Below are 72,089 nucleotides of genomic sequence, written 5' to 3'. Positions count from 1 at the left end.
GAATATTGACCCCCTTAGGAGGGGTAATAGTTGTTACACACACAGGAGCACTTGACAGAAACAAATTTTGAAAGAATTGATTAGTAAAAGATTATTTTATTTTCATATTTTTCTGGTTTTTAGTTTTCTTTATTTGTTGATTAGCTTTTTTTTCCTACATGAGCAAAGCCCTTTAAGTGTACCGTTTCTTTCATAAGGTCAATGAAGTCAAGCGACTTCTCCAAAATGAGATAAGGTTTAGAATCAAGAGAGGGGGCAGCGTCGTCTCCCTTAAGTGGTTTAGCCATTTCTAATGTAATAGGTTCACAGGATGGCCTCTGGGAAGTGGAGCCAAGAGAATTGACAGGCAACCCCTCTTGGACTTTTCCCACTAGGGGGTTAATAATCACTTTTATGGAAGTAATTGGCAGTTTTACATCTGGGACATAATCCACATGGACGCCCTCATCGTTCATGGGGGGGATCACAGAAGGTTGATCACAAATACCACTGTCCGGACAGAGTGGGACAATTATAACTGGGACCGTATTAAGAACATCCCCCGGGATACTGTCCCTTTCCACATTAGGGGCTTTTTTATCTAGTGGCCCTTCCATAATAGGTTGGCTTGGGAGAATAGAGTCTGGACACTGTTTTGTTGTTAAGGAATTATCTTCCTTAATAATTTTTACCAACTCTTCAAATCTGTCTAGTTCTTCTAGCCTAGTATAGATTTCAGAAAGTAAAGGAGAGTGTGTTCTAACCTCTGACCAAATATTGTCATACAGACTCACAAAGGAGCTTACGACCATATTCATTGCAGAGACTGTGGGTTGAGTCAGTTTTATTCTATCATCCGCTTCTTTAAGGGTATGATGCAGTATAGACTCATTGGCATGTTGCTTTTTTATATCTGGGAGTAAACCCCTTTCTCTAAGCCAATTTTGCTTCTCTGTATACTCATCAATAAAAATTAGTGAGTTCCGAAGGAGAACCCACGTAAGAGGCATCACAAGTTTGCTGGGTTACATTGTTTGTAATAGCAGAATAAGGTTCCAACTCACTCTCAGCTATTGCCTTATCTGCACATTCGATAATACTAATATCGTCAATATCATTATCTGCAGGATCTTCAGTCTCTAATTTCTTTACTACATCCGCCAGATGCATATGGTCCAAAGTAGCCACTGTTAAAGCTGAATGCAGAGGTTTAATAAGGGTACTGGTGGCTGTCCTTTTTCCAAAATAGTTGGAGATTTTTTTCCCTTGGATAGGTTCACCCAGGGTGCCCATATTAGATTTGATTTTAGGGCGATAGATCGGGGGTTTTGTGAGTGGAGTTTTAAAAACTATGGATTTCACTGTATGAGTGACGGCGGTACCAACAGGAGTAACAGTAAGATTAACATGAATAGAGGAAGTATGGTTAACCCCCCTACCCGAGGAGGGTACCTCCTGTGATAGATTGATGGGGGAAATACTATAGTTCCTGTTGCCCTCTAATAGGGGAAATTGTGGAGCAATAACCCCCTTAGACACAACAGGAGGTTCTACAGAATTCACAACAGAGTCATCCAGCATAGAGGCAGGTATAGGCAGACTAGATTGTGGCAGGACGGGGTTGGGTGAGTAATGTTAACCTTGTTATTGTTCAGGGGACCAATGTCCGTCCTTGCCCTTAATGAGCTACCACCTTCCTCCAAATTCAAAGCTATAGTAGCTGCTAGGCGTTCTTCCTGTGCATCTATGGAAATATCTTGTATTCCAATGAAGATGCAGCTATTATTAGCTGGAGTGCGTGGAATAATGCCCATCATATTAAATACCTCAGTCCTATCTTGTGAGTGGATTTTGGCATGGGCCATACTTTTTTGCAGAGAGGAATCCAAGGTGCTATCTACTAGTGTGTGTGGGGGCTTACCCAAAGAAATAGGGATGGGGTTCAGTGATGGGGTACAGTCTTTCAAAGCAGGAGAAAGGGCCACCACAGCAGGAAAAGTAGAATCGAAAGAAGCCTCCATAGCTACCTGGCTCCTGAGTCCCTTACGTGTCATCCAAAGGGGGACAGAGTCCGCAGAAGCGAGTGCCAGGGAACAGGAGGGGTAACAACAAAAATAGCTTAACGAATGATAAAGTACGGGAGCTCCAAGCCCTATTATTAAAATATATATCAGAAGCAGGAAAAAACACAGATACTAAGGGGCCGATTCATGGAACAAACATGTGCCGAAAATCCCAGCGCAAGCAGGCGCAAGGAGGCGCAAGTGTGAGAAAGCAAGCGCATGCGCACGCGTGTAATTCAAGGAAGGCGCTGCGCTACTTTCCCACTGGTTGTGCGCCAAATCCGTGCATGGCGCACGCTGGCGCACGCGTCTCCAAACAGCGTGCGCTAAGCGCACAGCGAAAGCGCACATAGTACAGCGCCACAACAAAAGTAGGCGGAACAGGGGGGCGTAACACGCGGAATGGGGAATAACGCGTGAAAAAGAAGGCGTAACGGGGGAAGTACTGCTGGGAAGTACACGGAACGCCCACACGCACGCGGACCACACGTATTCATGGAATCGAATAGGGCAAAGCCGCGCACGGGCAAAGACACACACAGGCCTAATCACGTCCGTCACACGAAGGCAGGCGGTAGCGCCCCTGCGCATTACAAAAGTCTGCACAAATAAAAAGCACGCATATACTGAGTGGGGTACGTGTATTTCAGGGGTGCGCGGGAAGTTTTACATGCGATTGGCCTGGGTACGTGTATTTCAGGGGTGCGCGTGAAGTTTCACACGCGATTGGCCTGGGTACGTGTATTTCAGGGGTGTGCGTGAAGTTTCACATGCGATTGGCCTGGGTACGTGTATTTCAGGGATGCACGTGAAGTTTCACAGGCGATTTCAGCAGGGTACGTGTATTTCAGGGGTGCGCGGGAAGTTTCACACGCGATTGGCCTGGGTATGTGTATTTCAGGGGTGCGCGTGAAGTTTCACACGCGATTTCAGCAGGGTATGTGTATTTCAGGGGTGCGCGTGAAGTTTCACACGCGATTGGCCTGGGTACGTGTATTTCAGGGGTGCGCGTGAAGTTTCACACGCAATTTCAGCAGGGTACGTGTATTTCAGGGGTGCGCGGGAAGTTTCACACGCAATTGGCCTGGGTACGTGTATTTCAGGGGTGCGTGTGAAGTTTCACACGCGATTTCAGCAGGGTACGTGTATTTCAGGGGTGCGCGGTAAGTTTCACACGCGATTGGCCTGGGTACGTGTATTTCAGGGGTGCGCGTGAAGTTTCACACGCGATTTCAGCAGGGTACGTGTATTTCAGGGGCGCGCAGGAACTTTCACACGCGATTGGCCTGGGTACGTGTATTCCTGGGGTTCGCGGGAAGTTTTACACGCAAAAGGGCAACGCCCGTGCGCGATACGTCACAGACACGCTTACGTGCTAAGGGCCTTTGGTCCAATGAAATCGCGTACGTGTGCTGACGCGCTTACGCGCTAAGGGCCTTTCCTCGAATTACACGCTGACGTGCAATTATTTCACGTGCCAAATCACTCCGTATCAAGCTGGCCACGCGAAAACACACGGAAGACCACGCTCCTGCCCTGAAGGCCGAATTACTGCCCCCCCAGAGCCCTGAGCACGCTCCCACCTGCCATCTGCTGCTGCCTGATTGCCTGCTGCCCACGTGCCCTGCCATTTGCTGCCTGCACGCTAGTGGTGCAGTGCAGGGGCAGGGACAGGAGGCAGCACAGGCCGCCGCGGAGGTGCCTGTGTGTAATCCTGTCCCCGATCCTGTGACTGCATCATCTTGCACCAGCAGGGATACCTACGTCCAGACCCGTTTTCAGGCAGGGGATGAGTTTACGACAACTGGCCTTCCTCTGCCCTCGGACGTGGCTATCCGGGACCGGGTTGAGCTTGTCCTGGGTGGTGTGGCGTTGTGTCAACGGGCCATGCGAGGCGAAATGCAGTCTTTTCATGTGGAGACTGCATGTCGTCTCGAATGGCTCGTTGACCACGTCGACCTACTGGGACAGGTCACCAGGGCCGGATTCCTCCATTTGCTGGGCCTTGTTCTGACCCCCTCCTCAACTGAACCCCCTATGCACCAGTCAGACTCTGTGCCATCTTCCCACCCATGTGTCACCTTGGTGCCCTGTGGAGCTGCCTCTGACCCTGCGGCCATGCTGGTGGAGGACACATCCCTGCCACAGGCGGGAGTTGGACGTCCAGCAGGGGTGGCCACCTCAACAACTGCACCCCAGCCGGAGGAGGATGTGCAGGCAGCAAGAGCCAGGGCACGGGCAGAGGCACAGCAGCAGCAGCAACAAGGTGGGAGCCATGATGGCTCGGGGCCTTCGTCATCAGAGGGGCAGGCATCGGCCAGAGGGCAGGAGGACCCAGGACAGGAAGTGTCTTCCGTGTGGCAGCGGTTAGGCCATGCCATAGATGCGGAGAGGCAGCGGGCAGAAGAGGCACGGCTCATGATGGTCAGGGCGGAGAACTCCATGCGGAGGGCCCTGAGGCGGGCCGAGTGCCTCGAGGCAATTCGCAGGGAGTTGGAGGAGAACATGTCATCGTCCCTGCGAACCCTCGGGGCCATGGAAGAGGACCGCCTCCGGGACATTGAGCAGGAGTTCGATGATGCCCTGGCCCGGGACATCCAAAAGTGAGCCATCGGACTAGCCCGCTGCCCTTGTAAATAGTTAGATAGTGTTAGGTTTCCTTTGGGTTTTTCTTTATTTTGGTTGCGCTTGGACAATGCACCACGTTTCTGTATATAGTTTTTCATTAGGTAGTATTTTTGATAGGTTTAATTTCTTCAGTTGGGATCATGGACCCTGGATTGTTCATCTGTATATAGTTCACTATTGGATTCATCTCTTTTTTTTGGATTTCCCCATGGAGCAATGGTTTTCACTTTTGTTTTTCCCTTGGATTTGCTTTGTTGGACTGTGACTTTGGACACCTTTCCTTTGGATTATGATTTCTTGTTTTTCATTATTTTACGGACATGCAGATTTTCTTTTTTTATTCCCATTGTTGTTTGTTTGATTTTAATTCCATTCATGTTGCTTTTAATAAATTTTTTTCTTCATACTTCGATGTGTGGTATTATCTCATTGGTTTCATGCATGTCATGATATGGGTTTTCACATTCACTTGCAACCATTGTGTGTGTGTGACGGACATGTGTTCATTTACATACTTGCCATTGGGGTTGTATCATGTAATTGCCTTTTCTGTGTGGGTGGATGCAATACTTGGTTGGGTCTGTGGGCTGGGGAGGCTGGCCATAAAGGCCATGATTGAGGATCGTCATGACCTGGGGGCAGGGGCACATGAGTGGGGGCCTGCTGGCAGGAGCCCTGCACTGCTGGGGCGTGGGGGTGCAAGGGGACATGAGTGGGGGCCTGCTGGCAGGTGCCCCGCACTGCTGGGGGGTGGGGGTGCAAGGGGACATGAGTGGGGGCCTGCTGTCAGGTGCCCCACACTGCTGGAGGGTGGGGGTGCAAGGGGACATGAGTGGGGGCCTGCTGGCAGGTGCCCCGCACTGCTGGGGGGTGGGGGTGCAAGGGGACATGAGTGGGGTCCTGCTGGCAGGTGCCCTGCACTGCTGGGGTGTGGGAGTGCAAGGGGACATGAGTTGGTGATCAGTAGTTCAAGGAGACATGTGGCTTTGCTGGGGGGCATGCCCATGTTGGGTGGGCTGCCTGCGGGACATGACCAGAGGTGCAGGGTAGTCCCCTGTGGTGTGGGCTGCCTGCAGGGGCCGTGGAGGGTGTACAGGGAACACCTGGGAGGACCCACACTGCCAAATCAGGTGTAGGACTCCCCGGCACCCCCAAAATACACATACCCTGCTGAAATCGCGTGTGAAACTTCCCGCGAACACCGTAATACATGTACCATGTTCCAATCGCGTGTGAAACTTCACGCGAACCCCAGTTATACACGTACCCTGCTGAAATTGCGTGTGAAACTTCCCGCGCACCCCTGTAATACACGTATCCTGCTGAAATCGCGTGTGAAACTTCCCGCGCACCCCTGAAATACACGTACCCCGCTTGCCGTGCTGGTACAGGGTTAGCGCAGCCCTTTGCGCTGGATTGGGGATATTGATGGCTTTTCCCTGCGCGAGGGGCGTTCTTGGGGCGTAACTGGCGCTGTTGCAGGGTCGCTGCGCCACTGTGCGCCACGGCTGGTTTTGGTAGCTGAAATCCATGAATACGCTGCACGCGGAAATGGATTTTAGCGCACGCAGCTGGCTCAGAGATTCGCACGCGCACACTGTGCGCCAGCCGCGTGCGCCACTTGTGCGCTAAATTCTATGAATTACCTCCCAAATTTGGTAGTTGAAACATGTGGTTCGTTGTCAAGGTTTCTAAAGGAGCACACAGGTACATTGTTTTGTAGCGCAGGTGTTGCTTTAGCACAGCCACATCCCTGCCAGAATTCTCACATCTAGGTGCAGTTTGCACAGGCTCCCTGGAGATCTGCATATATGTGTACCAGCCATTGCAATGAAATGCTTCCTTAGGGGAGGTACATGTTTCCCCTTCAGCTGCACAGCAGTAATCTGCATGTGGGGGTGGCTGGTGAATCTTTTCATTGTCTCCCATGAATAAGTATGAGTATGGGGGGTTCTTAGCCAACACAAAATTGGGAGAAAATGGGTTAAAGTAGTTCATTTTATAGCAAACCTGTGAAAATTTGGGTAAAAGCCCACACAATTAGCAATTGGTTTTGCAGGGTAACGCAGAAAAAAATCTTTCATGTTGTCCATACCACTGCATGTCTGTGCTGGATGTACATATATATGCCTTTATCCCCACGTAAGAACATAGGGTCTCATTGCGGGTTTGCCGGTATATGGTAATACAGTTTACCGGCACTTTTACCAATACGGCCAAGTACGAGTTTGCCGGTACATAGTTGCCGGAATTTCCGGTGACGGTATCACCTCATTCCGGAATTACCAGCAATGAAAATACCGGATGGGCCAGAAACCTGAGCCCGTAATACCAGCACAGTGGTATCACTGGCATATTACGACTGATATTTGCTGGTAGTACAACTAAAACCAAGGTGGAGATAACAACACATCAGAGCAGCCAGTAAATGGACACAGGTGAAGGAAGGACATTAGGCCACAGGTGTATACAATCCACCCAGGTGCACCCTATGCACACAAGAAGAGTACAAAAGAGCCGCACCTGCCCCAAAAACACATCCCAACACAACCATGCTGCCAGTCATTTCTGCAAACATGGAGCTGGAGACGCTGCATGTCAATGTACATCTGTGGGGGCTGGAGTACCAGCAAAGGCAACAGGAGGCCAGGGAGAGAAGGAGGATGAGGATGATGGTGATGCAGGTGGCGAGGCAGAGGCGTGCAGTGATCCTTCATACAAGGGCAACACCCGGGGCCCTCATTGACAGGCAGATACTACCCCTGTACCGCCTAAACATGGAGACCATGTTTGACCTCCTAACCCACATCGCCCTCCCCACGACCCTGGCACAGTTCAACGCCACAAAGGCCTAATTCTGTGCAATTGCGGGCATGCCCATTGTGGTGGCATCATTGGACTGCACGCATGTTGAGTCCACGCCTTAGAGGAGGTCTCTACGAACCCGGAAGCAGTTCCATTCCCTGAATTTCCAGGTCACCCATGACGCCGACCTTACCATCACGCACTGCTGTGCCCGGTTCAGAGTTCGGGAATAGCTGGGGAGCGCAGGCTATCCCAGCCAAGGGGAGTATCTTTTGAGGGACACTCCGGCGTAAAAAGGGATGATATGATATGATATGATATGGCATTTGTAACGTGCCTATACACAAGTGTTTCAAGGCATGAAGAGGCAAAGAAGGGGGAACAGAGGGAGGACAGAGACAACGATCTTACTAGGCCAAGTGACATTGAGATCGCGCAAGTGCAGGAGAGGGTAAAAGTGCCAGGGGAAAGGGGAGAGGGCAGTGCTGTACATGGGATCAAACAATAACGAGAAGTGCGGCCGGCAGGTGAAAGGGTAAGCGCAGACAGCAGGTGGGTATCCAAAAGTGCAGGTAGGGTGACTGTAAGGTTAGAGATACAGACCCAAGTGCAAGAGTTGCTGGGAGACAGTGCGGGTGTGCAACTGGGGCAGCAGGGACCTAGGCCCGAAATCAGAGGGTAGCCAGGTGATCAGTGCGGTATCAGACAGGAAATCAGCAGGGAGAAGGAAGAGAGAAAGAAGATGCAAAGAGGAAGGTCTCGAGTTGCTTCCGGAACTGGAGCTGGTTCTCCTCAAGTTTCAGAGAGGCTGGGAGGCTGTTCCAGAGGGAGGACCCAGCCGAAGAAAGAGAACTACAACCAACTCGTTGTTAGAAAAGTACTCATCGACCCTCGACACAGTCCGGACCAAACTTTGGCAGTCTAGCCCACTTCGCCTGTAGGTGTTAACCCTGCAGTTTCAGGATGCTCCGGCTCTCAGCGGCTGTGGGACGGATCGATCGTCCATGGTGGGACAGTAGCCTTTACTCAGCTCTTGAAGGAGGAAGAAGGATAGTTCCGGTGCAGCACGTCTCAGGACACAATAGGCACGAACTGCAGGCACATTCTGCAATGGTCACCACAGCCGGGCAATGCAAGAACCGCAAATTGTCGCGGCGTGGACCACAAGATAGCGTTCCCAGAGTCTCGAGTCTCAACTTGGGACAGCGGCGTTCCTGTGCGATACCCTGTGTTCGAGCTGGTCAGTTCACTGAATGGCCCAAGAATACGTCCGAAGAAACTCTTTTCGAGGGTACATAGGAGAAGCCGAGAGTAGTTGTTCCCACTACTCCAAAGGGACAAAGCGCCCTTGCAAGCCTTTTGGTTCAATGAAGAAACAGGGGTCCGACGGAACAACATCAGGGTCAGGGTACCAAACCTTCCAAGCACGTCACCGGCGGTTCCTCAAGTCTGCTTTCCTGATAAGGATTCTTGGCTCCTTATGAGGTTCGGTGTGTACCTCAATAGATCGACCTGGTATGGATGCAGAGCCCCTTCTCTTATCCAAGATTCAGTTTACACTTAAATCTCAGATAGCCAATGGAAGAGCTGCTCTCTTGCATGCATGCCAGACGTGGGCCAATCGTGGCTCACAGTGGTTCCAGTCATTCAGGTCTACCAGACATACTGGCACCAAGACTCGGAGGCTCGGATTATGGTCAACTAAATTCTTTACTTCTCGAGCATCCAACCAATTGTATTTACATAAACCAAACTGTCAAATGAACTACAATATCCATGATCATAAGGGAAATATGAAGTTTGTGTTCTATTGGTTAAACAGTACCACGTGATCTCAACTGTCCAATAATATCTAACAGTCCAATATAAACATCCCCTTCATCTTTATATCGTCCTCTTTCTGAAGCTGATCAACAACTGAACTGGCGTCCCAACCAGTAAACGCCTGAACTCTCTTGATCCCGTCGTTCATTCCTCATGAACCCACTGACTTAGATTCTACACCTGTCTAGGCAATATATAACAATGATGACGTAACCATTTCTTGATGGGTGGGCAATCGCTAAAACACAGCAGTCATATGCTTTGATGAAAAAACATTACATAATTAACAACATATTTTTAGCCATGTCTCAAAATAGCGATTGAAAGGGTGCAATAATCCTTTGCCTCCAAGTCTTTAATAGAATCATGACTTTCTATAACAAATGTGTTGGAAATTTGTATTCTATGTCAAGACTGCGCGCCAAACTGTTTCACGTCAATGCCTGCTTGATCCATGCACCATTTTACCCATCTAGCGAAAGTAGCTGATGCCACAGCTCTAAAAGGCTTCCTCACCGCTATCAAAAGCTGAGATTCACCCGGGGGTCTAAACTGCTCTACCATGCCCTTAAACTTTCAAGCACCGGACTGGACATAACCTGGGTCCCTCTGGAAAGGCCACATAATCTAGCGTCCTGATCCCTGTTTTTGTCCTTTTTTCTATGTAGAATGTAACACCTGTAGGTGAAAATGGTTTTCTGTCTACCTCCAAATCTTTCACTTCTGAAACCCTCTTGCATGAAATCAGGCAAAGTAGAGTGTTGTGTTTCGCCCAATGTGCTTTCCTGGATAAGTCTATGTTATCCAGCCATGTTTCAAACATTTTTAGCACAATACTCACGTCCCACAGCCGCAAATATTTCAGCATCAGGGGTCTCATGCACCTAACTCATTTTAATAATCTACAAATCAAGGGGTGTTCACCCACGGGTTTACCCTCAACGTATTCATGGCCAGCTGATATCGCCAACCAATATGTGTTAATTGTTCTATATAGTTTGGACTGCGCTGCTTGGTTTGCTAAGAAGTTCACCACATGAATTATATCTGTCCCTTTCCATGCACCAACTACTCCACTTACACCATGCAACTCTGTAAGCCTTCCCAGTCCCCGGTGCCCAGGACTCTCTGAACTTCCCCTGAAAGACCTGGCTTGGGCCCGAATCTCCTGAAATCACCCAGGCAATCAGTCTCAATTTCCCTGTTTGCACGAGTGGGTGACGTTCTCCTGCCGGGCCTTTACTATGTCCTGTCTGAGCGGCAGAAGAATTGGATTGTCATTTGACATTTCCAGTAGGTCCGGGAACCTAGCCTGCCCTCTCAAATCAGGTGTCACCAGCACTACTCTTGCTCTCTGTCTCCTGATCTGAGCCAGCGTTCGCGCTTTCATAACGAACAGCGGGAATGCGTATTCTGTAGCTCATCCCCAAACCTGGAGAAAGGCATCCGTCTCCAACGCTTCTGGGTCTGGCCTCCAACTGTAAAACTTGTCCAGCTTCCTGTTCAATCTCGAAGTGAACAGGTCCTTCTGACATGGCCCTCTCCATCTCATGATCTCTTGGTAAAGTGATCCCTCCAGCTGATAATCGCTGCAGTCCTTTAGGTATCTCGAATTACAGTCCGCTATCTGGTTCTGAGCCCCCAGTAAGGGCTCCGCTGTTACACTGACTCTCCTCTGAAGGCAAAGATGCCAGAAGTCCTTGGTTAGTTTTGCAAGCATCTTGGATCTTGTTCCCCCCAGTCAGTTGATGTACCTGACCGCGGAGACATTGTCCATTTTGAAGAGGATAGCACATCTTGCGCCTTCTCGCATCCAGCAACGGACTGCCAACGAACCCGCTAGCAGTTCGAGACAATTGATGTGGAGGTCTAGTTCCTTTTCTGACCACCTTCCCCGGTACACATCTCACTGCAGTGGGCTCCCCTTCCCCATCGACTGGCGTCCAACTCTATCACGAGGTCCGGGGAGGAGCCAAATATCACCCTGCCATTCCAGGCCTCCATGTTGTAGTATCAGCACTCTAATTCCGTTCTTGCTTCCTGTGAGATCGGGACTTCCTGATTGTATGACAGGCCCTGTCTGACATGTTCTATCTTCAGTCGTTGTAATGCTCGGTAGTGGAGCGGTCCTGTGACAATGGCCTGAATCGAAGATGACAGTTGCCCTACCAGCCTGTCTATCCCCCTCAAGGATATCATCTCTCTCAACATCATGCTCTTTATGTCTCTTTTTATAGAGTTCCCCTTCTCTACCGGTAAGCTGAGTGTTCCCTGTACCGTTTCGAGAATGAACCCCAGGAATTACATCGATTGGGATGGGACTAGTTCCGATTTCTCCCAGTTTATCAAGAAACCTAGTTGCTGTAACAAGTCTGTCGTAATCTTGACTTGTTCTGATATCAGTTCCCTGTCCTGGCACATGATGCATATATCGTCCAGGTAAATAATCAGTCTGACCTCCTGCTCTCTACGGTGTGCCACTTCTGGCTTAATCAATTTGGTAAAGCACCAGGGGGCTGAGGCCAGTCCGAATGGGAGACATACAAACTCCCATCTCTGATCCCTCCAGAGGAACTGCAGTAGTCAACGCTGACTTTGGTGTACAAGCACCGTCAGGTACGCATCTCTGAGATCTATCCGAGCCAGCCAGTCTCCCTTCTACAGAATGTCCCTCAGTAGGTGAATGTCTTCCATGCTGAAGTGTCTGTACACCATGAATGAGATCAGTGCTCTGTGGTTGATCACCGGCCTGACCTAGCATTTGCCCTTCACCAGAAACATGTTGCTTACGAAACCTCGCTGGTTTCCGACAGCCGGACTAATGGCCTTTTTTATTCTCAGCTGCTCTATCTCGCTATCCAGCAATGCCTCATATTCTCTGCTGAACCTGATTGTCCTTGAACCCCTGTACTGGTTCCTGCGAGAATTCTAACAGAAAACCCAGGAATCTGAGGATAATGTTGACCACCTTTGCATATGCAGGGTCACTCTCACCCCCACCGGAGGAATCACTGCGTCTATCGCCTCTGCTCGCGCTCTTTCTCTCACCTGTGTTATTTTGCTGTTGTTGCCTGCCGCTGCCTCTCCAGCCTATGCCCCTGCCCCATCCCCTCGAGGGGAAGAAGTGGTTTGCTTGCCGGTCTTCTTGTTCCCTCCAGTGAGCTCTGTGTCCTGAGTTCCTTTAGTAGGGGCACCGGCTGGCTGAGCGGCGCTTGCCTCTGCCAGCCCTGTTGAAAATCTTCCTCCCAAAGATCATCTTCTTGGAGGCCTGTGCATTGTCCAGTGTGGCGTACGTGCTGGCAAACCTTGCCATGTCCTTGATAAATGTCTCACCAAATAGTTTGCCCTTGGCCGCTTCCACTGTTTCTGACCGCGCCAGTTCTCCTAATTTAGAGTCTATTTTCATGAGGATAGATCGCCTCCTCTCCGTTGCGTTGGAGCTATTTGCATTGCCCAGTAGGCAGATCACCCTTTGAGCCCAACCTGAGAGTACCTCTGGCTCGATAGCCTCTTTTCTCTGTTTAGCTTCCTCTGCCAGTTGCCATATTTTTGTGATGGGTCCCACCACATCTAGGAGTTTGTCTTCACACGACCTCCAGGAGCGATCAATAGCTGTTTTGATGTCCTTGCTGTGTCTTACCCTGAAAGTCAGCATGCAGTCATCAATTTCGGGTGTTTCCACTACCCCGACCGGAACTTTGGGCCTAGGGCATTCCGCCCTCATCTTACTCCTGTCTTCTTTGCTCAGGGAGCCCTGGGCCTTCTTTTTAGATAGGCCGTAATGTTCCCAGGAGGGTCCCACTCTGATGACCTTGGATGCACCTGGGCATCTGGGTCGAATTCCTTCCCTTGGCGTTCTTCAGGCTTGCCCCTCTTGTTTCTGTGCCTACTGGCATCACTCGATGATGAGTCCTCGGACTCTTGTGAGCTCCTATCTCCTGTTTCTTCGCTGCTAATGCAGTCTGCTTCAGATGTATCCTGTGAGCTATCTTGGCCGTATCTGGCCCTCGACCTTGCCTTCCTCTGGCCACCTTTGCTTTTACGTGACGATCCCGGGGGGGTCTGGGCACTACATACCCTGCAGGTCTTTTTCCTTTCCCTTTTACCTCTTTGAACTCCTCTTCTCAAATCTGCCATTTCATGAGAGAAATCTACGAGGTCTTCCATGATACCCATGCCTTCACGCGAGGGGCCCCAGCCAGCACTCATCACTTTCTGAACCACTTGGCTCATTCTGATGCCACTCACATGTGGACCCTCTGAGTCCTCTGAGTACTCCCCACTCATGCTCATGGCTGTGCTGGTTTTTTAAAACGTTTAATATGCATTTTGCATGGGTTGCCCCCGTCAAATTGCTCTCAAATGTAGCTAGGCAGGTCGGTTACCATTCACAATCTTACTTGGGACTGTGCCCATCCATACAAGGAGTTATTCGAGTGACTGGGGCCTTTGCGCTGATTCCCGGCAGCTTTTGTCAGTTTCTCCTGGGACTGAGCCTGTCTGCTCTGCACCTCAACTAAGCAGCCTTTTTATAATGATTCTATGACAAGACAGGAGGCTCATATTATGCATTCTAATCTTTACTCTGAAACCACAGCAGCAAAGAAAAAACTTTACAAACAAAAAAGTTTAAAACAGAACTAAACAGAGTTCAATGTCAATGCAAGGGGGGACTCCCCAATCCATCATGGAGGACAGGTCATGCCCTGCAGGAGGCCAATGAGCAGGGACCCTTCCTTATATAAGTCCATTACTCGAAACCCAACCCCTCTTTCTTTGCTGCTGAAATCCACAGCTAAGTCTACTCCTCCTAGTTGTTGCCTTAGTGTGAAATTATGGAGTTTGGAGTGTTTTCTTTGAATAATATTGAAAGAGATTTGGTGATTTATAACACTGTGCTGGAGAAATGGGCATTTCATGTGTGTTTGCATTACTTTACTGAAAGTCGCGTTCGCGCTCGAACGCTTTCCTCCGGTCCAGAGTGTTACATTGTAGCGGTGCTCCGTATGGAGCATTCCGCTCGTTAATGCCTTTCTATAACGGCGTTCGCGCCTTGTTTACTTTAATTAAGTCACAACTGGGCGGCGACGCGCGAAATGTTTTTCCCTCATGAGAGGGTTTGTTTATTTGTTAAGCGGCGGTCTCCCCGGAGCCAGCACGCTCGTTCCCTCAGTTTGTTTTGTGACGCGCGCGGTCTTTTCAAGAAGCTCAGCTTCTTCCGGCGCGCGTCACGGCGGTTCAGACTGGCCTTGCAGGTCAATCAGTTCACACGCGTCGCGTGTGTGTTGTTTCCATTTTATACGCTGCTCGCGTATGAAGTCAGGAGATTACAGGCTTTTCCTGCTTTGGGACCCGGCTGGGAGGCGGCTCGCTAGGGCCTTATTGTAGTTGGTGAAGCTCTTTAGTGAGCACTTCTACAGCGTGCAGCTGTCCTCTTTATTTTTCAGTTGAACGCCATGTTTTCTTTGTTTGGGGTTTATTTCTGTTTAATATGTTTATTAGGTTTACTTTTTATATAATGTGCATATGAGTTCAGGAAGGCTTCTGTTGCAGCACAAGCGACATAGCTCAATAAGAGGGTTGTAGGTTTCCCATGCAGAAGGCCCGGGGTTGCCCTGGGTTGATACCCCCATTGGCGGTATACACATATGTATGTGTTTATATTTATGCATATGTCTTTACTTGTGGATATATATATTTATATTTAAGAATTGATTTTTATTTTGTGTTTGAATTGATATTTCAGCTTATACTAACACTAGTTAGCCTACTGAAGAGCCTCATGTGATGCCAATCTGCTGCTATTTATTTATTTATTTACTTATTTATTTATTAAACACTGCACAGGGCATAGGGGATTTGCCTTCACTGTAGCTGCCAAAGCCTGTTCAGTTTCAGGTTCTGCTTGAGTTCTAATTCGAGGTTAGCCCTCGTGTACTGATGGTTGCCTCATTCTGCTGGGATGCGCAGTTTGAGGTTCACATGCTCAGGGCACCCCTCCCTTAAACCTGGCAGAGTTTTTGTTTAAGGGCTGCTGTTGGCAGATGTCAGTATCTTCCGTGGATAGGTGCAGCCACCTGCTCGGCGGCGAGGTGGCCTATGTGGTTTCTGCGAGGTGACCCTTCGTATACGGCTGGGTCCACACCCTGCTTGGGTGTACGGTTTCAGATACACTTACTCAGTGTTTTCCTCCCTTAAAGTCGGCAACTTGGTAATTACCCTAACCGGTGAGTGCCATATCCTGCTCGGTTTCAGGTTCTGCCTGAGTTCTAATGCGAGGTTACCCCTCGTGTACTGCTGGTTCCACACCCTGTTTGGGTGAGCAGTTTGAGCTGCACTTACTCAGTGTTTTCCTCCCTTAATGTCGGTATCTTTGGTAATTACCTTTACCGGTGTGTGCAATAACCTGCTCGGTTCAGGTTCTGCCTGAGTTTTTTTATGCGAGGTACCCCCTCGTGTACTGCTGAGTGTCACGCCCTACTCGGGCGATGCAATTGGAGGTGCACTTGCTCAGTGTATCCCTCCCTTAAGGTCGCCAGTTTTGTTTTGGTGCTGCATATGCCAGTTGTCATTGTATTTTTTCTGTAAACATGCCGTATCCTGCTCGGTTTCAGGCTTTGCCTGGTTTCTATTGCGAGGTACTCCCTCGTGTACTGCTGGTTGCCACGCCCTGCTGGGGTAAGCAGTTGAGGTGCACTTACTCAGTGTACTCTTTGCTAAACAATATGTTTAAGGGTTGACTGGAGCACTTTTGCGTTTCCAGAATTGTCAGTAACCCGGATAGTTCAGTAAGTATCACCTTCTATAAGGGCCGGGGGTTTGGACCCTTGGGAGGGCGTAACCCCTCTTCTTTGGAAATTTTAAATATTTTCAATATTTTAAATATTTTTTATATTTTATATTTATTTGTTAAGTTCTTTAAAGAAAAGACTGCGAGGAGGTGGTTATAACAGACTCATGTGGGGGTTGTACCTTCCCTCTAGCCATCACTATGGTGTTAACCTTCGTCTTAGTAAAAATTCTGATGCCCTTTACCTTAGTTAGATTTGGGACAACTCAGTCCTTTCCTTAGGTTTTTGCTTTCCCCAATAACAATTGCTCCACCCAATGCTCGTGCTGATTAAGCTGCAGAGAGTTTTCTCTCGACATGAGGGGAGAAAATGATACTTTATGCCCCTTTTGAGGTCTGCAGGGCTTGACGCTCTCTTTAGTGGGGAAGTGTTCCCTTACTATTTGTCCCATTTGGACATTCTTTTACTATTTGAACTATTGGTGGAGACAAGCCAGCTCGAGGGTAACTGTTCAGTTTGTTGCAAGACACGTTGGACAACCATGTTCTGCTTGGATGAAATGTTTGGAAACACTTGCTGATTTCAGGTGGGTGAGTTGCCAAATAATAACTTTCTGGCGCCTGCCCCATGGGCTTCCTCCCAAAGCTTGGCCTATTGTTCAGCTGTCTGTCTGGCAGCGTGTTCCAATTTCTCCTCTGCTCGAGGAGTATAGCAAGGCTTTGATATACTCAGGAGAGTTGTTTAGCCTCTTTTGTTATGTATATATATTTTCTACGGTGCAGCGAATGGAGTGCCGGCTACACACCCGTGATCAGCCTACTGATGCAGGTTCCTATCTTGGAAGGGTATAAATCAGTCATTTATCCCGCTGCAATCGATGAATAAACACCTCACACCATACTGGTGGTAGTAGTGATGAGTAATTCTAGTATACCTGAGGGTTCGTAGCACTATACAAGGGCTATTTTGCTATGGGTAATGTGCTTAATATTCCTTCCCTGATTACCTTAGTGGCCAGCTCTGCCTCACAAAACACGCAGAGTCTCTGACCTCAGGGTCTGAGGGGCAGTGGTCCCAATATGCTTTCACAACCTTTTCATTTACGGGGCATGATATTTCCCCAGAGTGCTTTCCCCCTCATTCCCCTTCCCGCCATCCTTGGGGAGGGTTGCATCAGGATATTACACCTCTTGGAGTATACCCGATGGTTCTGTTTTTCCTTTACAGGAATTCTGACTCGTGACCAGTGCAGACTCGCACTGAGCATTTCCCTCCCGTCAGTTTACTTCCTTTGCGCTAATGCCTGTTATTTCCATAAGTTCATTTGAGCCCATTTCATGGTCAGGGAGTTGGTTGGAAGTGCAAGAGTGTATTTATTTTAAGGGTGTAAAGCGAGGCTTTAGCGTGGTCCTCGGGGTAGCCTTCTTTTGGGGTTGCAAGGGTTTCCTTAGATAAGTGGGGAAGGGTTCTCCTCCTTTGGGGAGGTTCAATTTCCCTTGGTGGGATAGAGGGGTTTTGAAGCGCTACTACTCTCCCATCCATGTCTGTCAGTGCGTTTCCCAGAGGGCTGGGATATATATATATATATATATATATATATATATATATATATATATATATATTTAGTTAATGACTTGTGTCGCCTAGTCTACTGCATGGCAGGTAGACCTATTAGGTTTTCACAGGAGATTGTTGGTTGCAATAAGGTGCCAGCTCTGGGTGCTGGGAGCTTCAAGGTTCTTCAAATTGCATAAGGTAGAGGATAGTTCTCTTCTGGGGAGCGACTTCATTTTAACTGCTTAAGGATCAGTTCTTTACAGTTTAGAGTACTTGTTGAGACTTTGGAATTTAGAGGGTCCTCCTTCGGTTAGTTTATGATCCTCTAGGGGAGTCATACCATGGAGGAGGGTACAAGATCAAGCATCGGGCACATCTGTACAGGGGTTCAGATTTCACTATAATGGTAGTGGTTGGATATAAGATACATTTTTCTCTTTGCCAAGTTTGGACTCTTATAGGTCAGGTTTGTAAATATCTGCCTTTGTCATGGTAGCAAAGTCCTTCTTCAATAGCTTGGGTGGTCTGTTGTTCTCCGTTTTGGGTAATTTGGCATGTTAGCGGTCAGATGGGGCCTGATCTTCCATTCTGCTTCCGCCTCCAGAAGACATACTTTCTTTATTATATTCATATGTCTGTAGACAATTGTGGGTTAAGTCTATTGCTTTTCATCTCCGTTCAGGATGGGTCGTCCTATTACAGATTAATAAATTACCTTTTTACTCCCATTTTACCTTTTTATGAAGGTTTGTCTTCCCACTTGTTCCCCAGTGTAGTTATGTAACATGCCCTGTCTTTTATGCAATATCTTCCTTTAACGCATGAGATGGCCCATCCTACTAGTGTAGAAAACTTGGTTCAGTGTTTCCCCTCTTTTAACCAGTTGGGTTTGGTGACCTGTAAGGAAAGCTGGAATTGGCACATCTTCCAGTTGGTCTGCAGGGGATTTGGCTATGCCTTATATGACAGTTATTAAAGCAGCCTAGTCTTGGGCAATTCTCGGGTGGCCAGTTGGTTGATCTAATGAAAGTATTTAATGAATTTTCTTCTATTATTTTATTATATTGTCTATGGTATTGATGATGTTGTGCTAGTAAGATGCAAGGGCTTTGAACTTGCATAATATGAGCCTCCTGTCTTGTCATAGAATGGCTAATCCCCCACACTAACGTGAGAGGGGGTTTAGATTCTATTAAAGACAAGGAGGCGATTATTATCCCACCCACCCACCCTGGGTATGATATGATATGACATTTAGGACACGCATGTACACAGATGTTTTAAGAAAGAACAGTCTTTGGTTTGTTGGTCTTCCCATCCACCCACCCTTCTTGCTTGTTTTACAGCTACGAGTTGAGATTTTGAGCAGGAGGGTGGCTCACAGATTCAAGTTATGGAGGACGTGGTACGAGAGATGCGCCTGATTTGCCTTCATCGTTTCTCATCTGACCTGTGCAGTGGACGTCTGGTTCAAGACAGCTACAGAAAGAGGGGTTGGGTTTCGAGTAATGGACTTATATAAGGAAGGGTCCCTGCTCATTGGCCTCCTGCAGGGCATGACCTGTCCTCCATGATCGATTGGGGAGTCCCCCCTTGCATTGACATTGAACTCTGTTTAGTTCTGTTTTAAACTTTTTTGTTTGTAAAGTTTTTTCTTTGCTGCTGTGGTTTCAGAGTAAAGATTAGAATGCATAATAATCGCCTCCTTGTCTTTAATAGAATCTAAACCCCCTCTCACGTTAGTGTGGGGGATTAGCCATTGCAGTGCACCTTCGCCACCAGCAGATGGCATGTTGTTGTGACTGGCTCTGAGTTCTGCGCTCGTTCGCCTCGTTGCAATTGCTTGCCGTTATATATTTCCCCTATTGTGTCCTTGCCCCCACAGGAGTTTCCTTCTGTTAATCTCTCCTTCTCCTCTTCACACATTGAAGTTTCGTAGAGGTGCCAGAACCTCTACCAGTCCTGTCGCGCCTTGCATACCCTTCCGTGTGGTACTGTCCTCTAACTCTAACTCTGGAACCTTCACCCCGTTGCGTTATCTACCAGCGGATTTGTTCGGCCAAGCTGTGACAGTGCAGTGTGTTTGTTGGTTCGCTCCCCAGTTCACACGCGCGTTCTATTTATTATAAGGCTATCTCTTATAACATTCACCTCAAATATTACATAATACGCAAATAAAGGAATTCAAATTGCAATTATCTCAGCAAAGAAAGAGAAAGATATAAAGAAGAATGGGGTGTTTATATTGGACTGTTAGACGTGATTGGACAGTTGAGATCACGTGGTATTGTTTAACCACTAGAACACACATTTCAAATTTCCCTTATGATCATGGATATTGTAGTTCATTTGACAGGTTGATTTATGTAAATACAATGGGATGGCTGCTCTTGAAGTAAAGAGTTGAGTTGAACATAATCCGAGCCTCTGAGTCTTGACATAGAATCAGTAACAGTCTCATGTTGTAATGAAAAGTTTCAGTTTATAAAATGCCTCCTATATCTCACAACGGCTTCCGATAGTAATAAAAGCTTGTAAACATGCTGCAGTGGCAGCCGGGTATTTTAATGAAAACCTTTTTAACGATTCACAGGGCTCACATTCTCGTATTTTAATCAATATTTCTGCTTCTGTAATTACCGGCATTACAACTTTGCCCCAGACCTGAGTGGGGTATTTTTAAGTCTCTTTTTTGTTTTGTGATCTCCTAGTGGGTCGGATTGGATGGAATGATTTACACTAATTTGCATATTCCCGTCATGCCCTACTCCGTAAACTGTCAGGCTGTGGTAGACTTCACATTATGATTAACATTTTGAACTGATCAGAACTCACTGTCGTGTGTGCAACAGTGTACTGTTTACGTCCTGTAGCCAAATGACTCACCCTCAGTTTGAAAGGATTATCACAGAATCTTTATTTTGCCCTGAAGGAAACTCTCCGATCCTTCTGGTTCTTGAATGTGATGAGCGGGTTTTCATGCGCATGCGTGAAATGTGCCTTCCCAAGCATTTGTTACGACTTGGCACAATACCCTTCTGATCAAGAACTGAGGGACTCTTTAGTATTTGTTGCAATGGTAGCTTGTACTTCTATGGAAAGGGGCTCAGTTAGGGTTATATTTTGCAAGATCTGCTTATAGATGGTTCTACTACAATAATGTATATTTTTCTGTTGACTTTATTTCATTGTGATCGCCACGACAATGCGGCTTACAATTCGTGAGGTACATTGGAATTGGTTCAAAATGTAGTGCCAAAAAAAACGGTTAAATGATATACTTGTGCAGAGTGATCGTATATTTTATGTTCCCTGGCACCCAGGCATTTATGTACTTCCGAAAACATGTCTACGTCAATCCACGCCATCCAGCATGCCTGCAACTATGGGTGCCGACTCTTCTCTTAGAGGGAGGGCGATTTATTTAATTTTTAGCGTCCACACAATGAATCGTTAATCCTAACGGTATCATGGTTTGCAAAACATTAAATTAGGTAGTTGAAACATGTGGTTCGTTTTCAAGGTTTTAAAGGAGCACACAGGTACATTGTTTTGTAGCACAGGTGTTGCTATCACAATAGCACAGCCACATCCCTGCCAGAATTCTCACATCTAGGTGCAGTTTGCACAGGCTCCCTTGAGATCTGCATATATGTTCACCAGCCATTGCAATGAAATGCTTCCTTAGGGGAGGTACATGTTTCCCCTTCAGCTGCACAGCAGTAATCTGCATGTGGGGGTGGCTGGTGAATCTTTTCATTGTCTCCCATGAATAAGTATGAGAATGGGGGGTTCTTACCCAACACAAAATTGGGAAAAAATGGGTTAAAGTAGTTCATTTTATAGCAAACCTGTGAAAAATTAGGTAAAAGGCCACACAATTAGCAATTGGTTTTGTAGGGTAATATTAAAATCTTAAATGTTGCCGTACCACTGCATGTCCATGCTGGATGCACAAATGCATGCCTTTATCCCCACGTAAGAACATAGGGTCTCATTGCGAGTTTGCCGGTATATGGTAATACAGTTTACCGGCACATTTACCGGTACGGCCAAGTACGAGTTTTACCGGTACATAGTTGCCAGAATTTCCGGTGACGGTATCACCTCTTTCCGGAATTACCAGCAATGAAAATACCAGATGGACCAGAAACCTGAGCCGGTAATACCAGCACAGTTGAATCACTGGCTTATTACGAGATTGGATTTGCCGGTAATACCAACTGATATTTGCTGGTAGTACCGGTAAAACCAAGGTGGAGATAACAACACATCAGAGCAGCCAGTAAATGGACACAGGTGACGGAAGGACATTAGACCACAGGTGCACACAATCCACCCTATGCACACAGGAAGAGTACAAAAGCTCTGCACCTGCCCCAAAAACACATCCCAACACAACCATGCTGCCAGTCATTTCTGCATAGATGGAGCTGGAGACGCTGCATGTCAATCTGCAGCTCTGGGGGCTGGAGTACCAGCTAAGGCAACAGGAGGCCAGGGAGAGAAGGAGGATGAGGATGATGGGGATGCAGGTGGCGAGGCAGAGGCGTGCAGTGATCCTTTGTACAAGGGCCACACCCGGGGCCCTCACTGACAGGCAGATACTACCCCTGTACCGCCTAAACATGAAGACCATGCTTGACCTCCTAACCCACATCGCCCTCCCCACCACCCTGGCACAGTTCAACGCCACAAAGGCCTACTTCTGTGCAATTGCGGGCATGCCCATTGTGGTGGCATCATTGGACTGCACGCATGTTGAGTTGCCCCCCCATGCCTTAGAGGAGGTCTCTAGGAACCCGGAAGCAGTTCCATTCCCTGAATATCCAGGTCACCCATGACGCAGACCTTACCATCACGCACTGCTGTGCCCGATTCAGAGTTCGGGAATAGCTGGGGAGCGCAGGCTATCCCAGCCAAGGTGAGTATCTTTTGAGGGACACTCTGGCGTAAAAAAGGATGATATGATATGATATGATATGGCATTTGTAACGTGCCTATAGACAAGTGTTTCAAGGCGTGACGAGGTAAGGAAGGGGGAACAGAGGGAGGACAGAGACAACGATCTTACTAGGCCAAGTGACATTGAGATCGCGCAAGTGCAGGGGAGGGGAAAAGTGCCAGGGGAAAGGGGAGAGGGCAGTGCTGTACATGGGATCAAACAATAACGAGAAGTGCGGCCGGCAGGTGCAAGGGTAAGTGCAGACAGCAGGTGTCCAAAAGTGCAGTTAGGGGGACTGTAAGGTTACAGATACAGACCCAAGTGCAAAGGATGCTGGGAGACAGTGCGGATGTGCAACTGGGGCAGCAGGGACCTGGGCCCGAAATCAGAGGGTAGCCAGGTGATCAGTGCAGTATCAGTCAGGAATTCAGCAGGGAGAAGGAAGAGAGAAAGAAGAATCAAAGAGGAAGGTCTTGAGGTGCTTCGGGAACAGGAGATGGTTGCCTCAAGTTTCAGAGAGGCTGGGAGGCTGTTCCAGAGGGAGACCCCAGCCGAAGAAAGAGATCTACCAACAACTCGCTGTTAGAAAAGTACTCATCTACCCTCGACACAGTCCGGACCAAACTTTGGTAGTCTAGCCCACTTCGCCTGTAGGTGTTCACCCTGCAGTTTCAGGATGCTCCGGCTCTCAGCGGCTGTGGGGCGGATCAATCGTCCATGGTGGGACAGTAGCCTTTACTCAGATCTTGAAGGAGGAAGAAGGATAGTTCCGGTGCAGCACGTCTCAGGACACAGTAGGCACGAATTGCAGGCAGATTCTGCCATGGTTACCACAGCCGGGCAACGCAAGAACCGCAAATTGTCGCGGCGTGGACCACAAGCTAGCGTTCCCAGAGTCTCGAGTCTCAACTTGGGACAGCGGCGTTCCTCTGCGATACCCTGTGTTCGAGCTGGTCAGTTCACTGAATGGCCCAAGAATACTTCAGAAGAAACTCTTTTCGAGGGTACATAGGAGAAGCCGAGAGTAGTTGTTCCCACTACTCCAAAGTGACAAAGCGCCCTTGCAAGCCTTCTTGGTTGATGAAGAAACAGGGGTACGACGGGACAACATCGGGGTCAGGGTGCCAAACCTTCCAAGCACGTCACCGACGGTTCCTCAAGTCTGCTTTCCTGTTAAGGATACTTGGCTCCTTATGAGGTTCGGTGTGAACCTCAATAGATCGACCTGGTATGGATGCAGAGCCCCTTCTCTTATCCAAGATTCAGTTTGCACTTAAATCTAAGATAGCCAATGGAATATCTGCTCTCTTGCATGCAGGCCAGATGTGGGCCAATCGTGGCTCACAGTGGTTCCAGTCATTCATGCCTACTAGACATTCTGGCACCAAGACTCGGAGGCACGGATTATGGCCAACTCAATTCTTTACTTCTCGAGCATCCAACCAATTGTATTTACATAAACCAAACTGTCAAATGAACTACAATATCCATGATCATAAGGGAAATTTGAAGTTTGTGTTCTATTGGTTAAACAGTACCACGTGATCTCAACTGTCTAATAATATCTAACAGTCCAATATAAAACATCCCCTTCATTTTCATATCGTCCTCTTTCTGAAGGTGATCAACAACTGAACTGGCGTCCCAACCGGTAAACGCCTGAACTCTCTTGATCCCGTCGTTCATTCCTCATGTACCCACTGACTTAGATTCCACACCTGTCTAGGCAATATATAACAATGATGACATAACCATTTCTGGACGGGTGGGCAGTCGCTAAAACACAGTAGTCATATGCTTTGATGAAAAAACATTACATAATTAACAACATATTTTTAGCTATGTCTCAAAATAGCGATTGAAAGCGTGCAATAATCCTTTGCCTCTAAGTCTTTAATAGAATCATGACTTTCTATAACAAATGTGTTGAAAATTTGTATTCTATGTCAAGACTGGGAGGCTCGGATTATGCTTGTTTAAAGCTTGCTTATTACCAACATACTCACCTGATCTATTGGGTTAAAATTAACGTTTTTAGAAGTCTCCTCATTTGACCCCTCTGCTGCCTTCAAGATATCTTCCAGGCGTGCTCCCATCTTAAAAGCCGTGGATGCCATCACACCCCTGGTCGAGTGCACGCCAAACTGTTTCACGTCAATGCCTGCTTGATCCATGCACCATTTTACCCATCTGGCGACAGTAGCTGATGCCACAGCTCTAAAAGGATTCCTAACCTCTATCAGAAGCTGAGATTCACCCGGGGGTCTAAACTGCTCTACCATGCCCTCGTAAACTTTCAAGCACCAGACTGGACCTAACCTCGGTCTCTCTGGAAAGGCCATATAATCTAGCGTCCTGATCCCTGTTTTTGTGCTTTTTTTATGTAGAATGTAACACCTGTAGGTGAAAATGGTTTTCTGTCTACCTCCAAAGCTTTGACTTCTGAAACCCTCTTGCATAAATTCAGGCAAAGTAGAGTAGTCAGTTTCGCCCAATGTACTTTCCTGGATAAGTCTACGTTATCCGGCCATGTTTCAAAGTTTTTTAGCACAATACTCACGTCCCACAGCCGCGAATATTTCAGCGTCAGGGGTCTCATGCAACTAACTCATTTTAATAATCTAGAAATCAAGGGGTGTTCACCCACGGGTTTACCCTCAATGTATTCATGGCCAGCTGATATCGCCAACCAATATGTGTTAATTGTTCTATATGGTTTGGACTGCGCTGCTTGGTTTGCTAAGAAGTTCACCACATGGATTATATCTGTCCCTTTCCATGCACCAACTACTCCACTTACACCATGCGACTCTGTAAACCTTCCCGGTCCCCGGTGCCCAGGACTCTCTGAACTTCCCCTGAAAAACCTGGCTTGGGCCCGAATCTCCTGAAATCACCCAGGCAATTAGTCTCAATTTCCCTGTTTGCATGAGTGGGTGACGTTCTCCTGCTGGGCCTTTACTATGTCCTGTCTGAGCGGCAGAAGAATTGGAGTGTCGTTTGACATTTCCAGTAGGTCCGGGAACCTAACCTGCCCTGTCAAATTAGGTGTCACCAGCACTACTCCTGCTCTCTGTCTCCTGATCTGAGCCAGCGTTCGCGCTATCATAGTGAACGGCGGGAACGCTTATTCTGTTACTCGTCCCCAAACCTGGAGAAAGGCATCCGACGCCCACGCTTCTTGGTCTGGCCTCCAACTGTAAAACTTGTCCAGCTTCCTGTTTAATCTCGAAGCCAACAGGTCCGTCTGACATGGCCCCCTCCGTCTCATGATCTATTGGTAAAGTGATCCCTCCAGCTGATAATCGCTGGAGTCCTTAAGGTATTTCTAATTCCAGTCCGCTATCTGGTTCTGAGGCCCCAGTAAGGGCTCTGCTGTTACGCTGACTCTCCTCTGAAGGCAAAGATGCCTGAAGTCCTTGGCTAGTTCTCTAAGCATCTTGGATCTTGTTCCCCCCAGTCAGTTGATGTACCTTACCGCTGAGACATTGTCCATTTTGAGGAGGATAGCACATCTTGCGCCTTCTCGCATCCAGCAACGGACTGTGAACGAACCCGCTAGCAGTTTGTGACAATTGATGTGGAGGTCTAGTTCCTCTTCTGACCACCTTCCCCGGGTACACATCTCACTGCAGTGGGCTCCCCCGCCCCATCGACTAGCGTCCAACTCTATCACGAGGACCGGGGAAGAGCCAAATACCCTGCCATTCCAGGCCTCCATGTTGTGGTACCACCACTCTAATTCCGTTCTCGCTTCCTGTGAGATCGGGACTTCCTGATTGTATGACAGGCCCTGTCTGACATGTTCTATCTTCAGTCGTTGTAATGCTCGGTAGTGGAGCGGTCTTGTGAAAATGGCCTGAATCGAAGATGACAGTTGCCCTACCAGCCTGTCTATCCCCCTCAAGGATATCATCTCTCTCAACATCATGCTCTTTATGTCTCTTTTTATAGAGTTCCCCTTCTCTAGCGGTAAGCTGAGTGTTCCCTGTACAGTTTCGAGAATGAACCCCAGGAATTACATTGATTGGGATGGGACTAGTTCCGATTTCTCCCAGTTTATTAAGAAACCTAGTTGCTGTAACAAGTCTGTCGTAATCTTGACTTGTTCTGATATCAGTTCCCTGTCCTGGCACATGATGCATATATCGTCCAGGTAAATAATCAGTCTGACCTCCTGCTCTCTACGGTGTGCCACTTCTGGCTTCATCAATTTGGCAAAGCACCAGGGGGCTGAGGCCAGTCCGAATGGGAGACATACAAACTCCCATCTCTGATCCCTCCAGAGGAACTGCAGTAGTCAACGCTGACTTTGGTGTACAAGCACCGTCAGGTACGCATCTCTGAGATCTATCCGAGCCAGCCAGTCTCCCTTCTACAGTATGTCCCTCAGTAGGTGAATGTCTTCCATGCTGAAGTGTCTGTACACCATGAATGAGATCAGTGCTCTGTGGTTGATCACTGGCCTGACCTAGCATTTGCCCTTCACCAGAAACATGTTGCTTACGAAACCTCGCTGGTTTCCGACAGCCGGACTAATGGCCTTTTTTATTCTCAGCTGCTCTATCTCGCTATCCAGCAATGCCTCATATTCTCTGCTGAACCTGATTGTCCTTGAACCCCTGTACTGGTTCCTGCGAGAATTCTAACAGACAACCCAGGAATCTGAGGATAATGTTGACCACCTTTGCATATGCAGGGTCACTCTCGCCCCCACCGGAGGAATCACTGCGTTTATCGCCTCTGCTCGCGCTCTTTCTCTCACCTGTGTTATTTTGCTGTTGTTGCCTGCCGCTGCCTCTCCAGCCTATGCCCCTGCCCCATCCCCTCGAGGGGAAGAAGTGGTTTGCTCGCCGGTCTTCTTGTTCCCTCCAGTGAGCTCTGTGTCCTGAGGTCCTTTAGTAGGGGCACCGGCTGGCTGAGCGGCGCTTGCCTCTGCCAGCCCTGTTGAAAATCTTCCTCCCAAAGATCATCTTCTTGGAGGCCTGTGCATTGTCCAGTGTGGCGTACGTGCTGGCAAACCTTGCCATGTCCTTGATAAATGTCTCACCAAATAGTTTGCCCTTGGCCGCTTCCACTGTTTCTGACCGCGCCAGTTCTCCTAATTTAGAGTCTATTTTCATGAGGATAGATCGCCTCCTCTCCGTTGCGTTGGAGCTATTTGCATTGCCCAGTAGGCAGATCACCCTTTGAACCCAACCTGAGAGTACCTCTTGCTCGATAGCCTCTTTTCTCTGTTTAGCTTCCTCTGCCAGTTGCCATATTTTTGTGATGGGTCCCACCACATCTAGGAGTTTGTCTTGACACGACCTCCAGGAGCGATCAATACCTTTTTTGATGTCCTTGCTGTGTTTTACCATGAAAGTCAGCATGCAGTCATCAATTTCGGGTGTTTCCACTACCCCGACCGGAACTTTGGGCCTAGGGCATTCCGCCCTCATCTTACTCCTGTCTTCTTTGCTCAGGGGGCCCTGGGCCTTCTTTTTAGATAGGCCGTAATGTTCCCAGGAGGGTCCTACTCTGATGACCTTGGATGCACCTGGGCATCTAGGTTGAATTCCTTCCCTTGGCGTTCTTCAGGCTTGCCCCTCTTGTTTCTGTGCCTACTGGCATCACTCGATGATGAGTCCTCGGACTCTTGTGAGCTCCTATCTCCTGTTTCTTCGCTGCTAATGCAGTCTGCTTCAGATGTATCCTGTGAGCTATCTTGGCCGTATCTGGCCCTCGACCTTGCCTTCCTCTGGCCACCTTTGCTTTTACGTGACGATCCCGGCGGGGTCTGGGCGCTACATACCCTGCAGGTCTTTTTCGTTTCCCTTTTACCTCTTTGAACTCCTCTTCTCAATTCTGCCATTTCCTGAGAGAAAGCTATGAGGTCTTCCATGAAACCCATGCCTTCACGCGAGGGGCCCCAGCCAGCACTCATCACTTTCTGAACCACTTGGCTCATTCTGATGCCACTCACATGTGGACCCTCTGAGTCCTCTGAGTACTCCCTGTGGCGTTGCCCCTTTAAGGGTCCGCACGCGACGGAGTGACGTCAACTCCGTCGCGTGCCTGTTTAAATAAACGGGGCGGCTCCTGGTGACGTCAGTTCACCGGGGAGCCGACACCGACAACATCCACGTCTCCGTGTCTCTGTTCTACAGGGGGTGGGGGGCTCACGGAGGCGGCCTGCACGAGACCGCCAACAGTGGCGACGAGACCGGGATCGCTTCCATGAAATGCGGGGGAGTTCCGACGCGACGCAGATGATCGATTGTGAGCGCGCGACGAACTCCGAACACCGCAGAGAAGGAAGCGACGCACGCGGCCGGCGGCCATTTTGGTGAATAGGCCCTGGGGACTCACGGCTTCGTAACGAAGCGTCGGTGAGCCATCCGGGTTTAATTTTTGGACATTTCAGCGGCGGATGATCGCTGGACACAGCACATGTCAATTTCAAGGAAGAATTTTGACAATTTATGCTAATTTCGTCGAGCAGAGGCTGAGAGACTCCGTGGGAGGCCTGCTGGTTAGATAGGGGTCTCTTCCTCTACTCAATTTTTGGACACATCATTGTCGGCAGGCTGACTGAGGTGATAACTCCGCAAGAGTCACGGCTGGTGGTGAGTTGCGGCCCCTTTTCTTGTCATTCTTTTGGGGTGCCTGTGCGCTCTCCACTATGGATCCTGCTGCTGCTGCTGCTGCTGCTGCTGCTGCTGCTGCTCCTCCTGCTGTTGTGGGTCAGGCACCGCCTGTACTTCCACCTGTCCCTCCGCCGAAACCACCGGGGTCCCTGCAACCAATGCCTGAGTTTGATATCTCAGGTGCTCCATCTGGCCTTGGACAGAGGTGGAAGATGTGGATGGATAGACTGGAAATGTATTTCAGGGCCACAATGGAAACAACGGATGACGGCAAGCTGGCCACCCTACTGTACTCTGCTGGCCCGGCGGTGCATGAGGTATTTATGTCCCTACAGCCGGTGGATGGATCGTTTGCGGCGGCCAAAGAGGCGCTCCATAATCATTTTCTGCCAATGGCCAATGCGGACTATGAACGCTTCCTTATGGGTACGGCCCGCCAAAAAGATGACGAGACTCTGGATGTATTCTTTGGGCGGCTGCGGCGCCTGGCAGCACCGTGTGCCTGGAATGACCCCGATGTCATGATCAGGAACCAACTCATTCAGGGATGCAGCTCGGGGAAGCTGAGACGCCAGATCCTGCGCGAGCCAGGCATCACCCTCCCTCGCATCCTAGAACTGGGGAGGTGCCACGAAGTCTCCGAACTGCGTGCAACCAGGATGGAAGCGGGGGTTCGCCCAGCCAAGTTGGAAGAGATCTGCGCGGTCGGAAGAGGCCGCGGGTCAAGGCGCCCTTTGAACAATCAGAGTCAGCGCGCACAGGGGTCGAATGTCCCATGCTTGAAGTGTGGCTATGATCTCCCACACCCCGCAGAGTGTCCGGCCATGGGTGTCAAATGTGGCAGATGTGCGGGCCCGGACCATTTCGCAAGGATGTGCAAATCAGCCGCGCCCAAGGTAGTGCCAAGAGGACCAGTTCGAGCCGGGTTCTTCCGCCCCCAGAGGGCCTCCAACGTTGCCCAAGTGGACCAAGGGGACAAAGGAGCCCCCCAGGAGGACGAGGAGGAGGACGATGATGAGGAGAACGTGTTTTTCGTGTCCAGCGTGAGCATGCTTAAGTCCCGCTCCAAGAGACAACCCAGGTGCAACGTGCTGGTGAATGGAGACTCTGTGCCGATGCTAGTGGACACTGGCGCATCGGTAAACGTAATGGCCCGCCAGCATTACAAGACCATGCTGGCCCCGCCTGCGCTGGCGGCGCCAAAGGCACGCATATTCACTTTCGGCGGGGACCGACCTCTGCCTCTGGATGGTGTTTTTGTGGCCGGTGTGCAGTATGGGGACTCACACATAAGGGCTCGTTTCTACGTGACACCGGTGAGCGATAACACCCTGCTCTGTTGTGCCGCGGCGGAGGCACTGGGTATCGTCACATTCGCCTATGCAGTATACTTGGAGGATATCCAGGTCCTCCTGGCCAAACATGGATCCCTGTTTGAGGGCATTGGACAGCTGGTGGGTGAGCCGGTCCGGCTCCATATCGACGAATCCATACAACCAGTGGCGCTGAAGCACCGACGGGTTCCGTTCCATCTCAGGGACCTGGTGGATCGTGAGCTTGACAATCTCGTGGGGTTGGACATAATCGAAAAGGTGGATGGACCCACCCCCTGGGTGTCCCCCATCGTCATTGCCCGCAAGCCTAAACAACCCGATGCGGTGAGAATCTGTGTGGACATGCGACTACCCAATAAGGCCATAAAGAGGGAAAGACACCTCACCCCCACCATCGATGACATTATTGCAGAGCTGCAGGGTGCAAGATTTTTCTCAAAACTCGACCTGAGATCGGGCTATCATCAGGTGGTCTTGCACCCCGAGTCCAGATACATCACTACCTTTACCACACATCGGGGGCTCTACCGATATAAAAGACTAAGCTTTGGGGTGTCCTCGGCAGCGGAGGTCTTTCAGAACATAATAAGAGGTGCACTGGCGGATCTGGAGGGCGTCATCAATATCAGCGATGATATCCTGGTGTATGCCAAGTCCGAAACAGAGCACCTGGCACGCCTGTCCAGGACTTTTGATCGGCTACGTCTGCTGGGTCTCACCTTGCATAAGGACAAATGCGAATTTCTGAAGACGGAGATCGAATTCTTTGGGTTCGTGTTCAAGGCTGATGGGGTGTCACCAGATCCCCGCAAAGTGAGAGACATCAAGGAGGCGCGCCCGCCTGAAAATGTTGCGGAGGTGAGGAGTTTTCTGGGGATGGTCACTTACTGCGGCCGGTTCATCAGAAATCTCGCATCCCGCTCTGAGCCCCTGAGGGCGCTCACCAAGAAGGACACCCCCTGGCAGTGGGGCCCTCTGGAACAGGCGGCGTTTGACGACATTCGGGGGGCACTGGCGGCGCATGACACTATGGCATTCTTTGACCCAGGCCTGCAGACGGAGATCGTGGTAGACGCCAGCCCACATGGGCTAGGGGCGGTGCTGACACAAGTAGGAAAAGACCAAGAGGTCCGGCCGATAGCTTACGCCAGTAAGGCCCTGTCGGACACTGAACAACGATACTCTCAAATAGAGAGGGAGGCCCTGGCGGTGCTGTGGGGCTGTCGACACTTCCGCCTGTACATTCTGGGGCGCCCCGTGACCGTGGTCACGGACCACAAGCCGCTGCTGCCGATCATGGCGGGCTCGTCATCTCGCCCGCCAGTAAGGATTGAGCGGTGGATGCTCGCCCTGCTGGAGTACGGGGTGTCATTGACTTATCGTCCCGGCGCCAACAATGCGGCGGACTACCTATCTCGTCACCCCAGGAACGACTCGCAGGAGTCGGCGTCGGCGGAGGAAGCTGACGAACACGTCTGCCTAGTTGTAGAGACTGCGACACCCAACTCCATGCAGGTGGAAGAACTAGAGGCGGCGTCGAAAAATGACGAGTGTTTCTCCATCTTGAGGGAGGCCATGCAGAAGGGTGCCTGGAAGACAGTGCTGGAGGCGGTGGAGCGAAGAACGTGTGAGGCCCGGGTCACTCTCGAGCAGTTGTGGAGAGTGAGAGAGGAGCTAACATTCTCCGATTCCGGGCTGCTACTGAGAGGGGAAAGGATTGTGGTGCCCCAGGCCAAAGTGGCGCAGGTCATCGCGCTCGCACACCAGGGTCATCAAGGGGCTCCCAAGACCAAAGCTCGCCTCCGGCAGAAGGTGTGGTTTCCTGAGCTGGAGCGGAAGGTGGAGGCGTTCGTGGCCTCTTGTGTGTGGTGTCAGGCGGCGGCCCCGGCACTGAAAGAACCGTCCATTGAAACAATGCCCCGCGGGACTCGGGCGTGGGAGGTGGTGCACGCCGACTCGGGGTCTACCTCCAGGGGCACGCATTTTCTTGTGGTGGTAGACGAGTGGTCGAGGTACCCGGAAGTTGAGTTCATAGACTCCGTGGCGTTTGAGAATGTGGTGGTGGCGCTGGAAAAGATCTTTGCCACTCATGGCCTCCCATCTGTGCTGTGCTCGGACAACGGAGCCCCGTTCCAGGGGGAGAGCTTCGCAGAGCTCATGAAAGAGTATGGCATTCAACACCGACGGGTCACCCCACTGTGGCCCCGTGCCAACGGGGAGGCCGAGCGAATGATGCGCACCCTCAACAAGGTGTTCCGCATTGCCCATGGAAAAGGGGAGTGTCTGAAGAGGGCTCTGTACGTATTTCTACGAGGCTATCGCACCACCCCTCACTCGTCTACGGGGGTGGCCCCGGCCGAAGCACTATTCCAGCGGTGCCCGAGAGATGTCATACCGGAACTGGGGGACCGGGACCCCGCCGTCATCAACAATGAGCAGGTGGAAGAGGACAGACAGATCAGGACGCAGATGGAGAACATCCGGAGGGGGCTCAGACCCCCACACATTGCTCTTGGGGATGAGGTGCTGGTGAGAAATCGCCATCCCCATGGAAAATTGTCACTCACATACGAGCCTGCTCCACTGGACGTGGTGGCAGTCAAGGGGTCAATGGTGACTGCATCAGATGGAACGTCATCAGTGACCAGGAATGCGTCCTTCTTCAGGAAGATTGGTGAATCCCGAGTGGACGACCCGGACAGCCGAGAGAGCGAAGGCGTTTTGGATGAAGGTGGGGGAGAAAGCGCCGTAGTGGAGTCGCCGGCTCGAGGCGGACCCTCCCCCGGAACACCAGCCCGAGACGCCGGCAGGAGGTACCCCCTGAGATCAGGGCGTGGGAAACCTGCCCGTCTCAGTGACTATGTTACGGACTGAGCGGGGAGGCTGACCGGGGATGAATGGTCAGGCCATGACAGGTACACACGGGGGATCCGGGGTGGCTGTCAATAAATGGGGGTTTTGTTGAAACTTACAGAGTGTTGTGTGTTCTAGATGTGTGCTATTATGTACTCCTATTTCCAATTTGTTGTTATGGAAAAGGAGGAGTGTGGCGTTGCCCCTTTAAGGGTCCGCACGCGACGGAGTGACGTCAACTCCGTCGCGTGCCTGTTTAAATAAACGGGGCGGCTCCTGGTGACGTCAGTTCACCGGGGAGCCCACACCGACAACATCCACGTCTCCGTGTCTCTGTTCTACAGGGGGTGGGGGGCTCACGGAGGCGGCCTGCACGAGACCGCCAACACTCCCCACTCATGCTCATGGCTGTGCTGGTTTTTTAAAACGTTTAATATGCATTTTGCATGGGTTGCCCCCGTCAAATTGCTCTCAAATGTAGCTAGGCAGGTCGGTTACCATTCACAATCTTACTTGGGACTGTGCCCATCCATACAAGGAGTTATTCGAGTGACTGGGGCCTTTGCGCTGATTCCCGACAGCTTCTGTCAGTTTCTCCTGGGACTGAGCCTGTCTGCTCTGCACCTCAACTAAGCAGCCTTTTTATAATGATTGCAGTGCACCTTCGCCACCAGCAGATGGCATGTTGTTGTGACTGGCTCTGAGTTCTGCGCTCGTTCGCCTCGTTGCAATTGCTTGCCGTTATATATTTCCCCTATTGTGTCCTTGCCCCCACAGGAGTTTCCTTCTGTTAATCACTCCTTCTCCTCTTCACACATGGAAGTTTCGTAGAGGTGCCAGAACCTCTACCAGTCCTGTCGCGCCTTGCATACCCTTCCGTGTGGTACTGTCCTCTAACTCTAACTCTGGAACCTTCACCCCGTTGCGTTATCTACCAGCGGATTTGTTCGGCCAAGCTGTGACAGTGCAGTGTGTTTGTTGGTTCGCTCCCCAGTTCACACGCGCGTTCTATTTATTATAAGGCTATCTCTTATAACATTCGCCTCAAATATTACATAATACGCAAATAAAGGAATTCAAATTGCAATTATCTCAGCTGCTCGAGCAGCAAAGAAAGAGAAAGATATAAAGAAGAATGGGGTGTTTATATTGGACTGTTAGACGTGATTGGACAGTTGAGATCACGTGGTATTGTTTAACCACTAGAACACACATTTCAAATTTCCCTTATGATCATGGATATTGTAGTTCATTTGACAGGTTGATTTATGTAAATACAATGGGATGGCTGCTCTTGAAGTAAAGAGTTGAGTTGAACATAATCCTAACCTCTGAGTCTTGACATAGAATCAGTAACAGCCTCATGTTGTAATGAAAAGTTTCAGTTTATAAAAACGCCTCCTATATCTCACAACGGCTTCCCCTAGTAATAAAAGCTTGTAAATATGCTACAGTGGCAGCCGGGTATTTTAATGAAAACCTTTTTAACGATTCACAGGGCTCACATTCTCATATTTTAATCAATATTTCTGCTTCTGTAATTACCGGCATTACAACTTTGCCGCCAGACCTCAGAGGGGTATTTTTAAGTCTCTTTTTTGTTTTGTGATCTCCTAGTGGGTCGGATTGGATGGAATGATTTACACTAATTTGCATATTCCCGTCATGCCCTACTCCGTAAACTGTCAGGCTGTGGTAGACTTCACATTATGTTTAACATTTTGAACTGATCAGAACTCACTGTCGTGTGTGCAACAGTGTACTGTTTACGTCCTGTTGCCAAATGACTCACCCTCAGTTTGAAAGGATTATCACAGAATCTTTATTTTGCCCTGAATGAAACTCTTCGATCCTTCTGGTTCTTGAATGTGATGAGTGGGTTTTCATGCGCATGCGTGATATGTGCCTTCCCAAGCATTTGTTACGACTTGGCACAATACCCTTCTGATCAAGAACTGAGGGACTCTTTAGTATTTGTTGCAATGGTAGCTTGTACTTCTATGGAAAGGGGCTCAGTTAGGGTTATATTTTGCAAGATCTGCTTATAGATGGTTCTACTACAATAATGTATATTTTTCTGTTGACTTTATTTCATTGTGATCGCCACGACAATGCGGCTTACAATTCATGAGGTACATTGGAATTGGTTCAAAATGTAGTGCCAAAAAAAACGGTTAAATGATATACTTGTGCAGAGTGATCGTATATTTTATGTTCCCTGGCACCCAGGCATTTATGTACTTCCGAAAACATGGCTACGTCAATCCACGCCATCCAGCATGCCTGCAACTATGGGTGCCGACTCTTCTCTTAGAGGGAGGGCGATTTATTTAATTTTTAGCGTCCACACAATGAATCGTTAATCCTAACGGTATCATGGTTTGCAAAACATTAAATTAGGTAGTTGAAACATGTGGTTCGTTTTCAAGGTTTCTAAAGGAGCACACAGGTACATTGTTTTGTAGCACAGGTGTTGCTATCACAATAGCACAGCCACATCCCTGCCAGAATTCTCACATCTAGGTGCAGTTTGCACAGGCTCCATTGAGATCTGCATATATGTTCACCAGCCATTGCAATGAAATGCTTCCTTAGGGGAGGTACATGTTTCCCCTTCAGCTGCAGAGCAGTAATCTGCATGTGGGGGTGGCTGGTGAATCTTTTCATTGTCTCCCATGAATAAGTATGAGAATGGGGGGTTCTTACCCAACACAAAATTGGGAAAAAATGGGTTAAAGTAGTTCATTTTATAGCAAACCTGTGAAAAATTAGGTAAAAGGCCACACAATTAGCAATTGGTTTTGTAGGGTAATATTAAAATCTTAAATGTTGCCGTACCACTGCATGTCCATGCTGGATGCACAAATGCATGCCTTTATCCCCACGTAAGAACATAGGGTCTCATTGCGAGTTTGCCGGTATATGGTAATACAGTTTACCGGCACATTTACCGGTACGGCCAAGTACGAGTTTGCCGGTACATAGTTGCCAGAATTTCCGGTGACGGTATCACCTCTTTCCGGAATTACCAGCAATGAAAATACCAGATGGACCAGAAACCTGAGCCGGTAATACCAGCACAGTTGAATCACTGGCTTATTACGAGATTGGATTTGCCGGTAATACCAACTGATATTTGCTGGTAGTACCGGTAAAACCAAGGTGGAGATAACAACACATCAGAGCAGCCAGTAAATGGACACAGGTGACGGAAGGACATTAGACCACAGGTGCACACAATCCACCCTATGCACACAGGAAGAGTACAAAAGCGCTGCACCTGCCCCAAAAACACATCCCAACACAACCATGCTGCCAGTCATTTCTGCATAGATGGAGCTGGAGACGCTGCATGTCAATCTGCAACTCTGGGGGCTGGAGTACCAGCTAAGGCAACAGGAGGCCAGGGAGAGAAGGAGGATGAGGATGATGGGGATGCAGGTGGCGAGGCAGAGGCGTGCAGTGATCCTTTGTACAAGGGCCACACCCGGGGCCCTCACTGACAGGCAGATACTACCCCTGTACCGCCTAAACATGAAGACCATGCTTGACCTCCTAACCCACATCGCCCTCCCCACCACCCTGGCACAGTTCAACGCCACAAAGGCCTACTTCTGTGCAATTGCGGGCTTGCCCATTGTGGTGGCATCATTGGACTGCACGCATGTTGAGTTGCCCCCCCATGCCTTAGAGGAGGTCTCTAGGAACCCGGAAGCAGTTCCATTCCCTGAATATCCAGGTCACCCATGACGCAGACCTTACCATCACGCACTGCTGTGCCCGATTCAGAGTTCGGGAATAGCTGGGGAGTGCAGGCTATCCCAGCCAAGGTGAGTATCTTTTGAGGGACACTGTGGCGTAAAAAAGGATGATATGATATGATATGATATGGCATTTGTAACGTGCCTATAGACAAGTGTTTCAAGGCGTGACGAGGTAAGGAAGGGGGAACAGAGGGAGGACAGAGACAACGATCTTACTAGGCCAAGTGACATTGAGATCGCGCAAGTGCAGGGGAGGGGAAAAGTGCCAGGGGAAAGGGGAGAGGGCAGTGCTGTACATGGGATCAAACAATAACGAGAAGTGCGGCCGGCAGGTGCAAGGGTAAGTGCAGACAGCAGGTGTCCAAAAGTGCAGTTAGGGGGACTGTAAGGTTACAGATACAGACCCAAGTGCAAAGGATGCTGGGAGACAGTGCGGATGTGCAACTGGGGCAGCAGGGACCTGGGCCCGAAATCAGAGGGTAGCCAGGTGATCAGTGCAGTATCAGTCAGGAATTCAGCAGGGAGAAGGAAGAGAGAAAGAAGAATCAAAGAGGAAGGTCTTGAGGTGCTTCGGGAACAGGAGATGGTTGCCTCAAGTTTCAGAGAGGCTGGGAGGCTGTTCCAGAGGGAGACCCCAGCCGAAGAAAGAGATCTACCAACAACTCGCTGTTAGAAAAGTACTCATCTACCCTCGACACAGTCCGGACCAAACTTTGGTAGTCTAGCCCACTTCGCCTGTAGGCGTTCACCCTGCAGTTTCAGGATGCTCCGGCTCTCAGCGGCTGTGGGGCGGATCAATCGTCCATGGTGGGACAGTAGCCTTTACTCAGATCTTGAAGGAGGAAGAAGGATAGTTCCGGTGCAGCACGTCTCAGGACACAGTAGGCACGAATTGCAGGTAGATTCTGCCATGGTTACCACAGCCGGGCAACGCAAGAACCGCAAATTGTTGCGGCGTGGACCACAAGCTAGCGTTCCCAGAGTCTCGAGTCTCAACTTGGGACAGCGGCGTTCCTCTGCGATACCCTGTGTTCGAGCTGGTCAGTTCACTGAATGGCCCAAGAATACTTCAGAAGAAACTCTTTTCGAGGGTACATAGGAGAAGCCGAGAGTAGTTGTTCCCACTACTCCAAAGTGACAAAGCGCCCTTGCAAGCCTTCTTGGTTGATGAAGAAACAGGGGTACGACGGGACAACATCGGGGTCAGGGTGCCAAACCTTCCAAGCACGTCACCGACGGTTCCTCAAGTCTGCTTTCCTGTTAAGGATACTTGGCTCCTTATGAGGTTCGGTGTGAACCTCAATAGATCGACCTGGTATGGATGCAGAGCCCCTTCTCTTATCCAAGATTCAGTTTGCACTTAAATCTAAGATAGCCAATGGAATATCTGCTCTCTTGCATGCAGGCCAGATGTGGGCCAATCGTGGCTCACAGTGGTTCCAGTCATTCATGCCTACTAGACATTCTGGCACCAAGACTCGGAGGCACGGATTATGGCCAACTCAATTCTTTACTTCTCGAGCATCCAACCAATTGTATTTACATAAACCAAACTGTCAAATGAACTACAATATCCATGATCATAAGGGAAATTTGAAGTTTGTGTTCTATTGGTTAAACAGTACCACGTGATCTCAACTGTCTAATAATATCTAACAGTCCAATATAAAACATCCCCTTCATTTTCATATCGTCCTCTTTCTGAAGGTGATCAACAACTGAACTGGCGTCCCAACCGGTAAACGCCTGAACTCTCTTGATCCCGTCGTTCATTCCTCATGTACCCACTGACTTAGATTCCACACCTGTCTAGGCAATATATAACAATGATGACATAACCATTTCTGGACGGGTGGGCAGTCGCTAAAACACAGTAGTCATATGCTTTGATGAAAAAACATTACATAATTAACAACATATTTTTAGCTATGTCTCAAAATAGCGATTGAAAGCGTGCAATAATCCTTTGCCTCTAAGTCTTTAATAGAATCATGACTTTCTATAACAAATGTGTTGAAAATTTGTATTCTATGTCAAGACTGGGAGGCTCGGATTATGCTTGTTTAAAGCTTGCTTATTACCAACATACTCACCTGATCTATTGGGTTAAAATTAACGTTTTTAGAAGTCTCCTCATTTGACCCATCTGCTGCCTTTAAGATATCTTCCAGGCGTGCTCCCATCTTAAAAGCCGTGGATGCCATCGCACCCCTGGTCGAGTGCACGCCAAACTGTTTCACGTCAATGCCTGCTTGATCCATGCACCATTTTACCCATCTGGCGACAGTAGCTGATGCCACAGCTCTAAAAGGATTCCTAACCTCTATCAAAAGCTGAGATTCACCCGGGGGTCTAAACTGCTCTACCATGCCCTCGTAAACTTTCAAGCACCAGACTGGACCTAACCTCGGTCTCTCTGGAAAGGCCATATAATCTAGCGTCCTGATCCCTGTTTTTGTCCTTTTTTTATGTAGAATGTAACACCTGTAGGTGAAAATGGTTTTCTGTCTACCTCCAAAGCTTTGACTTCTGAAACCCTCTTGAATAAATTCAGGCAAAGTAGAGTAGTCAGTTTCGCCCAATGTACTTTCCTGGATAAGTCTACGTTATCCGGCCATGTTTCAAAGTTTTTTAGCACAATACTCACGTCCCACAGCCGCGAATATTTCAGCGTCAGGGGTCTCATGCAACTAACTCATTTTAATAATCTAGAAATCAAGGGGTGTTCACCCACGGGTTTACCCTCAATGTATTCATGGCCAGCTGATATCGCCAACCAATATGTGTTAATTGTTCTATATGGTTTGGACTGCGCTGCTTGGTTTGCTAAGAAGTTCACCACATGGATTATATCTGTCCCTTTCCATGCACCAACTACTCCACTTACACCATGCGACTCTGTAAACCTTCCCGGTCCCCGGTGCCCAGGACTCTCTGAACTTCCCCTGAAAAACCTGGCTTGGGCCAGAATCTCCTGAAATCACCCAGGCAATTAGTCTCAATTTCCCTGTTTGCATGAGTGGGTGACGTTCTCCTGCTGGGCCTTTACTATGTCCTGTCTGAGCGGCAGAAAAATTGGAGTGTCGTTTGACATTTCCAGTAGGTCCGGGAACCTAACCTGCCCTCTCAAATTAGGTGTCACCAGCACTACTCCTGCTCTCTGTCTCCTGATCTGAGCCAGCGTTCGCGCTATCATAGTGAACGGCGGGAACGCTTATTCTGTTACTCGTCCCCAAACCTGGAGAAAGGCATCCGACGCCCACGCTTCTTGGTCTGGCCTCCAACTGTAAAACTTGTCCAGCTTCCTGTTTAATCTCGAAGCCAACAGGTCCGTCTGACATGGCCCCCTCCGTCTCATGATCTCTTGGTAAAGTGATCCCTCCAGCTGATAATCGCTGGAGTCCTTAAGGTATTTCTAATTCCAGTCCGCTATCTGGTTCTGAGGCCCCAGTAAGGGCTCTGCTGTTACGCTGACTCTCCTCTGAAGGCAAAGATGCCTGAAGTCCTTGGCTAGTTCTGCAAGCATCTTGGATCTTGTTCCCCCCAGTCAGTTGATGTACCTTACCGCTGAGACATTGTCCATTTTGAGGAGGATAGCACATCTTGCGCCTTCTCGCATCCAGCAACGGACTGTGAACGAACCCGCTAGCAGTTTGAGACAATTGATGTGGAGGTCTAGTTCCTCTTCTGACCACCTTCCCCGGGTACACATCTCACTGCAGTGGGCTCCCCCGCCCCATCGACTAGCGTCCAACTCTATCACGAGGACCGGGCAAGAGCCAAATACCCTGCCATTCCAGGCCTCCATGTTGTGGTACCACCACTCTAATTCCGTTCTCGCTTCTTGTGAGATCGGGACTTCCTGATTGTATGACAGGCCCTGTCTGACATGTTCTATCTTCAGTCGTTGTAATGCTCGGTAGTGGAGCGGTCTTGTGAAAATGGCCTGAATCGAAGATGACAGTTGCCCTACCAGCCTGTCTATCCCCCTCAAGGATATCATCTCTCTCAACATCATGCTCTTTATGTCTCTTTTTATAGAGTTCCCCTTCTCTAGCGGTAAGCTGAGTGTTCCCTGTACAGTTTCGAGAATGAACCCCAGGAATTACATTGATTGGGATGGGACTAGTTCCGATTTCTCCCAGTTTATTAAGAAACCTAGTTGCTGTAACAAGTCTGTCGTAATCTTGACTTGTTCTGATATCAGTTCCCTGTCCTGGCACATGATGCATATATCGTCCAGGTAAATAATCAGTCTGACCTCCTGCTCTCTACGGTGTGCCACTTCTGGCTTCATCAATTTGGCAAAGCACCAGGGGGCTGAGGCCAGTCCGAATGGGAGACATACAAACTCCCATCTCTGATCCCTCCAGAGGAACTGCAGTAGTCAACGCTGACTTTGGTGTACAAGCACCGTCAGGTACGCATCTCTGAGATCTATCCGAGCCAGCCAGTCTCCCTTCTACAGTATGTCCCTCAGTAGGTGAATGTCTTCCATGCTGAAGTGTCTGTACACCATGAATGAGATCAGTGCTCTGTGGTTGATCACTGGCCTGACCTAGCAATTGCCCTTCACCAGAAACATGTTGCTTACGAAACCTCGCTGGTTTCCGACAGCCAGAATAATGGCCTTTTTTATTCTCAGCTGCTCTATCTCGCTATCCAGCAATGCCTCATATTCTCTGCTGAACCTGATTGTCCTTGAACCCCTGTACTGGTTCCTGCGAGAATTCTAACAGAAAACCCAGGAATCTGAGGATAATGTTGACCACCTTTGCATAAGCAGGGTCACTCTCGCCCCCACCGGAGGAATCACTGCGTTTATCGCCTCTGCTCGCGCTCTTTCTCTCACCTGTGTTATTTTGCTGTTGTTGCCTGCCGCTGCCTCTCCAGCCTATGCCCCTGCCCCATCCCCTCGAGGGGAAGAAGTGGTTTGCTCGCCGGTCTTCTTGTTCCCTCCAGTGAGCTCTGTGTCCTGAGGTCCTTTAGTAGGGGCACCGGCTGGCTGAGCGGCGCTTGCCTCTGCCAGCCCTGTTGAAAATCTTCCTCCCAAAGATCATCTTCTTGGAGGCCTGTGCATTGTCCAGTGTGGCGTACGTGCTGGCAAACCTTGCCATGTCCTTGATAAATGTCTCACCAAATAGTTTGCCCTTGGCCGCTTCCACTGTTTCTGACCGCGCCAGTTCTCCTAATTTAGAGTCTATTTTCATGAGGATAGATCGCCTCCTCTCCGTTGCGTTGGAGCTATTTGCATTGCCCAGTAGGCAGATCACCCTTTGAACCCAACCTGAGAGTACCTCTTGCTCGATAGCCTCTTTTCTCTGTTTAGCTTCCTCTGCCAGTTGCCATATTTTTGTGATGGGTCCCACCACATCTAGGAGTTTGTCTTGACACGACCTCCAGGAGCGATCAATACCTTTTTTGATGTCCTTGCTGTGTTTTACCATGAAAGTCAGCATGCAGTCATCAATTTCGGGTGTTTCCACTACCCCGACCGGAACTTTGGGCCTAGGGCATTCCGCCCTCATCTTACTCCTGTCTTCTTTGCTCAGGGGGCCCTGGGCCTTCTTTTTAGATAGGCCGTAATGTTCCCAGGAGGGTCCTACTCTGATGACCTTGGATGCACCTGGGCATCTAGGTTGAATTCCTTCCCTTGGCGTTCTTCAGGCTTGCCCCTCTTGTTTCTGTGCCTACTGGCATCACTCGATGATGAGTCCTCGGACTCTTGTGAGCTCCTATCTCCTGTTTCTTCGCTGCTAATGCAGTCTGCTTCAGATGTATCCTGTGAGCTATCTTGGCCGTATCTGGCCCTCGACCTTGCCTTCCTCTGGCCACCTTTGCTTTTACGTGACGATCCCGGCGGGGTCTGGGCGCTACATACCCTGCAGGTCTTTTTCGTTTCCCTTTTACCTCTTTGAACTCCTCTTCTCAATTCTGCCATTTCCTGAGAGAAAGCTATGAGGTCTTCCATGAAACCCATGCCTTCACGCGAGGGGCCCCAGCCAGCACTCATCACTTTCTGAACCACTTGGCTCATTCTGATGCCACTCACATGTGGACCCTCTGAGTCCTCTGAGTACTCCCCACTCATGCTCATGGCTGTGCTGGTTTTTTAAAACGTTTAATATGCATTTTGCATGGGTTGCCCCCGTCAAATTGCTCTCAAATGTAGCTAGGCAGGTCGGTTACCATTCACAATCTTACTTGGGACTGTGCCCATCCATACAAGGAGTTATTCGAGTGACTGGGGCCTTTGCGCTGATTCCCGACAGCTTCTGTCAGTTTCTCCTGGGACTGAGCCTGTCTGCTCTGCACCTCAACTAAGCAGCCTTTTTATAATGATTGCAGTGCACCTTCGCCACCAGCAGATGGCATGTTGTTGTGACTGGCTCTGAGTTCTGCGCTCGTTCGCCTCGTTGCAATTGCTTGCCGTTATATATTTCCCCTATTGTGTCCTTGCCCCCACAGGAGTTTCCTTCTATTAATCTCTCCTTCTCCTCTTCACACATTGAAGTTTCGTAGAGGTGCCAGAACCTCTACCAGTCCTGTCGCGCCTTGCATACCCTTCCGTGTGGTACTGTCCTCTAACTCTAACTCTGGAACCTTCACCCCGTTGCGTTATCTACCAGCGGATTTGTTCGGCCAAGCTGTGACAGTGCAGTGTGTTTGTTGGTTCGCTCCCCAGTTCACACGCGCGTTCTATTTATTATAAGGCTATCTCTTATAACATTCACCTCAAATATTACATAATACGCAAAAAAAGGCACTCAAATTGCAATTATCTCAGCTGCTCGAGCAGCAAAGAAAGAGAAAGATATAAAGAAGAATGGGATGTTTATATTGGACTGTTAGACGTGATTGGACAGTTGAGAGCACGTGGTATTGTTTAACCAATAGAACACACATTTCAAATTTCCCTTATGATCATGGATATTGTAGTTCATTTGACAGGTTGATTTATGTAAATACAATGGGATGGCTGCTCTTGAAGTAAAGAGTTGAGTTGAACATAATCCGAGCCTCTGAGTCTTGACATAGAATCAGTAACAGCCTCATGTTGTAATGAAACGTTTCAGTTTATAAAAACGCCTCCTATATCTTACAATGGCTTCCGATAGTAATAAAAGCTTGTAAATATGCTACAGTGGCAGCCGGGTATTTTAATGAAAACCTTTTTAAGATTCACAGGGCTCACATTCTCGTATTTTAATCAATATTTCTGCTTCTGTAATTACCGGCATTACAACTTTGCCGCCAGACCTGAGTGGGGTATTTTTAAGTCTCTTTTTTGTTTTGTGATCTCCTAGTGGGTCGGATTCGATGGAATGATTTACACTAATTTGCATATTCCCGTCATGCCCTGCTCCGTAAACTGTCAGGCTGTGGTAGACTTCACATTATGTTTAACATTTTGAACTGATCAGAACTCACTGTCGTGCGTGCAACAGTGTACTGTTTACGTCCTGTTGCCAAATGGTTCACCCTCAGTTTGAAAGGATTATCACAGAATCTTTACTTTGTCCTGAATGAAGCTCTTCGATCCTTCTGGTTCTTGAATGTGATGAGTGGGTTTTCATGCGCATGCGTGATATGTGCCTTCCCAAGCATTTGTTACGACTTGGCACAATACCCTTCTGATCAAGAACTGAGGGACTCTTTAGTATTTGTTGCAATGGTAGCTTGTACTTCTATGGAAAGGGCCTCAGTTAGGGTTATATTTGGCAAGATCTGCTTATAGATGGTTCTACTACAATAATGTATATTTTTCTGTTGACTTTATTTAATTGTGATCGCCACGACAATGCGGCTTACAATTCATGAGGTACATTGGAATTGGTTCAAAATGTAGTGCCAAAAAAAACGGTTAAATGATATACTTTTGCAGAGTGATCATATATTTTATGTTCCCTGGCACCCAGGCATTTATGTACTTCCGAAAACATGTCTACGCCAATCCACGCCATCCAGCATGCCTGCAACTGTGGGTGCCGACTCTTCTCTTAGAGGGAGGGCGATTTATTTAATTTTTAGCGTCCACACAATGAATCGTTAATCCTAACGGTATCATGGTTTGCAAAACATTAAATTAGGTAGTTGAAACATGTGGTTCGTTTTCAAGGTTTCTAAAGGAGCACACAGGTACATTGTTTTGTAGCACAGGTGTTGCTATCACAATAGCACAGCCACATCCCTGCCAGAATTCTCACATCTAGGTGCAGTTTGCACAGGCTCCCTTGAGATCTGCATATATGTGCACCAGCCATTGCAATGAAATGCTTCCTTAGGGGAGGTACATGTTTCCCCTTCAGCTGCACAGCAGTAATCTGCATGTGGGGGTGGCTGGTGAATCTTTTCATTGTCTCCCATGAATAAGTATGAGAATGGGGGGTTCTTACCCAACACAAAATTGGGAAAAAATGGGTTAAAGTAGTTCATTTTATAGCAAACCTGTGAAAAATTAGGTAAAAGGCCACACAATTAGCAATTGGTTTTGTAGGGTAATATTAAAATCTTAAATGTTGCCGTACCACTGCATGTCCATGCTGGATGCACAAATGCATGCCTTTATCCCCACGTAAGAACATAGGGTCTCATTGCGAGTTTGCCGGTATATGGCAATACAGTTTACCGGCACATTTACCGGTACGGCCAAGTACGAGTTTGCCGGTACATAGTTGCCAGAATTTCCGGTGACGGTATCACCTCTTTCCGGAATTACCAGCAATGAAAATACCAGATGGACCAGAAACCTGAGCCGGTAATACCAGCACAGTTGAATCACTGGCTTATTACGAGATTGGATTTGCCGGTAATACCAACTGATATTTGCTGGTAGTACCGGTAAAACCAAGGTGGAGATAACAACACATCAGAGCAGCCAGTAAATGGACACAGGTGACGGAAGGACATTAGACCACAGGTGCACACAATCCACCCTACGCACACAGGAAGAGTACAAAAGCGCTGCACCTGCCCCAAAAACACATCCCAACACAACCATGCTGCCAGTCATTTCTGCATAGATGGAGCTGGAGACGCTGCATGTCAATCTGCAGCTCTGGGGGCTGGAGTACCAGCTAAGGCAACAGGAGGCCAGGGAGAGAAGGAGGATGAGGATGATGGGGATGCAGGTGGCAAGGCAGAGGCGTGCAGTGATCCTTCGTACAAGGGCCACACCCGGGGCCCTCACTGACAGGCAGATACTACCCCTGTACCGCCTAAACATGAAGACCATGCTTGACCTCCTAACCCACATCGCCCTCCCCACCACCCTGGCACAGTTCAACGCCACAAAGGCCTACTTCTGTGCAATTGCGGGCATGCCCATTGTGGTGGCATCATTGGACTGCACACATGTTGAGTTGCCCCCCCATGCCTTAGAGGAGGTCTCTAGGAACCCGGAAGCAGTTCCATTCCCTGAATATCCAGGTCACCCATGACGCCGACCTTACCATCACGCACTGCTGTGCCCGATTCAGAGTTCGGGAATAGCTGGGGAGCGCAGGCTATCCCAGCCAAGGTGAGTATCTTTTGAGGGACACTCTGGCGTAAAAAAGGATGATATGATATGATATGATATGGCATTTGTAACGTGCCTATAGACAAGTGTTTCAAGGCGTGACGAGGTAAGGAAGGGGGAACAGAGGGAGGACAGAGACAACGATCTTACTAGGCCAAGTGACATTGAGATCGCGCAAGTGCAGGGGAGGGGAAAAGTGCCAGGGGAAAGGGGAGAGGGCAGTGCTGTACATGGGATCAAACAATAACGAGAAGTGCGGCCGGCAGGTGCAAGGGTAAGTGCAGACAGCAGGTGTCCAAAAGTGCAGTTAGGGGGACTGTAAGGTTAGATATACAGACCCAAGTGCAAGGGATGCTGGGAGACAGTGCGGATGTGCAACTGGGGCAGCAGGGACCTGGGCCCGAAATCAGAGGGTAGCCAGGTGATCAGTGCAGTATCAGTCAGGAATTCAGCAGGGAGAAGGAAGAGAGAAAGAAGAATCAAAGAGGAAGGTCTTGAGGTGCTCCGGGAACAGGAGATGGTTGCCTCAAGTTTCAGAGAGGCTGGGAGGCTGTTCCAGAGGGAGACCCCAGCCGAAGAAAGAGATCTACCAACAACTCGCTGTTAGAAAAGTACTCATCTACCCTCGACACAGTCCGGACCAAACTTTGGTAGTCTAGCCCACTTCGCCTGTAGGTGTTCACCCTGCAGTTTCAGGATGCCCTGGCTCTCGGCGGCTGTGGGGCGGATCAATCGTCCATGGTGGGACAGTAGCCTTTACTCAGATCTTGAAGGAGGAAGAAGGATAGTTCCGGTGCAGCACGTCTCAGGACACAGTAGGCACGAATTGCAGGCAGATTCTGCCATGGTTACCACAGCCGGGCAACGCAAGAACCGCAAATTGTCGCGGCGTGGACCACAAGCTAGCGTTCCCAGAGTCTCGAGTCTCAACTTGGGACAGCGGCGTTCCTCTGCGATACCCTGTGTTCGAGCTGGTCAGTTCACTGAATGGCCCAAGAATACTTCAGAAGAAACTCTTTTCGAGGGTACATAGGAGAAGCCGAGAGTAGTTGTTCCCACTACTCCAAAGGGACAAAGCGCCCTTGCAAGCCTTCTTGGTTGATGAAGAAACAGGGGTACGACGGGACAACATTGGGGTCAGGGTGCCAAACCTTCCAAGCACGTCACCGACGGTTCCTCAAGTCTGCTTTCCTGTTAAGGATACTTGGCTCCTTATGAGGTTCGGTGTGAACCTCAATAGATCGACCTGGTATGGATGCAGAGCCCCTTCTCTTATCCAAGATTCAGTTTGCACTTAAATCTAAGATAGCCAATGGAATATCTGCTCTCTTGCATGCAGGCCAGATGTGGGCCAATCGTGGCTCACAGTGGTTCCAGTCATTCATGCCTACTAGACATTCTGGCACCAAGACTCGGAGGCACGGATTATGGCCAACTCAATTCTTTACTTCTCGAGCATCCAACCAATTGTATTTACATAAACCAAACTGTCAAATGAACTACAATATCCATGATCATAAGGGAAATTTGAAGTTTGTGTTCTATTGGTTAAACAGTACCACGTGATCTCAACTGTCTAATAATATCGAACAGTCCAATATAAAACATCCCCTTCATTTTCATATCGTCCTCTTTCTGAAGGTGATCAACAACTGAACTGGCGTCCCAACCAGTAAACGCCTGAACTCTCTTGATCCCGTCGTTCATTCCTCATGTACCCACTGACTTAGATTCCACACCTGTCTAGGCAATATATAACAATGATGACATAACCATTTCTGGACGGGTGGGCAGTCGCTAAAACACAGTAGTCATATGCTTTGATGAAAAAACATTACATAATTAACAACATATTTTTAGCTATGTCTCAAAATAGCGATTGAAAGCGTGCAATAATCCTTTGCCTCCAAGTCTTTAATAGAATCATGACTTTCTATAACAAATGTGTTGAAAATTTGTATTCTATGTCAAGACTGGGAGGCTCGGATTATGCTTGTTTAAAGCTTGCTTATTACCAACATACTCACCTGATCTATTGGGTTAAAATTAACGTTTTTAGAAGTCTCCTCATTTGACCCATCTGCTGCCTTCAAGATATCTTCCAGGCGTGCTCCCATCTTAAAAGCCGTGGATGCCATCGCACCCCTGGTCGAGTGCACGCCAAACTGTTTCACGTCAATGCCTGCTTGATCCATGCACCATTTTACCCATCTGGCGACAGTAGCTGATGCCACAGCTCTAAAAGGATTCCTAACCTCTATCAAAAGCTGAGATTCAACCGGGGGTCTAAACTGCTCTACCATGCCCTCGTAAACTTTCAAGCACCAGACTGGACCTAACCTCGGTCTCTCTGGAAAGGCCATATAATCTAGCGTCCTGATCCCTGTTTTTGTCCTTTTTTTATGTAGAATGTAACACCTGTAGGTGAAAATGGTTTTCTGTCTACCTCCAAAGCTTTGACTTCTGAAACCCTCTTGCATAAATTCAGGCAAAGTAGAGTGGTCAGTTTCGCCCAATGTACTTTCCTGGATAAGTCTACGTTATCCGGCCATGTTTCAAAGTTTTTTAGCACAATACTCACGTCCCACAGCCGCGAATATTTCAGCGTCAGGGGTCTCATGCAACTAACTCATTTTAATAATCTAGAAATCAAGGGGTGTTCACCCACGGGTTTACCCTCAATGTATTCATGGCCAGCTGATATCGCCAACCAATACGTGTTAATTGTTCTATATGGTTTGGACTGCGCTGCTTGGTTTGCTAAGAAGTTCACCACATGGATTATATCTGTCCCTTTCCATGCACCAACTACTCCACTTACACCATGCGACTCTGTAAACCTTCCCGGTCCCCGGTGCCCAGGACTCTCTGAACTTCCCCTGAAAGACCTGGCTTGGGCCCGAATCTCCTGAAATCACCCAGGCAATTAGTCTCAATTTCCCTGTTTGCATGAGTGGGTGACGTTCTCCTGCTGGGCCTTTACTATGTCCTGTCTGAGCGGCAGAAGAATTGGAGTGTCGTTTGACATTTCCAGTAGGTCCGGGAACCTAACCTGCCCTCTCAAATTAGGTGTCACCAGCACTACTCCTGCTCTCTGTCTCCTGATCTGAGCCAGCGTTCGCGCTATCATAGTGAACGGCGGGAACGCTTATTCTGTTACTCGTCCCCAAACCTGGAGAAAGGCATCCGACGCCCACGCTTCTTGGTCTGGCCTCCAACTGTAAAACTTGTCCAGCTTCCTGTTTAATCTCGAAGCCAACAGGTCCGTCTGACATGGCCCCCTCCGTCTCATGATCTCTTGGTAAAGTGATCCCTCCAGCTGATAATCGCTGGAGTCCTTAAGGTATTTCTAATTCCAGTCCGCTATCTGGTTCTGAGGCCCCAGTAAGGGCTCTGCTGTTACGCTGACTCTCCTCTGAAGGCAAAGATGCCAGAAGTCCTTGGCTAGTTCTGCAAGCATCTTGGATCTTGTTCCCCCCAGTCAGTTGATGTACCTTACCGCTGAGACATTGTCCATTTTGAGGAGGATAGCACATCTTGCGCCTTCTCGCATCCAGCAACGGACTGTGAACGAACCCGCTAGCAGTTTGAGACAATTGATGTGGAGGTCTAGTTCCTCTTCTGACCACCTTCCCCGGTTACACATCTCACTGCAGTGGGCTCCCCCGCCCCATCGACTAGCGTCCAACTCTATCACGAGGACCGGGGAAGAGCCAAATATCACTCTGCCATTTCAGGCCTCCATGTTGTGGTACCACCACTCTAATTCCGTTCTCGCTTCCTGTGAGATCGGGACTTCCTGATTGTATGACAGGCCCTGTCTGACATGTTCTATCTTCAGTCGTTCTAATGCTCGGTAGTGGAGCGGTCTTGTGAAAATGGCCTGAATCGAAGATGACAGTTGCCCTACCAGCCTGTCTATCCCCCTCAAGAATATCATCTCTCTCAACATCATGCTCTTTATGTCTCTTTTTATAGAGTTCCCCTTCTCTAGCGGTAAGCTGAGTGTTCCCTGTACCGTATCGAGAATGAACCCCAGGAATTACATTGATTGGGATGGGACTAGTTCCGATTTCTCCCAGTTTATTAAGAAACCTAGTTGCTGTAACAAGTCTGTCGTAATCTTGACTTGTTCTGATATCAGTTCCCTGTCCTGGCACATGATGCATATATCGTCCAGGTAAATAATCAGTCTGACCTCCTGCTCTCTACGGTGTGCCACTTCTGGCTTCATCAATTTGGCAAAGCACCAGGGGGCTGAGGCCAGTCCGAATGGGAGACATACAAACTCCCATCTCTGATCCCTCCAGAGGAACTGCAGTAGTCAACGCTGACTTTGGTGTACAAGCACCGTCAGGTACGCATCTCTGAGATCTATCCGAGCCAGCCAGTCTCCCTTCTACAGTATGTCCCTCAGTAGGTGAATGTCTTCCATGCTGAAGTGTCTGTACACCATGAATGAGATCAGTGCTCTGTGGTTGATCACTGGCCTGACCTAGCATTTTCCCTTCACCAGAAACATGTTGCTTACGAAACCTCGCTGGTTTCCGACAGCCGGACTAATGGCCTTTTTTATTCTCAGCTGCTCTATCTCGCTATCCAGCAATGCCTCATATTCTCTGCTGAACCTGATTGTCCTTGAACCCCTGTACTGGTTCCTGCGAGAATTCTAACAGAAAACCCAGGAATCTGAGGATAATGTTGACCACCTTTGCATATGCAGGGTCACTCTCGCCCCCACCGGAGGAATCACTGCGTTTATCGCCTCTGCTCGCGCTCTTTCTCTCACCTGTGTTATTTTGCTGTTGTTGCCTGCCGCTGCCTCTCCAGCCTATGCCCCTGCCCCATCCCCTCGAGGGGAAGAAGTGGTTTGCTCGCCGGTCTTCTTGTTCCCTCCAGTGAGCTCTGTGTCCTGAGGTCCTTTAGTAGGGGCACCGGCTGGCTGAGCGGAGCTTGCCTCTGCCAGCCCTGTTGAAAATCTTCCTCCCAAAGATCATCTTCTTGGAGGCCTGTGCATTGTCCAGTGTGGCGTACGTGCTGGCAAACCTTGCCATGTCCTTGATAAATGTCTCACCAAATAGTTTGCCCTTGGCCGCTTCCACTGTTTCTGACCGCGCCAGTTCTCCTAATTTAGAGTCTATTTTCATGAGGATAGATCGCCTCCTCTCCGTTGCGTTGGAGCTATTTGCATTGCCCAGTAGGCAGATCACCCTTTGAACCCAACCTGAGAGTACCTCTTGCTCGATAGCCTCTTTTCTCTGTTTAGCTTCCTCTGCCAGTTGCCATATTTTTGTGATGGGTCCCACCACATCTAGGAGTTTGTCTTGACACGACCTCCAGGAGCGATCAATACCTTTTTTGATGTCCTTGCTGTGTTTTACCATGAAAGTCAGCATGCAGTCATCAATTTCGGGTGTTTCCACTACCCCGACCGGAACTTTGGGCCTAGGGCATTCCGCCCTCATCTTACTCCTATCTTCTTTGCTCAGGGGGCTCTGGGCCTTCTTTTTAGATAGGCCGTAATGTTCCCAGGAGGGTCCTACTCTGATGACCTTGGATGCACCTGGGCATCTAGGTTGAATTCCTTCCCTTGGCGTTCTTCAGGCTTGCCCCTCTTGTTTCTGTGCCTACTGGCATCACTCGATGATGAGTCCTCGGACTCTTGTGAGCTCCTATCTCCTGTTTCTTCGCTGCTAATGCAGTCTGCTTCAGATGTATCCTGTGAGCTATCTTGGCCGTATCTGGCCCTCGACCTTGCCTTCCTCTGGCCACCTTTGCTTTTACGTGACGATCCCGGCGGGGTCTGGGCGCTACATACCCTGCAGGTCTTTTTCGTTTCCCTTTTACCTCTTTGAACTCCTCTTCTCAATTCTGCCATTTCCTGAGAGAAAGCTATGAGGTCTTCCATGAAACCCATGCCTTCACGCGAGGGGCCCCAGCCAGCACTCATCACTTTCTGAACCACTTGGCTCATTCTGATGCCACTCACATGTGGACCCTCTGAGTCCTCTGAGTACTCCCCACTCATGCTCATGGCTGTGCTGGTTTTTTAAAACGTTTAATATGCATTTTGCATGGGTTGCCCCCGTCAAATTGCTCTCAAATGTAGCTAGGCAGGTCGGTTACCATTCACAATCTTACTTGGGACTGTGCCCATCCATACAAGGAGTTATTCGAGTGACTGGGGCCTTTGCGCTGATTCCCGACAGCTTCTGTCAGTTTCTCCTGGGACTGAGCCTGTCTGCTCTGCACCTCAACTAAGCAGCCTTTTTATAATGATTGCAGTGCACCTTCGCCACCAGCAGATGGCATGTTGTTGTGACTGGCTCTGAGTTCTGCGCTCGTTCGCCTCGTTGCAATTGCTTGCCGTTATATATTTCCCCTATTGTGTCCTTGCCCCCACAGGAGTTTCCTTCTGTTAATCTCTCCTTCTCCTCTTCACACATTGAAGTTTCGTAGAGGTGCCAGAACCTCTACCAGTCCTGTCGCGCCTCGCTTACCCTTCCGTGTGGTACTGTCCTCTAACTCTAACTCTGGAACCTTCACCCCGTTGCGTTATCTACCAGCGGATTTGTTCGGCCAAGCTGTGACAGTGCAGTGTGTTTGTTGGTTCGCTCCCCAGTTCTATTTATTATAAGGCTATCTCTTATAACATTCACCTCAAATATTACATAATACGCAAAAAAAGGCACTCAAATTGCAATTATCTCAGCTGCTCGAGCAGCAAAGAAAGAGAAAGATATAAAGAAGAATGGGATGTTTATATTGGACTGTTAGACGTGATTGGACAGTTGAGAGCACGTGGTATTGTTTAACCAATAGAACACACATTTCAAATTTCCCTTATGATCATGGATATTGTAGTTCATTTGACAGGTTGATTTATGTAAATACAATGGGATGGCTGCTCTTGAAGTAAAGAGTTGAGTTGAACATAATCCGAGCCTCTGAGTCTTGACATAGAATCAGTAACAGCCTCATGTTGTAATGAAACGTTTCAGTTTATAAAAACGCCTCCTATATCTTACAACGGCTTCCCCTAGTAATAAAAGCTTGTAAATATACTGCAGTGGCAGCCGGGTATTTTAATGAAAACCTTTTTAAGATTCACAGGGCTCACATTCTCGTATTTTAATCAATATTTCTGCTTCTGTAATTACCGGCATTACAACTTTGCCGCCAGACCTGAGTGGGGTATTTTTAAGTCTCTTTTTTGTTTTGTGATCTCCTAGTGGGTCGGATTCGATGGAATGATTTACACTAATTTGCATATTCCCGTCATGCCCTGCTCCGTAAACTGTCAGGCTGTGGTAGACTTCACATTATGTTTAACATTTTGAACTGATCAGAACTCACTGTCGTGCGTGCAACAGTGTACTGTTTACGTCCTGTTGCCAAATGGTTCACCCTCAGTTTGAAAGGATTATCACAGAATCTTTACTTTGTCCTGAATGAAGCTCTTCGATCCTTCTGGTTCTTGAATGTGATGAGTGGGTTTTCATGCGCATGCGTGATATGTGCCTTCCCAAGCATTTGTTACGACTTGGCACAATACCCTTCTGATCAAGAACTGAGGGACTCTTTAGTATTTGTTGCAATGGTAGCTTGTACTTCTATGGAAAGGGCCTCAGTTAGGGTTATATTTGGCAAGATCTGCTTATAGATGGTTCTACTACAATAATGTATATTTTTCTGTTGACTTTATTTAATTGTGATCGCCACGACAATGCGGCTTACAATTCATGAGGTACATTGGAATTGGTTCAAAATGTAGTGCCAAAAAAAACGGTTAAATGATATACTTTTGCAGAGTGATCATATATTTTATGTTCCCTGGCACCCAGGCATTTATGTACTTCCGAAAACATGTCTACGCCAATCCACGCCATCCAGCATGCCTGCAACTGTGGGTGCCGACTCTTCTCTTAGAGGGAGGGCGATTTATTTAATTTTTAGCGTCCACACAATGAATCGTTAATCCTAACGGTATCATGGTTTGCAAAACATTAAATTAGGTAGTTGAAACATGTGGTTCGTTTTCAAGGTTTCTAAAGGAGCACACAGGTACATTGTTTTGTAGCACAGGTGTTGCTATCACAATAGCACAGCCACATCCCTGCCAGAATTCTCACATCTAGGTGCAGTTTGCACAGGCTCCCTTGAGATCTGCATATATGTGCACCAGCCATTGCAATGAAATGCTTCCTTAGGGGAGGTACATGTTTCCCCTTCAGCTGCACAGCAGTAATCTGCATGTGGGGGTGGCTGGTGAATCTTTTCATTGTCTCCCATGAATAAGTATGAGAATGGGGGGTTCTTACCCAACACAAAATTGGGAAAAAATGGGTTAAAGTAGTTCATTTTATAGCAAACCTGTGAAAAATTAGGTAAAAGGCCACACAATTAGCAATTGGTTTTGTAGGGTAATATTAAAATCTTAAATGTTGTCCGTACCACTGCATGTCCATGCTGGATGCACAAATGCATGCCTTTATCCCCACGTAAGAACATAGGGTCTCATTGCGAGTTTGCCGGTATATGGTAATATTGTTTACCGGCACATTTACCGGTACGGCCAAGTACGAGTTTGCCGGTACATAGTTGCCAGAATTTCCGGTGACGGTATCACCTCTTTCCGGAATTACCAGCAATGAAAATACCAGATGGGCCAGAAACCTGAGCCGGTAATACCAGCAAAGTTGAATCACTGGCTTATTACGAGATTGGATTTGCCGGTAATACCAACTGATATTTGCTGGTAGTACCGGTAAAACCAAGGTGGAGATAACAACACATCAGAGCAGCCAGTAAATGGACACAGGTGACGGAAGGACATTAGACCACAGGTGCACACAATCCACCCTATGCACACAGGAAGAGTACAAAGCGCCGCACCTGCCCCAAAAACACATCCCAACACAACCATGCTGCCAGTCATTTCTGCATAGATGGAGCTGGAGACGCTGCATGTCAATCTGCAGCTCTGGGGGCTGGAGTACCAGCAAAGGCAACAGGAGGCCAGGGAGAGAAGGAGGATGAGGATGATGGGGATGCAGGTGGCGAGGCAGAGGCGTGCAGTGATCCTTCGTACAAGGGCCACACCCGGGGCCCTCCCTGACAGGCAGATACTACCCCTGTACCGCCTAAACATGGAGCCCATGCTTGACCTCCTAACCCACATCGCCCTCCCCACCACCCTGGCACAGTTCAACGCCACAAAGGCCTACTTCTGTGCAATTGCGGGCATGCCCATTGTGGTGGCATCATTGGACTGCACGCATGTTGAGTTGCCCCCCCATGCCTTAGAGGAGGTCTCTAGGAACCCAGAAGCAGTTCCATTCCCTCAATATCCAGGTCACCCATGACGCCGACCTTACCATCACGCAATGCTGTGCCCGATTCAGAGTTCGGGAATAGCTGGGGAGCGCAGGCTATCCCAGCCAAGGTGAGTATCTTTTGAGGGACACTCCGGCGTAAAAAAGGATGATATGATATGATATGATATGGCATTTGTAACGTGCCTATACACAAGTGTTTCAAGGCGTGACGAGGCAAGGAAGGGGGAACAGAGGGAGGACAGAGACAACGATCTTACTAGGCCAAGGGACATTGAGATTGCGCAAGTGCAGGGGAGGGGAAAAGTGCCAGGGGAAAGGGGAGAGGGCAGTGCTATACATGGGATCAAACAATAACGAGAAGTGTGGCCGGCAGGTGCAAGGGTAAGTGCAGACAGCAGGTGTCCAAAAGTGCAGTTAGGGGGACTGTAAGGTTACAGATACAGACCCAAGTGCAAGGGTTGCTGGGAGACAGTGCGGATGTGCAACTGGGGCAGCAGGGACCTGGGCCCGAAATCAGAGGGTAGCCAGGTGATCAGTGCAGTATCAGACAGGAATTCAGCAGGGAGAACGAAGAGAGAAAGAAGAATCAAAGAGGAAGGTCTTGAGGTGCTTCAGGAACAGGAGATGGTTGCCTCAAGTTTCAGAGCGGCGGGGAGGCTGTTCCAGAAGAAGACCCCAGCCGAAGAAAGAGATCTACCAACAACTCGTTGTTAGAAAAGTACTCATCTACCCTCGACACAGTCCGGACCAAACTTTGGGAGTCTAGCCCACTTCGCCTGTAGGTGTTCACCCTGCAGTTTCAGGATGCTCCGGCTCTCAGCGGCAGTGGGGCGGATCAATCGTCCATGGTGGGACAGTAGCCTTTACTCAGCTCTTGAAGGAGGAAGAAGGATAGTTCCGGTGCAGCACGTCTCAGGACACAGTAGGCACGAATTGCAGGCAGATTCTGCCATGGTTACCACAGCTGGGCAACGCAAGAACCGCAAATCGTTGCGGCGTGGACCACAAGCTAGCGTTCCCAGAGTCTCGAGTCTCAACTTGGGACAGCGGCGTTCCTCTGCGATACCCTGTGTTCGAGCTGGTCAGTTCACTGAATGGCCCAAGAATACTTCAGAAGAAACTCTTTTCGAGGGTACATAGGAGAAGCCGAGAGTAGTTGTTCCCACTACTCCAAAGGGACAAAGCGCCCTTGCAAGCCTTCTTGGTTGATGAAGAATCAGGGGTCCGACGGGACAACATCGGGGTCAGGGTGCCAAACCTTCCAAGCACGTCACCGGCGGTTCCTCAAGTCTGCTTTCCTGTTAAGGATACTTGGCTCCTTATGAGGTTCGGTGTGAACCTCAATAGATCGACCTGGTATGGATGCAGAGCCCCTTCTCTTATCCAAGATTCAGTTTGCACTTAAATCTAAGATAGCCAATGGAATATCTGCTCTCTTGCATGCAGGCCAGACGTGGGCCAATCGTGGCTCACAGTGGTTCCAGTCATTCAGGCCTACCAGACATTCTGGCACCAAGACTCGGAGGCACGGATTATGGCCAACTCAATTCTTTACTTCTCGAGCATCCAACCAATTGTATTTACATAAACCAAACTGTCAAATGAACTACAATATCCATGATCATAAGGGAAATTTGACGTTTGTGTTCTATTGGTTAAACAGTACCACGTGATCTCAACTGTCCAATAATATCTAACAGTCCAATATAAAACATCCCCTTCATTTTCATATCGTCCTCTTTCTGAAGGTGATCAACAACTGAACTGGCGTCCCAACCAGTAAACGCCTGAACTCTCTTGATCCCGTTGTTCATTCCTCATGTACCCATTGACTTAGATTCCACACCTGTCTAGGCAATATATAACAATGATGACATAACCATTTCTGGACGGGTGGGCAGTCGCTAAAACACAGCAGTCAGATGCTTTGATGAAAAAACATTACATAATTAACAACATATTTTTAGCTATGTCTCAAAATAGCGATTGAAAGCGTGCAATAATCCTTTGCCTCCAAGTCTTTAATAGAATCATGACTTTCTATAACAAATGTGTTGAAAATGTGTATTCTATGTCAAGACTGGGAGGCTCGGATTATGCTTGTTTAAAGCTTGCTTATTACCAACATACTCACCTGATCTATTGGGTTAAAATTAACGTTTTTAAAAGTCTCCTCATTTGACCCATCTGCTGCCTTCAAGATATCTTCCAGGCGTGCTCCCATCTTAAAAGCCGTGGATGCCATCGCACCCCTGGTCGAGTGCACGCCAAACTGTTTCACGTCAATGCCTGCTTGATCCATGCACCATTTTACCCATCTGGCGACAGTAGCTGATGCCACAGCTCTAAAAGGATTCCTAACCTCTATCAAAAGCTGAGATTCACCCGGGGGTCTAAACTGCTCTACCATGCCCTCGTAAACTTTCAAGCACCAGATTGGACCTAACCTCGGTCTCTATGGAAAGGCCACATAATCTAGCGTCCTGATCCCTGTTTCTGTCCTTTTTTTAATGCAGAAGGTAACACCTGTAGGTGAAAATGGTTTTCTGTCTACCTCCAAAGCTTTGACTTCTGAAACCCTCTTGCATAAATTCAGGCAAAGTAGAGTGGTCAGTTTCGCCCAATGTGCTTTCCTGGATAAGTATACGTTATCCAGCCATGTTTCAAATTTTTTTAGCACAATACTCACGTCCCACAGCCGCGAATATTTCGGCGTCGGGGGTCTCATGCACCTAACTCATTTTAATAATCTACAAATCAAGGGGTGTTCACCCACGGGTTTACCTATGGTTTGGACTGCACTGCTTGGTTTGCTAAGAAGTTCACCACATGGATTATATCTGTCCCTTTCCATGCACCAACTGCTCCACTTACACCATGCGACTCTGTAAGCCTTCCCGGTCCCCGGTGCCCAGGACTCTCTGAACTTCCCCTGAAAGACCTGGCTTGGGCCCGAATCTCCTGAAATCACCCAGGCAATTAGTCTCAATTTCCCTGTTTGCATGAGTGGGTGACGTTCTCCTGCCTGGCCTTTACTATGTCCTGTCTGAGCGGCAGAAGAATTGGAGTGTCGTTTGACATTTCCAGTAGGTCCGGGAACCTAACCTGCCCTCTCTAATTAGGTGTCATCAGCACTACTCCTGCTCTCTGTCTCCTGATCTGAGCCAGCGTTCGCGCTATCATAGTGAACGCCGGGAACGCTTATTCTGTTACTCGTCCCCAAACCTGGAGAAAGGCATCCGACGCCCACGCTTCTTGGTCTGGCCTCCAACTGTAAATCTTGTCCAGCTTCCTGTTTAATCTCGAAGCCAACAGGTCCGTCTGACATGGCCCCCTCCGTCTCATGATCTCTTGGTAAAGTGATCCCTCCAGCTGATAATCTCTGGAGTCCTTTAGGTATTTCGAATTCCAGTCCGCTATCTGGCTCTGAGCCCCCAGTAAGGGCTCTGCTGTTACGCTGACTCTCCTCTGAAGGCAAAGATGCCAGAAGTCCTTGGCTAGTTCTGCAAGCATCTTGGATCTTGTTCCCACCAGTCAGTTGATGTACCTGACCGCGGAGACATTGTCCATTTTGAGGAGGATAGCACATCTTGCTCCTTCTCGCATCCAGCAACGGACTGCGAGCGAACCCGCTAGCAGTTTGAGAGAATTGATGTGGAGGTCTAGTTCCTCTTCTGACCACCTTACACCAGTACACATCTCACTGCAGTGGGCTCCCTTGCCCCATCGACTAGTGTCCAACTCTATCACGAGGACCGGGGAAGAGCCAAATATCACCCTGCCATTCCAGGCCTCCGGTTGGTGGTACCACCACTCTAATTCCGTTCTCGCTTCCTGTGAGATCTGGACTTCCTGATTGTATGACAGGCCCTGTCTGACATGTTCTATCTTCAGTCGTTGTAATGCTGGGTAGTGGAGCGGTCTTGTGAAAATGGCCTGAATCGAAGATGACAGTTGCCCTACCAGCCTGTCGATTGGGACGGGACTAGTTCAGATTTCTCCCAGTTTATCAAGAAACCTAGTTGCTGTAACAAGTCTGTCGTAATCTTGACTTGTTCTGATATCAGTTCCCTGTCCTGGCACATGATGCATATATCGTCCAGGTAAATAATCAGTCTGACCTCCTGCTCTCTACGGTGTGCCACTTCTGGCTTCATCAATTTGGTAAAGCACCAGGGGGCTGAGGCCAGACCAAATGGGAGACATACAAACTCCCATCTCTGATACCTCCGGAGGAACTGCAGTAGTCAACGCTGACTTTGGTGTACAAGCACCATCAGGTACGCATCTCTGAGATCTATCCAAGCCAGCCAGTCTCCCTTCTACAGTATGTCCCTCAGTAGGTGAATTCCTTCCATGCTCAAGTGTCTGTACACCATGAATGAGTTCAGTGCTCTGTGGTTGATCACTGGCCTGACCTAGCATTTGCCCTTCACCAGAAGGTTGCTTACGAAACCTCGCTGGTTTCTGACAGCCGGACTAATGGCCTTTTTTATTCTCAGCTGCTCTATCTCACTATCCAGCAATATTCTCTGCTGAACCTGATTGGCCTTGGAGGAAACCCCTGTACTGGTTCCTGCGAGAATTCGAACAGAAAACCCAGGAATCTGAGGATAATGTTGACCATCTTTGCATATGCAATGCCACTCTCACTCCCACCGGAGAAATCACTGCGTCTATCCCCTCTGCTTGCGCTCTTTCTCTCACCTGTATTATTTTGCTGTTGTTGCCTGCCGCTGCCTCTCCAGCCTATGCCCCTGCCCCATCCCCTCAAGGGGAAGAAGGGGTTTGCTCGCCGGTCTTCTTGTTCCCTTCAGTGAGCTCTGTGTCCTGAGGTCCTGTAGCAGGGGCACCGGCTGGCTGAGCGGCGCTTACCTCTGCCAGCCCTGTTGAAAATCTTCCTCCCAAAGATCTTCTTCAGGGAGGCCTGTGCATTGTCCAGTGTGGCATACGTGCTGGCAAACCTTGCCATGTCCTTGATAAATATCTCACCAAATAGTTTGCCCTTGGCCGCTGCCACTGTTTCTGACCGCGCCTGTTCTCCTAACTTAGAGTCTATTCTCATGAGGATAGATTGCCTCCTCTCCGTTGTGTTGCTATTTGCATTGCCCAGTAGGCAGATCACCCTTTGAGCCCAACCTGAGAGTACCTCTGGCCCGATAGCCTCTTTTCTCTGTTTAGCTTCCTCTGCCAGTTGCCATATTTTTGTGATGGGTCCCACCACATCTAGGAGTTTGTCTTGACACGATCTCCAGGAGCGATCAATACCTTTTTTGATGTCCTTGCTGTGTTTTACCATGAAAGTCAGCATGCAGTCATCATTTTCGGGTGTTTCCACTACCCCATCCGGAACTTTGTGCCTAGGGCATTCCGCCCTCATCTTCCTCCTGTCTTCTTTGCTCAGGGGGCCCTGAGCATTCTTTTTAGATAGGCCGTAATGTTCTCAGGTGGGTCCCACTCTGATGACCTTGTATGCACCTGGGCATCTGGGTCGAATTTGATCCCTTGGCGTTCTTCAGGCTTGCCCCTCTTGTTTCTGTGCCTTCTGGCATTACTCGATGATGAGTCCTCGGACTCTTGTGAGCTCCTATTCCTGTTTCTTCGCTGCTAATGCAGTCTGCTTCAGATGTATTCTCTGAGCTATCTTGGCCACATCTGGCTCTCGATCTTGCCTTCCTCTTGTCACCTTTGCTTTTATGTGACGATCCCCGGGTGGGTCTGGGCGCTACATACCCTGCAGTTCTTTTTCCTTTCCCTTTTACCTCTTTGAACTCCTCTCCTCAATTCTGCCATTTCCTGAGAGAAAGCTATGAGGTCTTCCATGATACCCATGCCTTCACGCGAGGGGCCCCAGCCAGCACTCATCACTTTCTGAACCACTTGGCTCATTCTGATGCCACTCACATGTGGACCCTCTGAGTCCTCTGAGTACTCCCCACTCATGCTCATGGGTAAAATGTTGAATATGCATTTTGCATGGGTTGCCCCGTCAAATTGCTCTCAAATGTAGCTAGGCAGGTCGGTTACCATTCACAATCTTACTTGGGACTGTGCCCATCCATACAAGGAGTTGTTCAAGTGACTGGGGCCTTTCTGCTGATTCCTGGCAGCTTCTGTCAGTTTCTCCTGGGACTGAGCCTGTCTGCTCTGCACCTCAACTAAGCAGCCTTTTTATAATGATTGCAGTGCACCTTCGCCACCAGCAGATGCAATGTTGTTGTGACTGGCTCTGAGTTCTGCGCTCGTTCGCCTCGGTGCAATTTCTTGCCGTTATATATTTCCCCTATTGTGTCCTTGCCCCCACAGGAGTTTCCTTCGGTTAATCTCTCCTTCTCCTCTTCACACATGGAAGTTTCGTTGAGGTGCCAGAACCTCTACCGGTCCTGTCGCGCCTTGCTTACCCTTCCGTGTGGTACTGTCCTCTAACTCTAACTCTGGAACCTTCACCCCGTTGCGTTATCTACCAGCGGATTTGTTCAGCCAAGCTCTGACAGCGCAGTGTGCTTGTTTGCTCGCTCAACAGTTCACACACACGTTCTATTTATTATAACTCTATCTCTTATAACATTCAAATCAAATATTACATAATACGTAAATAAAGGAATTCAAATTGTAATTATCTCAGAGGAAGATATAAAGAAGAATGGGATGTTTATATTTGACTGTTAGACGTGATTGGACAGTTGAGATCACGTGGTATTGTTTAACCAATAGAACACACACTTCAAATTTCCCTTATGATCATGGATATTGTAGTTCATTTGACAGGTTGATTTATGTAAATACAATGGGATGGCTGCTCTTGAAGTAAAGAGTTGAGTTGAACATAATCCGAGCATCTGAGTCTTGACATAGAATCAGTAACAGCCTCATGTTGTAATGAAAAGTTTCAGTTTATAAAATGCCTCCTATATCTCACAACTGCTTCCGATAGTAATAAAAGCTTGTAAACATGCTACAGTGGCAGCAGGTTATTTTAATGAAAACCTTTTTAACGATTCACAGGGCTCACATTCTCGTATTTTAATCAATATTTCTGCTTCTGTAATTACCTGCATTGCAACTTTGCCGCCAGACCTTAGTGGGGAATTTTAAGTCTCTTCTATGTTTTCTATCCCCTAGTGGGTCGGATTGGATGGAATCATTTACACTAATTTGCATATTCCCGTCATGTCCTACTCCATAAACTGTCAGGCTGTGGTAGATTTCGCATTATGTTTAACATTATGAACTGATCAGAACTCACTGTCATGCGTGCAACAGTGTACTGTTTATGTCCTGTTGCCAAATGACTCACCCTCAGTTTGAAAGGATTATCACAGAATTGTTATTTTGTCCTGAATGAAACTTGTTGAGGTGAGGAGATAAACGCTTTGGAACTCTGGAAGTGGGCGGACCTGGGCGGACCAGGGCGGGGCGGGGCGGGGCGGAGTGGTGTCTGGGTGGAGGGTGCTGGGATTGAGGAAACAAAGCGACCTCTCTAGTAGGGTGCAGGGGGAGAGTGTGCTTGAAGGAGGCGGTAAGAATTAGAAAGTGGGGTGGTAAGGCTGAAAAGATGGGAGGGGTGGAGGAAGGGGAGAAAGGGGGAGGCCGCTGACTGTGAAGTCTACATCTGTGGAAGGGGGGAAGTGAGGGGTATCATTACAGCATGTCTCCACAAAGGGATGATGGAGGGGGGATGGATCGGGGTATCTCAGGGTCGGGGACCCAGGAAAAGTGTAATTTGGAGGGGCTGGGGGCCTCAGGGAGCGGTGTGACTGGAAAGGAGCAGATGCAGTTTGACAGTGTGTGGAAGGTGGTGTTGAAGCCAGATAGCCGTGGGAAAACGTTTCAAGGGGAGAATCCGATGGTGATTGCTGGATGGATGAAAGAGGCTGTGGGGAATGTCACTCGGTGCAAGTGGTGACTGGGGGTTGGTTGTTGGTGGAGGGAACGGGTGCTGATAGTAAGGCTAAGATACTGGAGGTGGGTTGTCTGGGTAGGCGCATGGTGCGAGTGTTTGATCAGAGTGGTGTGTCGTGTAAGGGGGTGTTGTATGGGGTACCGTTGACTGTGAATATGTCTGAGGTGGAGGAGCAGCTGGCAGAGGTGGGGGTAGTGGAGGCATGGAGGCTGGGGAGGGAGATACACATGGGGATGTGGTGTCTACATCTGTGGCAGTGAGGTTTGCGAGAGCAGAGTGTCCGGAGGTGGTGGAGTTGGGATATCAGAGGTTTCGTGTGAAAGCTTATGTACCCTTGACTTTGAGATGTTATAAGTGTCAGCAGTTTGGACATGTGGCGAGAGTATGCAGGAATGAGAGGCACTGTGGGAGGTGTGGTGGAGATCATGATATTAAAGAATGTAAGGTGGAAACTCCGGAGAAGTGTGTGAATTGTGGGGGGGGCACTCTACTGCGTTTAGGGGGTGTGAGAGTCAAAGGGTTGCGAGAGAGGTGGTGCAGGTGATGGCAGCGGAAGGTTTATCTTATGCGGAGGCTGTGGCAAAGGTGAAACCGGTTCGAGTATTGAGTGAGATGTGTAGGAGAGAGTCGGTGGTGGATGAGGCTGCGGGAAGGAAGGGAGTGGTGAGAGAGGTGAAAGGCGTAGAAATGGTGGTTGTCCTGAAAACTGAGTTCATGTGTTTTATAATAAATGTACTGGAGCTGGTTCAGGGGAATTTGTCAGTCAGTGTGTCGAATCTTACGAAAGGAGTGGTGGAAGCAGGAAGGATGTTTTTGAATGTTGTAGATGTGTCGGAAGAAGATGTGTTCAAGAAGGTTACTAAAGTGCGGAAACAGAGTGGGGTGTCGGCCTGAGAATTTTGCAGTCGAATGCGAGGAGCTTGTTGAGGAATGGGCAGGAGTTGAAAGCGGTGTTGTGTGGGGAATTGAATGTTGATGTGGTTTGTATTCAGGAAACGTGGTTAAAGGGTGATCTGAGGTTTGTGATTCTGGGTTTTGAGTTGTTTCGTAAGGATAGGACGGAAGGGAGGGGGGGGTGTAGCTCTAGCAGTTCGGAAGGGGTTGATTGCAAGGGAGATTGTGGTAGATGGAGCAGTGGAGGTTATCGGGGCGGGGATTCGGGTAGGGGGATCAGAAGTCTTAGTGTTGAATTATTATAATCCGTGTGAGGTGGTGGAGGTGGATGTGTTGTCTGAAGTGATAAGGGGACATGCGGGATCTTGTGTTTTATGTGGTGATTTCAACAGTGCCAATACGTTGTGGGGCAGTGATCGGACGGATGCAAATGGGGAACTGTTGGAGGGTATGGCGGATTAATTGAGTCTGTTTTTGCTGAATGACGGTTCGGGCACACGATTGGATGTGAGGACTGGGAAGTTGTCGTGTTTGGATCTGACCTGGGTGTCTGCTGCGATTGCGGGTGAATGTGACTGGATGGTGCGTGAGGATGGGGATATGGGGAGTGATCACTCTGGCATTTTAGTGACTGTGAGGGGTGAGGTAGGGGTCAGATCCCGGATGCTTGGGAGTCGGTTGAATTTTAGGAAGGCTGATTGGGAGTTGTATAAAAGATTGTGTCGGGAATTGATTGTTTCTCGGGATAGGGATGGGGGGGTGGATGAATGGAATGAGCATTTGGTGCAGGGAATGAGAGCGGCGTCGGTAGCAGCAGTTCCGGAGGTAGAGAAGGGGAAAGAGGGGAAGGTTGAGGTTCCTTGGTGGTCGGTGGAATGTTCACGGGCTGTGGCAGCGCGTAAGAATGCGTGGGCCAGGGCGGTGAGAACGGGAATGTTGGAGGATTTGTTGGCATATAAGAAGGCGAAGGCGGTGGTGCAGAGGGTGATTAGGGAAAGAAAGCGCGGATATTGGAGGGGCTATTGTGGGTCTCTGTGGAGTAATTCTGACGTGGGTGAGGTTTGGAAGCAGTTCAAGCGGATGTCAGGGTTGATGAAGCCGCAGGGTGGCATGTCTGTGTTGTTGAAAGGGGTGGAGGTGGTCAGTGAAGATGGGGAGAAGGCGAATTTGCTGGGGGAGCATTTTGCGGGAGTGCACAGTTCAGAGAACTTCCCGGAGGCAGTGAGACTAAGTATGGGAGTGGTTGAGGAGGAGATGCGGGAGTTGTTGGCGAATGTTGGGCCTTGGGAAGTGCAGTATGAGGCTCTGTTTTCTATGGCGGAGTTGGATGGGGCGATTCGGAAGGGGAAGTGGTCAAGTCCCGGGGTGGATGGGGTCATGTATGTATTTTTGGAGACGTTGTCGGTGGAATGTAAGTTGGAGGTGTTAGCATTGTTCAATGAGATCTGGAAGAGTGGAGTTTTACCAAGGTTGTGGAAGAGAGCTATTGTGGTAGCGATTTTGAAGAGTGGCAAGGTCCCAACGGAGTGTAAGTCATATAGGCCGATTGCGCTAACTGTCGTGTTGTGTAAGGTTATGGAACGGATGGTAGTTGAGCGCTTGGGGTTCTATTTGGAGTCGAATGGGTGTCTGAGCGATTTTCAGAGTGGGTTCAGGAAGAATCGGTCAGTGGCAGATCCGTTAGTGAGGTTGGTGACTGGAGTGGAGGAGGCGTTGTGTGATGGGGAGATGGTGGGGGCGTTCTTTTTGGATTTGGAGAAGGCGTATGATATGGTGTGGAAGAATGGGTTGCTGGTGAGACTGTTGGAGATGGGTGTGAAGGGGAGGATGTTTCGGTGGATTAAGGTGTTTTTGGCTGACAGGACCTTTCAGTTGAGAGTGAGGGGGGTGTTGTCTGAGGTTTTGAAGATGGAGAATGGGACACCGCAGGGGAGTGTGATTAGTGCGATTCTGTTTAATGTGATGGTGGACGGGTTGATTCGAGCCTTGGAGGGTTTCGGGTGTCAGGTGGATTTCTTTGCAGATGATGGTGTGGTTGGGTAAGAGGGCGGAGTTTTTTGTTGGTGCAGAATCGGTTGAAAGCTGCGATAGTGCATATGGAGGAGTGGTGTGGGAAATGGGGCTTTTCGATGTCTGTGGATAAAAGCGTGAGTATTGGTTTCTCAAGGAGAAGAGTGCAGCAAGGGTTGAAAGGTGAGAGGGTGAAAAGCGTGGAAGAGTTTCGGTACTTGGGGGTGATTTTGGATAGGAAGTTAAACTGGAATTTGCAGGTGAATGGAATGGTGGATAAGAGCAAACGAAGGTTGAATTTGTTGCGGGCGATGACTGGGAAAGAGTGGGGTGCTCAGCAGAAGTGTCTACGAATGTTGTATAAGGGGTTGATTTTGAGTGTGATGGATTTTGGATGTCAGGTGTAAGAAGTTGCGGTTGGACAGGGTTCAGGCAAGGGCATTGAGGGTGTGTTCGGGTGTGATGAGGGCCTCTCCAGCGAATGCGGTTCAGGTGCTTGTGGGGGAGATGCCGTTGAGGTTGAGGAGGGATGCGTTGAATATGAGATGGTGGGTGAAGTGCAGTGCGAAGAGTGTGGCTCATCCAGTGCGTGAATGTTTGAAGTATAATTGGAGGTTTGATTATTATAGGGATCGGTGGAGGAGGAAGGGGGGCACTTTTGGGTTTCACATGTGGGAAAAGGGAGTGCAGTGGGGTGTGGGCGATGTGATGACTGTGACGGATACGGATTTGGAGAGATGGTCTAGGTGGATGATGGGGTCTCCAAAGGTGTGTTTGGAGTTAGCGAATGTGGTGTCCAAGAAGAGAGGATTGCGGGGCGAGATCAAAGCTTTGGGTCAGGTGTATGTGGCAGGAAAGGAAGGATGCAAGGTGTTTACGGATGGTTCGAAGGATCCTGTGTCTGGGAGAGTGGGTATGGCATATTATCTGGAAAGCACTGAGGAGTATAAAGTGGGACGATTGACGAATGATGTGTCAATTTGTACGGCTGGGTTGGTGGCGATTGCATTGGCGATTGAAGGGGTGTGCGAGTTGGGGTTAGAGAAAGTGGTGATATTTTCAGATTCATTGAGTGGGTTGCAGGCGATTGTGGCGGGGGATGGTGATAGGAAGGACATGATTATGGACATCAGGAGGAAGATTGATTGGTGCGTGCACGGGGGAATGGATCTGGAGTTGGCGTGGGTTCCCAGTCACAGTGCTAAAAAAAACGGATAAATGATATACTTTGCAGAGTGATCGAATATTTTATGTTCCCTGGCACCCAGGCATTTATGTACTTCCAAATACATTTCAACGTCAATCCACGCCATCCAGCATGCCTGCAACTATGGGTGCCGACTTTTCTCTTAGAGGGAGGGCGATTTATTTAATTGTTAGCGTCCACACAATGAACCGTTAATACTAACGGTATCTCGGGTTGCAAACCTTAAATTAGGTAGTTGAAACATGTGGTTCGTTTTCGAGGTTTCTAATGGAGCACACAGATACATTGTTTTATAGCACAGGTGTTGCCATCACAATAGCACAGCCACATCCCTGCCAGAATTCTCACATCTAGGTGCAGTTTGCACAGGCTCCATGGAGATCTGCATATATGTGCACCAGCCATTGCTATGAAATGCTTCCTTAGGAGAGGTACATGTTTCCCCTTCAGCTGCACAGCAGTAATCTTCATGTGGTGGTGGCTGGTGAATCTTTTAATTATCTCCCATGAATAAGTATGAGTTTGGGGGGTTCTACCCAACACAAAATTGGAAAAAAATGGGTTAAAGTAGTTCATGTTATAGCAAACCTTCTGTGAAAAATTAGGTAAAAGGCTACACAACTAGCAATTGGTTTTGTAGGGTAATACTAAAAATCTTTCATGTTGTCCATACCACTGCATGTCCATGCTGGATGCACAAATGCACGCCTTTATCCCCATGTAAGTATTTGGTAATACTGTTTACAGGCACTTTTACTGGTCTGGCCAACTACAAGTTTGCCGGTACACAGTTGCCGGAAATTTTTGGTGCCGGTATCTCCTCATTCCGAAATTACCGGCAATGAGAATACTGTATGGGCTAGAAAACTGTGCCGGTAAAACCATCACAGTGGTATCACTGGCATATTACGAGATTGGATATGCCGGTAATACCGGCTGTTATTTTCTGGTAATACCGGTATAACCAAGGTGGAGATAACAACACATCAGAGCAGCCAGTAAATGGACACAGGTGAAGGAAGGACATTAGGCCACAGGTGCACACATTCCACCCAGGTACACCCTATGCACACAGGAAGAGTACAAAAAGGCCGCACCTTCCCCAAAAACACATCCCAACACAACCATGCTTCCAGACATTTCTGCAAACATGGAGCTGGAGGCGCTGCATGTCAATCTACAGCTATGGGGGCTGGAGTACCAGCAAAGGCAATAGGACGCCAGGGAAAGAAGGAGGATGAGGATGATGGGGATGCAGGTGGCGAGGCAGAGGCGTGCAGTGATCCTTCGTACAAGGGCCACACCCTGGGCCCTCACTGACAGGTAAATACTACCCCTGTACCGCCTAAGCATCGAGACCATACTTCACCTCCTGACCCACATCGCCCTCCCCACCACCCTGGCACAATTCAATGCCTGCAAGGCCCAATCCTGTGCAATTGCAGGCAAGCCCAATGTGGTGGCATCATTGGACAGCACGTATGTTGAGCCGGTGCCTCCCCCCATGCCCTAGAGGCGGTCTCTAGGAACTGGAAGCAGTTCCATTTCCTGAATGTCCATGTCGCCTATGACGCCATCCTTACCATCACGCACTGCTGTGCCCGATTTGGAGTTCGGGAATAGCAGGGGAGCCCAAGCTATCCCAGCCAAGGTGAGTATCTTTTGAGGGACACTTGTGCGTAAAAAGCGATGGATGTGCTAGGGGGCCACCAATAAATTAGGAAAGTACTCACCATCCCTCGACACAGTCTGGACCAAACTTTGGCAGTTTAATCCACTTCGCCTGTAGGTGTTAACCCTGCAGTTTCAGGATGCTCCAGCTCTCAGCGTCTGTGGGACGGTACGATCGTCCATGGCGAGACAGTATCCTTAACTCAGCTCTCGAAGGAGGAAGAAGGATAGTTCCAGTGCACGATAGGCAAGAACTGCAAGCAGAGTCAGCTGTATCTTTTGGAACTTGGCATTTCACATTCTACAAATTGCCTGCACCGTTCTACCGTTTCAGTCCCGATTGAAGGAGAGACAGTCTTTTGTCCTGCTTCACAGCGGATACAGGGCTTAGTGGCTAAAGACCCTGACTGTACACGCAACAGCACAGAGTCCACTGAGTCTTTTGGAACTTGGTGTTTCACATTCTACAAGATGCCTGCACTGTTTTACCGTTGCATTCCCGATTGAAGGAGAGATAGTCTTTTGTCCCGCCTCACAGAGAAGGCGGGGCATAGTGGCTAAAGACCCTGACTGTACGTGGAGCGGCGTGGAGTCAGCAGAGTATTTTGGAGTCTTTGGGAAGCTTTGCAGAAATAGTCAAACATGTCCCATTATTCTCCTTTACCCATACCTCATCCGTGGAAAAGAGGACTGGATTTTCCTGGAGGAGGAAATAACGATCCTGGGGAGACACCGCTATTGCTACCATTGCATAAAACAGCAGCTGAATTGCAAGGCGAGTGCATGAGAGGCACATTATGTAGACGGAAATCTTCCCACGGTATGAGTTTAACATACAAAATCCACTCATACTCTCCATAACAAAGGATAAGGTTTCTTCGATAAGAAAGCTAGCTAATTAAAGGAACTAACAGCAGATATTGCTTTCATTGGATAGCATACTGTTATGTTAGTTGGCATTTATATAGCACTCTATATATCATTGTTATGACCTCAAAGCGCTGGTAGGTTGAACGCCCTCGGGAACCGCAGTCCAGGTCAGTAGAGAGAGAAAGTGCTGTAGGGTGCGTGGGTGCACCAGTTATGTGTGCAGCTCATGTAATTGCCAGATGGTAGCTGCATCCTAGCGCTAGGTGGAGAGGACATCAGTTGAATGTGTGCAGTCTGGTGGGTGGACTCTGAGACTGGGTTCTGGCTGCATTAGCCCTATAGGACGCTTATGTAAGCAGCTACGCTGGAATATCATGGGATAGCTGCGTTTTATTAGAGTGATGAGGTGTTCAAGGGGTAATGTTCGTATGTGAACAGCTTGGCCTAATTGATCAGGGGTATAGCTGCATTCTAATTGTGTGATGGTGTAGAGTAGAGAGTAAGCGTAATGATATGGGATGGGAGTGTTTGCGTAGGTTTATGAGCCAATGCAGCAGGAGCAATTTCTATGTTGAAGTTACTGATAATATTTGTTCTTCTATCTAAGTGTGGCACTTGCCGACATTTTACCATCCTGTTTAGATGTGATGCAGGCTAATATTCACAACCTTAACCAAGTGTAGCATTTGCTAACATTGACAATTGTATCTGGGTCCGGCGTAGGCTAATGTTCGTGGTTCTATCTAAATGTGATATTTGTTAATATTCGACAACATGTATCTAAGCGTGGAAATTCATTGTTAACATTCATGTCGCATTTAGCTCCTATCTGGCACAGGCTAATGTTCACAATTCTAACCAAATGTAGCACCCGCTACTATGTCCAACTCTGTCCAGGTCCAGGGCAGGCCGAGGTTCACAACTCCTTCCAAATGTTGGACTACTTGACATTCACAGTCCTATCTAGATGTGATGAAGGCTAATGTTCATAATTCTAACTGTGGCTTTGCTAACATTCATAAATCTGTCTGAGTCAGGCACAAGCTAATGTTCGCATTCCTAACCATGAGTGGAAAGTACTAGCATTGAAATTTCCGTCAGGTCTGGCGCAGGCTAATGTTCCAGGTCTAACTAGGTGTGGCAATGCCAGCATTCACAATTCTATCTGGGAGTGGCGCAGGCTAATGTTCACAATATTAACTAGGTGTGGCATTGCCAACATTCACAGTTCAGCCAGGGTCTGGCGTAGGCCAATGTTCACAATTCATACCTAGGGGCATTGATAACATTCACAATTCCATCTGGGTCTGGCGTAGTCTAATATTCACAATTCTAACCAAGTGTGGCACTTATCAACATTCACAATCCCATCTAGGTGTGACGTAAGATAATGTTTGCAATTCTAACCAAATGTTGCACTCGCTATCATGTACAATTCTGTCGGGTCCGGCACAGGCTAATGTTCACAATTCTCTCTAAATGATGGACTACTTAACACTAACAA

The 72,089-nt window shown here is 48.6% G+C and overlaps 4 non-coding genes across 4 annotated transcripts; all 4 read left to right on the top strand.

Annotated features, from left to right (window-relative positions):
* The first annotated feature begins 20,590 nt into the window (after nucleotides 1-20,590).
* LOC138461910 (small nucleolar RNA U13) lies at nucleotides 20,591-20,691 on the top strand. The gene has a single exon (XR_011264520.1). It is a non-coding gene; the product is annotated as a small nucleolar RNA U13 (small nucleolar RNA).
* Nucleotides 20,692-35,257: 14,566 nt separating this feature from the next.
* Nucleotides 35,258-35,358, top strand: LOC138461888 (small nucleolar RNA U13). Its single transcript, XR_011264498.1, has one exon. It is a non-coding gene; the product is annotated as a small nucleolar RNA U13 (small nucleolar RNA).
* A 9,353-nt stretch (nucleotides 35,359-44,711) lies between these two features.
* On the top strand, nucleotides 44,712-44,812 carry LOC138461877 (small nucleolar RNA U13). The gene has a single exon (XR_011264487.1). It is a non-coding gene; the product is annotated as a small nucleolar RNA U13 (small nucleolar RNA).
* A 9,344-nt stretch (nucleotides 44,813-54,156) lies between these two features.
* On the top strand, nucleotides 54,157-54,257 carry LOC138461866 (small nucleolar RNA U13). Its single transcript, XR_011264476.1, has one exon. It is a non-coding gene; the product is annotated as a small nucleolar RNA U13 (small nucleolar RNA).
* The last annotated feature ends 17,832 nt before the right edge of the window (nucleotides 54,258-72,089 follow it).

Source organism: Ambystoma mexicanum, chromosome 1p, assembly GCF_040938575.1.
Source record: "Ambystoma mexicanum isolate Mex_15411 chromosome 1p, UKY_AmexF1_1, whole genome shotgun sequence".
NCBI lineage: Eukaryota > Metazoa > Chordata > Amphibia > Caudata > Ambystomatidae > Ambystoma > Ambystoma mexicanum.
The sequence above is the reverse complement of the archived record's forward strand: the minus strand, read 5'-3'. Positions and strand labels throughout refer to the sequence as shown.